We start from the raw sequence: 72,089 nt of genomic DNA on the forward strand, positions 1-72,089 counted from the left end.
ATGTCACATATTACATCATTCATGACATGGTCAGTGACATCACTGATGACATCACTGATGACATCTCAAATGACATCACTGATGACATCACTGATGACAACATCCAGTGACTGTATTTTTCTGTAAAGTTAAAATATGTCTTGAGTGGATGTATAAGTGTCTGGATGAAGGATTTAGTAGGTGCATGACTGACTGTATGAGTGAGTGATTAAATGTGTCTCACTGAATGCATGGGTTAGTGACTAAACTGTCTTAATTTGTGCATCATTATGTCTGTTGTTCTGTAAACTGCTGCATGTGTTGATCATTAGCTATACGAGAGGCTATATGTGTTATTAATTGGTTGCCCAAGTATTTCTATGGGAGATTGAGTTTGTGTGGGGGTGGCTGGAAGGTGTGAGACTCTATGCATAGATGTGTGAGCAGTTTATTCACTAGGTGTATGAGTTCAAGAGTGCATGTGGAAACAGCTACATGGGCAGTTGACTGTGTGCATGAGTGTATTGATGAGTGAATGGATATCTCAATGCTACATGTCATAGTAAGTACATATGTAAAACACAGTACATGTGAGAGTTGGCATATATAAATAACTATGCATGAGAGCCACTGAATGAGTGAGTGGTTGTATCGATCATTGTGAACTTGTATCAGGGATTGTATAAGAGAGTAAATATGTGTTAGTATATGTTTCAATAAGTAAGGTGTGTTTAACTGTATAGTTGAAGAAATGGAGGTGAGATTGTTTCTTTGCATGACTGACTGGGTGTGTGAGTAACTCCATGGATGAGTGGCAGTGTGTGAGTGTCTGTATACACTGAGTGTATCTAAGGTTATATTAGAGTCTGAAGAGGTTTATCGTATTAGCACAAGAATGATGTCAAATGAGATGTCATCAGTGATGTCATCAGTGATGTCATTTGAGATGTCATCAGTGATGTCATCAGTGATGTCACTGACCATGTCATGAATGATGTAATATGTGACATGATCAGCAGTGGATTGCGGGTGCGCGATATATAGTTAGTGCAACTAACTATATATGGAATTTCATTGGTTGTGTGTGAGTAAAATAAGGTTTTTTAAATGCTAATTCCTAACTATATATGGTCTATAACCTATGGTTTTTTCAGTGAATTTTCAAGGTTTTGTAAATGCTAATTCCTAACTATATATGGTCTATAACCTATGGTTTTTTCAGTGAATTTTCAAGGTTTTGTAAATGCTAATTCCTAACTATATATGGTCCATAACCTATGGTTTTTTCTGTGAATTTCATTGGTTTTTTAACAGCTAATATCTGTAGCTGTAAAATGTATTCTTCTTTAAATCCCAAAATATATTTTATATGTTTATGAATAATTTTTTTTTTAAATATTTTTTTTTCTTCGTTCCCGCTTCGCAAATAGGGAAGCTTCCCGTTAGCTGACCTTGATGCCGCGAAATAGACCGCGAGCCGGTAAACGTTTCTTTACCGCAAGTGCCGCGTTACAAAACAACATCGTGACGCCTCCCGTCCGCATGACGTTTCACGTTGTCGCGTGATACGTCATATGACGTACTACGTTAGCGAACTGGTACGCGAAGCGAGTCGCAAAGCGCAGGTTTCTGGAAGCAAACCGGGAGGCCCTGCAAAGCGCTTAACGTAAACAAAGCAAGTCATGTGACTTGGTAATAACACTTTTCATTGGTTCATTTCACTTTTGGTTTCCTAATGATGTAAGACTAGGTCATTTAATCTAAAATGAACACTTTTGATTGGTTGAGAACTCTTGTTTTTCCCAAATGATGAAAATCCCTCCTTCTTTCCTCACTCTGACTTTCATCATTGTGAGAGAAAGACCCTTTGTGATCACTGAGCAATGGCTTCTTTAGTAGCTTCAGCTGGTGCTTCCCCACCACCTCCACCACATCCAAGGAAGAGTGGACCACCTGCTCAAGTTATAATTCAACAAGAAGAAGAAGAAGAGGAACAGGAGGACGAGCACGAAGAGAGGCAGTTTTTGCCTGAGCAGCCCAGGACGTCTCACCGGAAAGAAAACTTCATTTGGCAATTTTTTTAAATTCCCAAAGGTCAGAAAAAAGTAAATGCAAGATACGTAACTTGCCTTATATGTCAAGATAGACTGTCCAGAGGGACCGACAAAAAATACAGTTTCGGAAACTACACAATGCATCGCCATATGACTAGGTGGCATCCTAACAACTACAGTGCTGCACAGTTTCGGAACGACCTAGATAATCTCCCTATTATGGCCAGAAGATCTGTTGTACCGGAAGTAACGGGACCAGAGGGCAGGGAGATGGTGCCAAATATACAAATGAGATTTGGTGAAGTAAAACACACCTGCGTATTTTGCGATGGATTCATTTCCTACGGAGAAAGAAGCATCACTCTGATCAACAGAGCTATTGACTATCATATGCAAGTTTGTCCGAAACGCCCAAAATAATAAATACTTCTTTTTTTTGTTTTGTTGCTCCTGTTGAGCCCTTTACAATGAATCGTTTTCATTGCCCCCTCCAAGAAAAACCCAAAAAAATATAAAACTGTTCCGAAAAATTCAAAAACAGTAAAAAAATGTTCAGAAAAATAAAAAAAAAAGTTCTTTTCAGAACTACCTCCCCGTTATTAAAAAATTGGTACAATATTTGGAACTGTGCCAACCTCTATTTCTCTTAGTTCGCTTCCTAGTTCGCTCGCCGGTACGCGAACTGGAAGCGAACCAAAAACAGTAAGTATAAGGGAGGGAAACACACACTTATGTTAAAATAAAGACAGCTATAGGGGAGTAAACTAGAGATACTATTACCCGTAATCCACTGCTGATGATGTCACATATTACATCATTCATGACATGCTCAGTGACATCATCAGCAGAGGATTGCGGGTTTTTTGACAACATGCCTTATCCACGGTTTAATAACGCTGCCTTTTGCTTTATATAAGTTTTCAAATTGTATGAAATATATACCAATAGGTCGTTATGAACCTTTAGGTAGTGCTTTTCTTCATGAGGTCTGGTCGCTTCCATACACATAAAGATGTTTCAAAGATGATCAAGAAGTTTATCTGAATGGAGAGGAATGCACTGAGACGCCAGATCATTCACTAATGTGTAGGCACATACAGTTACACGGTTCATGCAACAAACACCGACCAAATATGGCTTGCGTGTTGCAAGGCACGCCAGTTCCTGCTATCATCCCCACGTTCAAGTTGTTGGAAAATGGTAGTTATTTGATGCTCAATAATGAAGATTGTTCTGAGTTAATTAAAAGTATTCCTTTTATCGTAACAGTAAGTGAACGGGTTATTTGCTGCAGAAATGTTCTATTTCCTCCCACACATGAACATAGGGAGTTTTCAATCTGGCCACAAATACCAACCTTGGGACACGTTTCAACGGCATGGCAAGAATAAGAGCTCTTTTGTCTCAGAGAGAGATGGCCTTGAGTTCGGCCCGTGAAACTTTCGTACTTCACATAGCGAACACCCGTACAGAGGTGCACACCCTTTTCAATTAAGATTTGCCTTTCAATTTCAGCAACATGTTTCCGACTATCTTTAACGCATCCTCCACAAAGTCCCTGACACACTTTTTTAAAGTTGTTACCAGTGGTCTCGTGACTTCATTTGAGAAAATCTTTGGAGTCATCCCTGCTTCCTTTCATTGTATTTTCTGCACTCTGGTTCGTGGATTGGCATTTTTACTTGCATTACCAGCGGACGCTCTTGTGCTTTTTTACATTTTTAAATATGGATGTCCCTCCTATGCAACCTCCGACCCTGCAGCTGCTGACACTGTTCCGCAATCGCATGCTAGAATATTATGGCACAATGCTGTTGGCGATATTAAGCACGGCATATGGATTATCTTTTCGGTTCTCCTACTTCACCTGTGTCCAGCCTGTATTTCACTGCCTGACCTGTGATTTCGATTGGGCCATTGATTTGTGTCTCTGCGGACCGGTTTCTCCTGACGTCGACTTTAATCAGCTGATGACTCCTATCATTACTCACGAGTTGGTTTGTCCTGGCGAAAGGATTATGGCTGTGGCATTGATGCATGGACTACTTGGTCCCTGGAATTTACTGGCGGCAGCACAGTCTTTCTTGGAAGAGAGCTTTCTTGAAAACCCACCGAGCTGTCCTCTGATGGTGATAGAGGATCCGGTGCTGGGAGAGCACGTATGTTCTTTTCCGCTTTTAAATTGGATGGCTGAACTGTTTTCGGATGAAGACGGTGACTTCCTATTGGAGGCTGTTGCAGCTTATTTTGCATACACAGTTATGTCATAGACCTTTTTCATGTTTGATATGCTGAGTACTAGCATTTCATTGACAATTCATTGACTTATTTGTCAAGTTTTTATTATTTACCTTGCCTATTGGCTTAAGACTCGATAAAGTACTTGGCTGTTTTATTTTTCTTTAGCATTAAATTTTCCTAGTTTTTAATGCTTTACCTTGCGGACCGTCCACATATAAACTTGCAATCTGCTCTCATGAGATGGCACTTCTATTATCTTATTCAGTTCGTTTCCGGATCATGAGGAGGTGTCATCTAGGTCCTGGATATCTTTACACCGTGTTAAGTTAGCATGGGCTCATTACCGGTTTAAACGCCATTTTTCCTTTTTTGCAACTTCTGCACACGACACTTAGTTGTTGCTTTAGCTTTCCACCTAGTAGTTCATCGTGGTTTACATGAGAATAATATGTTATTGGTCTACTATCTGCTTTACTTGTTAAACTATATCTGTACAGCGAGTGCTAAAGTTTCAAGAACAACACGATACAGAATTGTTATGAGGTCTGATCTCCACGACTTCATACTCATAACATAAGTGCAACTTCTGCCAATTCTGGGCATGAGGCGGGTTTTATATTGCTTTGCCGAACACACATACACAACAGTTGATGCGGTTCACATGAAGAGAGAGCTGGTGTATGGTGATGTGATTCCTTCAAATCTAAGACACTAAAGTATGGGCACGCCCTAAACCAACACAAAGAGACCTTCTTAGCAAATAATATAATATGTGTATTAGGGAGGGTGAGATATAAGCAGCCGCGGGCCGTGGAGGGAGTTACGATGGGGCAGGGAGGCGGGGAGGGGGAGAAGCAGGGTGGAGCCCTCTCTACCTTGCCCCTCCCCCTCCCCGCCTCCCTGCCCCACCGTAACTCCCTCCACGGCCCGCGGCTGCTTATAAGTGTTGCTAACTCTTATTCATTTACAGCATGTTAACATACTGTCACCATTCGCTTTTTATGTACTAGTAACTATGCTGGTAATTTTGCTACTGATAATATGTGTACTTGTATTCTCCACCCTGCTTCTCCCCCTCCCCGCCTCCCTGCCTCACCGTAACTCCCTCCACGGCCCGCGGCTGCTTATAAGTGTTGCTAACTCTTATTCATTTACAGCATGTTAACATACTATCACCATTCACTTTTTATGTACTAGTAACTATGCTGGTAATTTTGCTACTGATAATATGTGTACTTTTATTATCTAAGGTACTACGCCTGAGAAGACGGCATTAGTAAATAAACATTTCAAATACACATCTGTTCTTCTTAACTCCATGTTCTGGTTTCTAAGAAATCTATAACGACCGACTGTTCATGAGTTCCACGTATCCTGAGGTACTATAAGTTCATATTCTGGATTGTCTAAACATTGAGAGTTTGTTATATCCAATGTGACACTGTACCTAGCTTGCTAAGGAGTTTTTGATTACTAACATGAGTTTTGGGACACCCTAATTCGCCGAGGTTCCAATCCTCTGTCCACAGTTCTGTGTGAGAACAGAAACCCTGCGACAGGGGCACCCCCGACCCTTGCTGGAGCTTCATCACACTTGCGATACAACTCCAGCAATGCGCCACCTTTACGGCACAGATACATCACGCATCTGTGCTGTTTTTGCCCCATGATGCGCCGCATTGTAAATGCAGCACACCATAGGTGACGGAACAGCGGCACAGAATGACTAACACATCCCTGGTGATGCGCCAGTCATCATAAATGTATCCCTATGCTTCTTATCTTGTTAGAGATGAACCGCCATATATATCATCAAAGTTTTTTGCATTTCCTAAATAGCGAACTTTAAGGAATAAATAGCGATTCTTTACCATTCCTAGTTTGCGATGAGCTATTTGCTAATTAGCCGAATGTAGCCCAATGAAGCCCAATGTAGCCCAATGTAGCCCAAAGATGGCCGCCAGACACACAAAAAAACAAATGTAGCCCAAATATCAGCCAGATGTAGCCCAACTATAGCCCAGTGACAGAATGACCAATCAGCTTCGCAAACCTCCGTTACGCGAAGCGGAGCGCTGTTACAGATATATATCTTTTTTTGAACGTTAATTTCTCAAAATCCACTGGAGCACATATATTGAGACCTAGCAAAGGCACATCGGGCTACCAGTCCCTAATATTTTGCCAAGTTTCGTGCAAATCCATTCAGCCGTTCAATTATTATTATTATTATTTTTTTTTGCCCCGCGGGGCCATTTTAAAACCTCCACATCAAACCTAGGGGGTCAGCGAGGATCTACTATGCCCCCTTATAGTTATTTCCCCCTTTGTTTTGACCTCCTCTTGTCTCTCGATCCTACCGAGAGACAAGATGGCGGCCGCTACGGACTGTTTGGAATGTTGACAGACGCCGGAGAACCAATCAGCTTCGCTTCACAAAGCTCCGTTGCGCGAAAAGTCCGCGAACCAGAGCGCTGCCCGGTCCGCTGTTACAGATATATATCTTTTTTTAAACGTTAATTTCTCAAAATCCACTGGAGCACATATATTGAGACCTACAAAAGGCACATCGGGCTACCAGTCCCTACAATTTTGCCAAGTTTCGTGCAAATCCATTCAGCCGTTCGGGCTAAAAGTGAGGCCAACCGCCCTATGGAAAACTCAATGTTAAAAACACGTTTTGGGACCCCCCTTTTTTCTCGGCCCCCACTGGACGAACCCCCCCCAAATTTTCAAGGGCTGCTCAGAAACAAAATGTGCCATTTTCCTGAAAATTTCAGCCAATTCCGTCCACAAACGCCAAAGTTATTAGACATAGAATTTTCAAAAAACCCATAGAGAAAAAATCCTAACTATATATACCTACTGGCGACCGCCAGTAGGTAATACACACACACATATATATGTACACATATACATCAAATTAAACACATTTCAATATTAAATTCTAAATCATAATACATTTATTGTAAGCATAAATATACATACATAATGATTGTAATTTATATTAAAGAAAAAATATTACATAATCATACATGTATTACTCCTTTGAAAAATCATTACACGTATTTTACACTTATTCAACCGCTGTAAGGAATATTTAAAAATGTGTAACAAAAATCAATGTTTTTAAAATACCAAAAATTATAGTACATTATTAAAAAAAAAAACAATAGAAAATAAATAATTTAAAAAAGAAAATATATGTTAACACATATATGATTTAAGGAATAAAAATACTAAATATATTTAAAAAATAAGAAAAAGTAATATCCAGTAACTTAGCATCAATCCAAAAATCTTGAAAACATAAACAAATATAAACCAGATCAAACACACTATTCTAACTAAAATCCTATGAAAATTTGTGAAAATACATACATTGTGGAGTTCATCATTACTATTTTAACTGCAATCTAACACACAATGGAGTTGCATACGTGGAAGGGGAGGCATATTTACTATTATAGTTCTATTCTAAAAATATTTTTTTAGTGTAAATATCACAAGGATGACTAACTATCTTTGCTGTAGGTAGGTACTTAAATTAGAAAGACACAAATGAACAAATATGCAAATGGATAAAATAGCTCATCTAATCCAATTGCAAATATACGTGAATATCAGAAATCTGCCTCAATCACTATGCAGCAAATAGCATAGTTTTGCAAGCAGTCTTCTCAGACTGTTATATGTTTGTTGCAGGTCAAAGTAACATCTGGTTTCTGTAAAGAACCATAAATTATTGTCTGAAACATTTTTACATTATGATTGAAGATGGTATGAGTTTGAATTACAAGTATGCTTGACATTCTGTCCTTTTTCTGTGATTGAGTCAAAGTAACATTTGTTTTCTATAAAGAACCATAAATTATTGTCTGAAACATTTTACTTAATGATTGAAGATAGCGAGAGTTTGAATTGCCAGTAATGCTTGACATTCTGCCCTTTTTCTGTGATTGAGTGGCACTTGCGGAAGGCCACATATGGATAACTCTTGTTAGCCTTTCATTTATGATGTGTATGATAAAATGTTATACCTTATTTGAAGAGGCAATGTCCTTATTTATTCTGTAATGCTTGGGTTTTTATTCTTCCCTTATGTATATAATAAGTGCTTTTTGTCGGTTTACATTTGTTTTTGGTGTGGGCAGAAATTTGCCTGTATAATTTCACTTAACTTTGCATATCGTGTTACCCACATTGATATGCATTTAAGCACTTTACATAAGAGTAGAACACATTACAAAAATGCTATAATACACTGTTCTCACGTGCAAATAATGACATTTCTTTCTATGGGTTTTAAAACCTCACAGTGAATGCAACCTTGTAAAGCCTCCTTCCACTATGTTCCTAAAACCCTGCATGAAAATTGACTTTGACTTAAATCTATCAATTGTTCTCTCACCTTGTTTCAAATTGAATGGCCCTCACCTAACCCTTCAGTATCCGCATGTCTCTCTCTCTCTCTCTCTCTCTCTCTCTCTCTCTCTCTCTCTCTCTCTCTCTCTCTCTCTCTCTCTCTCTCTCTCTCTCTCTCTCTCTCTCTCTCTCTCTCTCTCTCTCTCTCTCTCTCTCTCTTTTTCTCTCTCTCTCTCTCTGTCTCTCAGTCTCTCTCTCTCTCTCTCTCTTCTTCCCTAAGTAGCATGCCTCTCTGCTTTAGGCTACAATATTGTTTATCTGCAAATTGCCCACACCTCATCTCATTGATCGCAACCTGTCTTTCTTTGAAACGATATCCCTGCAATGTAACTATAACTGTAATAATCTACTGTAGTCTGTTTATTCATCACACAAGCCATTTGCATGCACTCACACTAATGATCACATCTATTGTCAATTAATGTAATGTGCAACAAAGAGGCTGAAGCGCACTCTTAGAATAGTTTCCTTGAGAGCACAAAGCTAACCCCAGTAACAAACAGTAACCAATAACAATAACCACTCAATTAACCACTAACATTATGTACTGGAGTAGCATGCTATTCATTGTAAACAGCTTCAATGCATCATTGTGATAGGAAGTGCAATATGAATGCAATAATAATCTATGCAATACAAATATTGGAGAAAGTGCATCCACTAGGTGGAGGATTTACTGTTACTATTCTAACACCACCCTAACAAACAATGGGGAATGTGCATACATTGTGGGGCAGCAGATTTAATATTCTAACTCCGTCTAGCAAATATTGGGGAATATCGATACAGTGGGAGGGTTTGATTTGCTAGTCGAGCTCCAGTCCGACAAACATTGAGGAATGTGCATGTATTAGAAGGTCAGATTTACAATTCTGACTCCAATCTAATAAACATTGTGGTAAAATGCATATGTTGAGGGACTCAGATTTAGTATTCTAACTCAAGTGCAGCAAACACAGTGGAAACTGCATACATTGGGAAGTTCAGCTTTACCATTTTAACTAAAATCTACCAAACTTTGACAAAAGTACGGATTTTAGGAAGGTCAAATTTACTATTCTAATCCCAGTCCTGCAAACATTCGGGGAAATTGCATACATTATGGAGAGATATAATATTTTAGCTTGAGTCTAACAAACATGGGAATAAGTGCATACAGGGGCAGGGTCATGTTTACTATTCTAATTCCAGTGCAACAGACATTTGAGGAAATAGTATATTAGGGAGATACTATTTACTACTGTAATTCCAGTGTAACAAACACTAGGGAAAGTGGATTCATAGAGGTCAAAATCACTATTCTAACTTAAATCTGACAAACACTGAGGAACATCCATACATTGAGTGGGGGCATGACATCTCAGATACAAACAGAAATAAAATAAATAAACATTAAAAAAACATTTTATGAATGAAAATAATAATATCAGAAAGTTTAAATAAACAGAAATAGAATACCCCTTAAATATGTTTTATTTTAATGAATAAGCAGTATTTTAGATTAGCAGTTGCCCTCAAGTACTTCAATACAACACACAAACATGAAAGACAAGTAAACAAAATAAAAATAATAAAAAAAAACTCATTCCTCAGAATACCTCACATACCAAAAAATAGAACAATAAAATAGCATAAATATAAATAATTTCAAACATTCAAATCTTTAGATATTAAATAAGTATTAACAATTAATATACACTTTAACAAATATGAATACCAACATACATCCCAATGCAAAACACTAGCCCTTAAAAATAAATACAAACATATATATATATATTCAAATATTTTTATCAATTTAAAATAATGAAACATATAAATCAAAAAATGCAAATGTAGCATAACTAATACATTAATCAATCATTAGAAATGCATATTTTTTCAATTAAATTCTTCCCATCTAGTCACCAATAAAATCCACAACTTAAAATTATAATATATTAAAAATATTTACACTATTTTACATGAATGTAAACCAATTGCATTGTAGTCTATTGCAGCATTTACATAGCGCTTACTACTCCTATTTGGGACATGGAAGCACTTGCCTACATGAGTATCATGCTACACCATGTAGGGTGTGTGGTTTTGTTTTGATCCTATGTGAAAAGTGTTTCCATGTTGTGTATGATGACCACTGAGGTACGGTTATTGTGCTATTGGATGCAGTGTGTTGACTTGGTAGGCGTGTTTTGGATGATGTGTAAGAAGAGACAGACCTGCAGTTTTATGATATTTGTGTTGCTGTTAGCTTTGAACAGCTCTGCAAATCCCTGTGTGATATTTCAAATGATATATAGAGTGCTTAGCTGTTTACTGCATTGGGTTGTCTCATCTGAGGTGTTGTGTATAGTTGTGGTCCTGAGCTGGCATGGTTGGAGGTAGCGAGAAGCAGAGAGATCTGGCGTAATGGGCATTTTTTTTATCGTCCCATGCCTAAGTTTCTATGTGAGATGTAAAGAAGCTGCCAGATTGTATATATTGAATTCCTCCCGACCTTTACCTGTCCGATGTGGAGTATTGGGCACCCTTGCTTACCTCTGTTATTAATCCGGCTGCAAGGTCTGATCCTCCTGCCTCTTGGACTACTTCTAATATTCTTCCAGTTTTTAAAAAGGGGAACAGTGACAGAACTCATTTTTACAGGCCTATATCCCTGTTGGACTCGGTAGTCAAAGTGGTCGGACAGATCCTGCTTGGCAGGTTATCATCTTGGGCTCTAGAGAATAATATTCTATCAGATGACCAATACAGTTTCCGTCCTGGTCGCTCCACGATCGACCAATGCCTAAACCTTTTTATGTCATTGAATAATTATACAGTAGCCTGTTCTAGTACCATCTTCCTGGCCTTCATGGACCTGTCATCCGCATTTGACTGTGTGAACACAGGTAAGCTGTGGCAGATCCTTGTTTCCTTAGGGTGGACAGGGACATAGTCTTTTTCTTACAAGACCTCCATCGAAGCACTAAGGCGGCTGGCCTGAACGTATCACGCTTGTTCCCCGTCAGGGTTGGAGTCCATTAAGGTTGTATTTTGGCCCCTTTTTTATTCAATCTCTACATCAATAACTTAGAGAAAACTCATTTGGAGACCAAGGCGGACTTCCCTTAGGCGGGACAGCAGGGTCTCCCAGTCCTGTTATACGCAGATGACGCCGTCCTGATGGCCTGGACCGAATGGGTCTTGCAAAAACTTATAAATTCCTTTGCCCAATTCATGGGGGACATGGACCTGATGATCAACAACTCCAAGTCTTATATCATGCAAGTAGGGGCCCAGCAGGCCATACACTTTTAGGGTAGGGCTTACCCCGATTCCAAAGTCGAGTGTGTTCTCTTATTTGGGGGTATTATTAGATGAAAAAAATAATTGGGGGCTTCAACTCACCCGCAAGAAAAATGACCTCATCCGGGAGACTCAGCCATTTTTAACTTTGCCTCTACTTTAGAAAAAAGACCGGTGGGGGCTCTTTTAAAGATCTACAGGGCCAAGTGCATCAAAGGCCCTTTATGGCAGTGAAATGTAGCGGTACAGCGCCACAGATGATCTTCAAAGTGCGGAAAATAAACTTTTGACACATCTTTTAGCGGTCCCTGAAGGTATCCCCTCTTTCACTGATCATGAAGAGCTAGGCATGTCCTAAGTTTCTGATCTGATAGCATTTCACCCCATGTCTCTCTGGCTTAAAATTTGAGTTGAGAAGGGGGCTTCCTTAAATATTGTGATTCTAATAGATTATCTGGCTCTAGATCATGCATCTAGGTTACTGTGGCTCAAATATGAAGAAAAAAGCCTTATGAGTTTGGGAAGAGGAGATCTTTCTCCCACCCTAATGCGACAAATAAGAAAGATCCAGCCCTTATTAAGATGATCCTCCTTGCACACCAGACCATGGCAAGGGAGGAGAAGGAGTTTCTGAAGCCCAGCATACACCGCTTCATCATTTTAAGGACCGCCCAGATGGTAGAGCCGTACTTACTAGGGTTGACAAACTCATATGACCACTTTCTTTTGACCAGGTTTCGGTTTGACCTTTTCCACCTCTATCTTCTCCATCCCAGGGGTCAAAGCAAAGGACAAATTATTTCGTCCTGTGGCTGCAATGGAAAATCTCCACAGGATATGGTTCATTTCACGATGTTTTACCCATTATTATACACCCAGAAAATCCTTTTTAATTCCTATTTTGAAACAGGCCAATTTTATGCAAGTACGGCCGCTTTTATTTTTCTACACAAGCTGACAGATAAAATGTTTTTTTATTTGCCTCATTTTTAAAATCTGCAATCAGGCTTAGGGCTAGCTGCGACTAACTTGCTCGACCCCTGACACTATGCACTTTACTTTGCTCCACCTGAATAACTAATAACTTGACTAAGTGCTAAGTGCAAGGTTCTACTGCACCATCTAGAGTGATATGTTTATGAGGTATTTTCTGTGTGTTTGTGGAGCTTTGGTAACCATATATTTTTTAATTTGTATATACTATGTTTAACACAGGTATGTTTCCGTGTTGATTGTATGTACTATATTTTATCTTGTGCTTTTATGGTTTTATTACATGAAACCGAATAAAGTTGATTTGATTTGATTTGATTTATTTGGGGCCTGTAATAAATGGACTATGCTATAGTACTCTAAAATTGTCCAGTAATGTGGGACAGATCCCTTCAGCTATTCCATGCCTGTTAATTTGGTGTTTTTAGTTTTTTTGGCTGTACAGTGCTGGTGATAGATAAACCTCATGGCAGGTATGTATTTGTTGAATTTAATATCTATAAGTTACAATTTGTTGGTGAACACTGCGTATTATAGTTTAGTATTATTGTGGGCCATGTTATATATGGAATTGCATAACTATATAATTCAACGGTGAACTATAGGTCTGCCATTTTTGCTTCCCTGCATAATGAAAGCAGTTTGCTGGTGGAGTTGTTTGTAGTTCATGGTCTGTAAACTGAGGATCGAGCTTGGGAGTATGACTGATTTCTGGGCTTTGTTGACTGGATGCAGGTGATACAGTTATCTAAGAAATATCCAAGTTTTTAACTGTCGGGGGTAGAATATATGCTCCTGGGTGCCTCTAATGCTGACTGGTAGTAAGTTCCAGAGCCTGTTAGCTTGTACCGAGAAAGCAACCCTCCTATGGATTTTTTACAGTAGGGTGGTATGATGATAAGCAGTGCAAACCTCGAGCACAGTATTTTTAGAGACATAAATCTCACCACAGTTAGGTGCACCTTTCTCAGTCCTGCAATTCTTCTCCCCACTGTGGAGAATGGTGAGCCTCATGATTGCACTAAATTGTGGCCATTAATATCACTCCACGTCTAGACCCTATTGACTCACCATTACCTAATGCTGACTCAATTCTTTACACTGATGATTCTGCTTTGCAATATAATTTTGGTGCATTGGCGATTTACACTGAATCCCGTTATGCCTTTAATATTTGTCATGTTAGTGGTTAGCTATGGAAGATGAAAGAGTTTCTTCAGTGATATGGTTCTATAATTTCTCATGCCATATTGATTAAGAGTCTGCTTGCTGCCAACCACCTTCCTGAGGAAACGGAAGTTGTTCATTGTCTGGCAAATTCTAAAGAACGGTCAGATGGGGCACGTGATGATGCCAATCTCAGGCTGCACTGAAAGTGGCCCCAGCTTCCTTCCCTTGCCTAGGTGCTTTGCAAAAATTCTTGTCTCATTCTGTTTCTGATCTTCTGATCATTCCAACACCTATCTCGTGTTGGATTTAACAAAGCTGTACATTAAACCTTGCTTCACGATTGTATGTTTCCCATGACAGCAGACAAGCCATTACTCCTGTGTTAGAAAGACAGCTTGCATAAGCATTCCATTCAATGCCACACATGTGCAAGGGGAGAACTGCCAATGATGTACTGAAAGATTGTTATGTCCCTGGGATACAGCAAATTGTGAAGGGAGTGACCCATAAATGCATCACATTCAGGAGAAACATTCCAAGAAGGGCACTGAGGCACCAAAGGGAAGGAGCCACGCAGTGGGCAGAATGGTCAATGCAGCATCTACTAACTGATTTCATGGATTTACCACCCCCACATGGCTACACACATGTGCATGGGATGGTTGATAAAATGTTAGGGTGACTAGAGGCTGTCCCATGCAGGAAATCAGATGTGATAAGCACAGCAAATAAACTTGTGTGATGTTATTCCACATTCTAAAGTCCCAGAATGTTTGGACTCGGGCAATGAGACCCATATCATAGGTCAAGTGTTTGAAAACATTCTTAGGGGATTTCTCAGAATCTGCACACTCCTTATCACCCCCAGTCTTTGGGTACTAAGGGAAAAATGAATGACCTGATCAAGAACAAACTGGCTAAAACATGTCAAGAGACAGGACTCAAATGTCCAGAAGCGCCCTCTTATGTATTTATTTTCCGTCGATTTATATAGCGCAAACTTAACCCGAAGGTATCAGGAGCCTTATTTATGAACGCTGCGCCGCCGTTGCGTCACTTTTAACATAGGAAAAAGTGACGCACCGGTGGCGCAAGGCTTTCATAAATGAGGCCCCAGGTATCAGAGCGCTTAACATAAGCACCATTTGCGTTACAAAAGGACACATTCATTTTTGTGAGGCACGGGGAGATTACGTGATTTGCCCAGAATCACAGGATGTTGAGCGTCATTGCAGAGACTCGAACTTGGTTCCCTAGATTTGAGATAGGCTGCCCTAGCCGTTAGGCTACATCTTCTCCTCAATGAACGTTAGACACAGCCCCATTAAAAAGCATGGACTAACTCCATAAGAAGTTCTTTTTAGGAGACCATTTCCACTCCCACAGAATGTTTGACTGCCCTATGTTTCTCTCACTGGCAAGGAGAAGGACGTGTTGTTGTATTGCCGAATGATGCAAAGGGTTTCGACCAAATATCATGATCTTGCTAAAAATGCCCAACCTCCTCCTTTTGTAATTTCTGCCCATGATCTGTAGCTGGATGGCTGAGACTGTGTGAGAGAATTCAGACAGAAAGATTGCTTCGAACCACAATGGAGTGCACCTTGCTAGGTTCTACTAACTTCCCACAATGCAGTCAACCTGGATTCACCTGACTCACATTAAAAGGAGTCCAATGACACCAGAAGCTGCTGAGTGAAGTATAGATAATGAAATCTCAAAGAAGGGTATTGGTCTGCACTTGACAAAAACTAGATAAAGGAGACACCACAGGACAAGTCTGGGAAATCGTCTCAGAAAAAGACAACAGCAGACTAGGATGAGTAACAGACGATGATGGAGCAGCATGGGAACCAGAACACAAGAAATAAATTGTGAATTTACTCCACCGATACTTGGTGCAGTCGGACTGAACATTGCATAGAATTTTGAAAAAAAAAACAATTAATATTAATTAATTAATTATTTTATAAACACTACCCACCCAAATCCCCAAAAAGCTCCACAACATGAATTTAAAATGTAACACCCAGTTTAAACATTTAATAAATATGTAAACAAATTGAGGGCGCTAGAGAGCCAGCAAGCAAGATGTCCACACTGCAGTGAGGCTCCTGCCATCCGGGTGCTAAATCTGTCAATATCTTGCCCCAAATGCTGGCATCGCAACTAATATGTGCGATTAGAGTCGCCTGGATAGTGCAGGGAACTAATTGCTGCAATTGAAGCGTTAAATTTGTGTACACTGCTAAAAATGGGCTTGTGGACCTGTTGACAGACACCTACGACTGGTGCATAAAATGGCAAACTTGCTGCATGCCGACTGTCTCTGTATCTGACCAACTTTGGACCTGAGTGCAGTGGGCGAGTTATTGTTGCGAGGGCTGGCCGTCGTGGTAGAAGAGTGGGCTCTGACTGACTGCCTCCCTGGCAGATTGTGTCGTGTGGAAGGCACTGAGGACACGGGCCGCTGCCAGGGTCCATGACATGTTGTGGTGTCTCTGCGTCTGACCAACTTTGCACCTGACTGCAGTGGGCATGTTATCTATGCTGGGGCCGGCTGGAGCAGTAGAGGAGTGGGCTTTGACTGACTGACAGATTGTGCTGTGAAGAAGATGTTGAGGGCCCCTGCTGCTGCAATGGTCCACGACCTGTTGAGGTGAGGGCAGGTGGAAGTGGTGGCCTGTGGGGCAGTGGAGCCATTATGCATCATGTGGGCCACAGACTGTGGACTGCCGCTTTCTCATGCCCTTCGTCAGACCCTGTAGGAGGCCGCAGGCTGTGATTTGCAGCCTATTGTGAGGTGAGGAGGTGAGCGGCCGGCTTCAGGAAGTGATGCCTATGCCGTAGTTGCTGGGGAGCCACTGAGATTGGAGCAGGCCGCTGCACAGCCTTTTTACCCTTCCTCCTTTTGCGGCGTACTACACAAATGTTTGCATCAAAGGTATTGACACCCAGCTGGGGGTCCTCCTGGAGTATTGCAGTGCTTGACTGAGTGGGAAGGACTGCAAATTGTGCCTGCTGGTGCCAGTGGACCACATGGCTCCTGCCCCGAGCATGGGAAATGTGGTCACACATGGCCAGAAGAGGTACCCCAGATTTTTACCATTCGCTCCATGGGTTCTGATGCGGAGATCAAAAACTGCCCAGCGAGACTACATCTCAGATTAGCTAGGCCCTTGCTCGTGGCTGGCTGATTCTCCATCATTAATGTATAGGTCTATGGCACAAGATATTTGGCATGCATTTCTAGTGGGAGGGGGACTGAGGCTGCCTAGAATAACCAGCTGCTTGAAAGGGGGAGGACACAGTCTGCTATTTACTTTGGGCTGCCCATGGCTGCACATGCCCCTCTGACAGTTTTGCAGCAGTGATGCAGGCCTGTAGGTGAATGGACCCTTCTCTTGCCCGTTTACTGAACTATCAGGTCACGAACACCACCTTAAGACTAGCTAGGGAGAAACTATTGCTACAATTTGAGAGCAGCACTGTGGCCATCTACCGACTTCACATTGGCAGTTCAGGAGGGTTGTAAGCAATACATTCCTGTCAAGCAAAAGTTGCAACAAGTCAATATTCAATATACAGTGTTGTACCTTGCAAGGCTCTGCATCACTCACTAGGGCAAACCTGTGTTTTTAATAATCCGCAACAGGCTGTTGAGTTCCTGAAGCATAGTGTGGAGCGTTCTTCCACTGCAGCACAGCCATCACACACATCCAGACCTTCTTCGCCGCTGTCTGAGATGGGCTAACTCCACCACATGGAAGCCATTGGAATCTGCTCCTGACAGACTCATGTGTGTCATGGGGAGTCTGGATGGCGGCACAGTTGGAACACAATGCGGGATTGGTCGGCTACCACTGTGCAACCGTAATTGCATACCTGTACTCGACCTCATCTCAGAAAACTTTGAAGCGCGTTGAACGAGCTCTTTCATTCCGGTTGCGGTTGTGATGGGGGTTTTGGGGCCCCCACGCATGTCCTTCTGGACACCCTCATTCACTAGAGGAGAAACTGGCTGGCTTTCTGGATGATCACCTTAAGAGTTGCCCCTAACATCTCTCACTGTCTGAAACTTCCCTTTTACTTTTAACCTTTTCTTTAGGCTTCACTGAATATACACCCTCTCTTTCTGCTTTCTCTCTGAACTTTATTGAGCCCACCTGCCACTATAACTTCCCTTCTTCCTCCTTTCTTCTATTCATTGCTCATCTTCTCTTCCATTTAATTATACTGTTGCCAATATTGCTGACCACACGCCATGCTGTGCTAATCAGCTATACAGCTCACCTCTTCATTCAATGGCTGGTACTACAATTGTTTTCCTATTGTTTCTATTTGGGGAGGGAGACACTTTCTTAGTGGGATTTGACCATCACAGTGGGAGGGGGAGTGATGGAGAATAGTATGTTTGTGGTTCAATAAATGTCAATTCTTTATGGCATCATTACGCTCGGCGACCCTCCGCACATTTTTCTCTTGTGAGACGTGGAGCGATCTCACAGTATATAAATACCCCAGCAGGCATGGCTGACCCCACTCGGGCACATGCTAACAGCCCACGGGTTCGATATAATTGCTTAACCTGGAATGTGCACGGTTTGGGAAATCCTCGTGAGAACCGCCATATACTAGCATACTTTGGCATAATATCAACATTGCCCTCCTACAGGAGACTCATTTTGGGAATACTGCATACACTACATTTGCCTCTCGTTGGGCGTCCCATGGATACTTCTCGACCTACTCCACTTATGTTAAGGGTGCCACGACATTTATTCAGAATGGCACTCCTGACGCCTCTAAGGGCGCTCTTCATGACCCTCACAGATGTTATACATTAATATTGGTGAGGTTAGCTTCTGTATCCATTACCATTTTTAATTGCTATGGTCCAAACACTGATGACCCTGGGTTCTTTGACCTGCTCTAGGGTCTGATGTAGGCAACGGCTCTGCACATATTATATAGGGAAGAGATTTTAATGTGGCCCTCGATACGCAACAGGACTGGTCCCTCACAACATCCCATAGTCATTCTGCGGCATGTAGGCATATCTAAGCCATTATTGACTAGCATAACTTACTGGATGAATGGAGAACTCTCCACCCCCTGGAAAGGGAAGGCACCTTCCACTCAGGAGTCCACCATAGTTGGTCCAGAATAGATTACTGGCTCATAACTAGAGGGCGGGGAACCTGGCAACAGGGTTAACTCATTGGCATTCACATACTCAGACCACTCCCTAGTGCTGGTGACACTGATGTCCCATCTCCACTCGCATCCTGGCGGCTCTCTCCAACTTTGCTTGTAGATGAGGCATTTCACAAGGAATTGAGACAGGAGGTTGTGGAATTCTTCAACAGGAACAAAGACTCCGTTCCGCGGATTGGCACAATATGGAAGGCCTTTAAGGCTACCATGCGGGGAGTCTGTCTAGCCAAGAGCAGTGGGATCCTTCACTCCATCAGAGAATACCTGGTTAGACTGGAGCATGACCACCTTCTCTGTGTACTGGCCTATCAAACTTTTTTAAAGAGAAAATCCAGAAAGTTTATGCCTCTTTTAAGGATGAAGAGCATAAGGTGGAACTTCAGCCAGCGGGCAATATTGAACCTAGTGGAACTCTCTCAGTGTTCCGCCTTCTATCCCTACAGGAATCCATGGCCAAAATCTTAAAATGCAAGTCAGGTTACCCCTCCAACCCCTGCCCACCCAAGCTATTCAGATCCTTGGCTTACTGGATCAACCCAGCCTTAAACCTCATTTGGAATGGATGTATGACATTACAACGCAGGCTATTACAACGCCTGCCTTTACAACGTGGTTTTTACATCGCAATCCATTACAACGCAAAGTGCTTTTGGGTGTTGGATAGTGAATAGTTTAATTTACTATTCCAACTCCAGTCCCCGTGGACACTAGGGAAGGTTATTGGATACTAAATTAACCTATTCCCTATCCTAGAGCGCCCCCCAGCGCAATGCGTTGTAATAGTTTGCGTTGTAATGACCGCGTTGTAATGGTAGTGCGTTGTAAAAGTTTTGTTGTAAAGGTTGTTTACCATTTGGAATACGTCAATGTCTTCTGGCATCTTACCTGATATTTGGAAGCATGTTTTTTTACTCCGATTTCAGAAAAAACTGAATGCAGACCCCAAGGAGCTTGGTAACTACCATCCAATCTCACTGCTACAGGAACCCGCTAAAATGTTAGAGAAATTGGTTCAACAGCAACTGGCCAACTTTATAGATGCAGGAGACATCTTACAGGATACCCATCCAGGCTTACAGGCAGGCTACAGTACTGAGACAGCATTGATGTAGGTGCCGGAGTCAGTGAGAATGTCGGTAGTTGCAGGTGCATCCGCGATGCTGATACTTTTAGATCTGTCGGCAGCATTCAACACGGTTGCTCCCCACATTCTCCTGGACATACTTCAACAGGTAGGGCTGCAGGGGGCCAGTTCTTGCTTGGATTCGGTCTTACCTCACAGATCGATCACAAAGAGTCTTTCTCCAACCGCATTAATCGGACCCCAAGCCTTTATAGTGCAGGGTGCCACAAGGATCTGCCCTCAGTCCTCTACTTTTCAATATCTATCTGGTGCCCCTCTTTACTAATATTGATACCTGGGGAGTGAAAGCAATCTCTTACGCAGATGACCCCCAGGTGGTGTTTTCTTTGAAGACCACTCTGAGGACTCGTTTGCCAGGGGGAAACAATCAAACCTGCCTGCACAGCCTGTGGCAGGGGCACGCTGCAACACTGACCCCAGCGCCGTGAGGTGAACGGCCACGCAGACCGGGAGAGCCGTGAGGGAAACGGCGGTAGTTCCCATCGGGGAACTACACTACCCAGCAGACCCGGGACCGGCGCACTCCTGAGGCATCACCAGTGCGCCCGGAGGCGCTTCATAGCTCGCGCCCTCGGCGAGCTCGGGGGGAAACAATCAAACCTGCCTGCACAGCCCGTGGCAGGGGCACGCAGCAACACTCACCCCAGCGCCGTGAGGTGAACGGCCACGCAGACCGGGAGAGCCGTGAGTGAAACGGCGGTAGTTTCCATCGGGGAACTACACTACCCAGTAGACCCGGGACCGGCGCACTCCTGAGGCATCACCAGCACGCCCAGAGGCGTTTCATAGCTCGCGCTCTCCACTCGCCTCGCGAGTCGCGCGTGGGAGCTGCCCAGGAGAAGCCCGGGACAAGGGCGGGGCAGTCTTTGGCAGTCCGAGGCAGAAGGAGGCGGGGCGGGCCACCCCGTTAACATCATCCCAGCCACGAACAATGGGTAAGCGTAAGATAACACCAGCCTGTGAGGATGAGGGGAAAAATGCCAAAATCCCCAGACACTCTAAGTCCATTCTGTCATATCTCTCATCAGCAGTGGGGGCCCTTACTAAAGAAATTGCTAGCGCTGAACAAGAATTGGGTCTGACATTGCCTGTGGTAGTGGAGTCTCCTATTCTCGAGCCGCTCTCCATCAGCACAGTGGCCATCACGGCAGAGGCTCCCCCCTTACCTCTGTATCTCGTGGTAATTATCAATAATAAACCCGCTCCCTTAGCCACAACAGCAACCAAGCCCAGCACCCCTACAGTCCAATTGCAGCCATGTCAACAGGCAGCCAAACCACTAAAGGGGGCTAGAGGGAAAAGATTCAAAGTAGCGGCTTCAGACACCATACCACCCGAGCCTCTTGGGGACCAACTGGAGGAGCTTTTTGTTGCCAGAATTGAGCCATTGTTAACGGGGATAGCTAAAGACATTGTTGACACATTAAATTCTTGCCTGTCTGATCTCCTCAAGAAATGTGCTCAGCTGGACAAAATTATCACCTCCTACACGACATCTGTGGAGCACCCTAAGAGGGTCACCTCACACCAAGATCTTGGCGTGTCAGGACGGCTAAGTTCTAGTGCCACAGTCCCGCCTCAGATGGGAGCGGGGTTATCGCTCAGAGGGCAGCTTACCATAGTCACCTCGCCCGCAAGACAGGAGCACCAAACATCTATTGCCCACCCACGATCGCCACCATGTAAGTCCCTACATAGGAATCTAAAACCAAACAAGTACAACTTGAACCTACCTCCGGCCGCTGCCCCTCTGGTGGCAGTGTTTATAGGTGTGCCACCGCTCGAAGAGGGTGAATTTGAATCCACCAGGAACCTTCTACACAAAGCAAAATCTTGGTGCACTGATTCCTCTAGTGGGGAGAACCCTACAGATTTGCTTATCTTTGCAAGGAGAGTGGGGTGGGTTGGGAAAAGACCTAAAACCACTAAGGGGGACTGTGTGGTAATAAACTTTAACAGGCCCAACTTGGCAGAGAAACACTTCTGGGACGGTTCGGATATAACCTCTAAAGATCACATGAGACCCATACCACTGGGGTTTTTCTATCCCCCCTTGAAGAGAACCTATATTGGACACCACCGTTGCACCACGAGCCTAACCCTGACCTCACGCCCAAGGGCAGGTTCCGCCGCAGCCATTACCATGGGCTCCCCTCAATGCCTTCCCCAAAGTTCAGATCCTATATTATTGCCACCACCAGTTCAAGGGTCGGGTCACGTTCAAATAGTTAGCGGGATATCCACTTCTAACCGTTTTGCCCCATTATCAGGCATGGAGGGCTTGGAGGGTATGGAGGGAATGGAGGATGTCGATTGACCACTAGCTCCTGGGCGACTCCCCCCAACAGGTCTAGCGGAGCGAGGGAAGGACTTGGTATGCAAACTCGCCAGTTGGAACGTGGCAGGTGTTAAAAGCAAGGTAACAAACAAGGATTGGGTGAGAGTGGTCCGTGGTTACGAAGTCATCGCTATGCAGGAGACCTGGGATACAGCAGATAGTTTCTCCCTGGACGGCTATACTAACTTTGTTAGGGCCGCATCCCCAAGCAGTTCAGGTAGAGCCAGGGGCGGCCTCATAACTCTCTTTTCTTTGAAACTCAAAGGCTCGTTAAAACTGGTCAACAATCCCTGCCCAAACCTGTTAATAGTTGAAAGGCTAGTTTCCCCTTCCATGAGTTCCCTTTACATCAATTTTTACAACTCAATGAATAAGGATAATAGCAATAATAGTATTGCCAGCCTAAATTCTTTTTTAGTTTCCGTCAGTCAAAATACACATTTTAGTCATGAAATTATTCTTTTAGGAGATTTTAATATTCATCCATGTAATGGTCCGTGTGGCTTAACGATTGGGGCGGATTCCGCAGGGCTAGTAGAGCCACATTTTGAGCATTCTACCGAGGCAGCAGAATTAAAAGATCTAGTGGCTCACCACAATCTTTACGAACCTAACCCACCAGAAGGCACCATTAGACCTCATACCTACAAAGGCACTACCCCAGGGTCCACTATCGATTATATATTTATGACCCCAGGGATCCTGAACAGGGTAATGTCATACAACACGCTGGTGTCGGTACATAGTGACCACAACCCGGTTGTAGTGGAGGTAGCCTGGGGTCAGTATATGGGACCTATGCCTCAAACACACGAGGCTCATTTCGTAGTACGCCCAACCGACCAGGGGAGAAGGCTCAAGTGGGCAAACGTAGTCCCCAACACCTTTCATGCAGAGCTCTTACCCAAAATCAACTGCTACCTTGAGGTCTGCCAAAACAATTTGTCTCCGCCCGAGGAAATTAAGGGGGCCTTTGAAACAATTTGTAACCAAATTGTGTCGGATCTCACGGCCAGCACGAGGCGGGGAACCAGCAAATCCTTTCGCTGGTTCGATGCAGGCTGTTCCAAGGCCCATAGATTGCTGATGCTTGCCCTAAAGCAACCTACAAGGGATATGAGGAATATAGCTTACTTTAGGAAGCAATATAAGTTGGCCATCAAATTAAGGAAAGAGACGATCAAGTCAACTGCCTGGGAAAATCTATTGAATGTAGATATCTTAAGGGACAGCAAAGAATTTTGGAATGTAATTAATCAGCCCTTTTTCATGGACACACCTAATTCAGTTATGGATTGTGTGATTCCAGACGAAAAATGGATCAGCCACTTTAGCGCAGTATACGGTGGCGAAAGTATGGACAGTACCCACAATCCATCTCCCGTCCCGGAGTCCTATGCCCTGAGTTTTAATATAGGCGAAGTGGAAAAAGCCATCCATGAAACCTCAAAGAATAAAGCACCAGGCCATGATGGGGTGCCGGCCGATCTATATAAATCTTCCCCTGGTACTTACTTGAGCAGCCGTTTTGACCAATGTATTTAATGCGGCTACCAGTGGCTTTTACCTATCTTCCTGGGCTACTTCTATCATCATCCCAATCTTCAAGAAAGGTAACCGGGACGACCCAGGTTGTTATAGGCCTATATCTCTCCTGGACTCTGCCGTTAAAATCCTAGGCAGAGTCTTGTCAACCAAGCTGAGGAAGAGTATAGAGAACCACGGTGGGCTAGCAGAAATACAATACGGCTTCAGGGAAAAGAGGGGTACAGTGGGACAGTGCTCAAATTTACATCTTCTGCTCGCCAAGTGCACGGTGCCAAGGAGGGGTCCATATTTTTAGCATTTATGGACCTCTCCTCGGCTTTCGATCTGGTGAACAGAACTAAGCTCTGGGCCATGTTACGGAAGATCGGGATAGATGAGGCCCTGGTTGGATTCATGGCCTCATTACATCAGGATCTGTCCGCCAAGGTCAGGGTCACCAGGGATGGAAGATGTAGCGCCCGATTTGACTCCAGGCGGGGGGTAAGGCAGGGATGTATACTAGCTCCCCTCCTGTTCACTATCTATATCAATGGTTTGGGGAAGTGCCTAGAGAAGATGGGGCGACGTTCCGCGTGTAGGAGAAGCTAATATCCCTGCACTCCTATACGCGGATGACGCAGTCCTTATTGCGCGGACCGGTAATGCTCTACAGAGTTTGCTTGACGCATTTGGTACCTTCATGGACGACCTAGATATGATGGTTAACGTGGGCAAATCGCACACAATGATAGTAGGAGCACACAGGCACAAAAGTATGACTAAATCCTTCAGATGCAAGGGCCAGGTGGTCTCAAGAACAGCTGTCTTTCCCTACCTGGGGGTGCTCTTTGATGAGAGGGGGTCGTGGGGCCCACAGGTTAGGGCAAAAACCCTATCGGTGACTAGGTCATCGGCAGCCCTCATGGCCTTCTCCAAAAGGCTGGGCGCTAGACCAATGGAGGCCCTACTGAAGGTTTACACCTCGAAATGTCTGTCAATAGCCATGTATGGCGCCCCAATCTGGGTTTATGCACAAATTGAACCTATCCAGAGAGCGGAGAACAGGTTTTTACGCTCATTACTGTCAGTCCCCCCATCTACCACAACTTATTCCATTCATTCGGAGGTGGGCATAGACTATATAACTGATAGGCTAAATCTGGCCCCATTGATTTATTGGCTAAAGACGTGGCTCAACAAAGAGGTAACCTTGAACCACTCCATTATGGAGGACGTTATGGCACTGGAGCACTATACAAGGATTCCTTGGCTGGACTATCTGAGGAGGTCATTTCACCTATTAGGAAGATTGGAACTCTTTGAATCCCCAAAAAGTATCACAAATAAGAATGTACTTTTGATCAAGAGGCAGTTTTTGTCCCTGGCAAGATCAAACCGAGAGGAAAAAGAACTGCAGAAGCCATCGGTTAGGTCTCATTATTTAACAAAAAGTGTTATTGCTATGGAACCCTATCTTATAATAGTCACAAGACCTTTCCATAGATTCCTCTTGACAAAATTTAGACTAAATTTGATCCCTTTTTTATTGGGAGATTACCCATCTTGGGCTAAGCCAGAGTCAGCCTCATTGTGCTCTTGTGACGATCATTCACTTCAGGATACCACGCACTTTGTCCTGTTTTGTACATTGCTTACTGCGCCCCTAAAGAAATATTTGCTCCCAATTCTAAGAGAGGTGGGCTTCAGACAAGTTAAACCTGCACTTCTATATTTACAGTCGGTGAGTTCCATTCGTACAATTTTTTGCATGGGAAGCTTCTTGGCCGCAGCAGCGCGTATTAAAGCTAACCATGTATCCATAGACAGAATACAATGATTCTCTATTGCTGTTGATCAAATCGTCTATTTTTGTACTGCCTTGTTGTGGTTATCTTTACACATGTAACAGCTTCTTATAAGGTTGTGTTTTAAAGCCCTGGTCATATATTTTAAACCATTTTAACATGATGTATTGGTTTAACTGTAAAATGTATTATGAACTTTTGTATGTAATGTCTTTTTATGATTTTTTTTAAAATCGAATAAAAGTATTTTGACTGACTGACTCGTTTGCCAGAATATCGGGGTGTCTAAAGGACATCGCATGCTGGATGAACATGAACAAACTTTGAATACGAATAAGATGGAGGTCCTATTCTTTGGTCTGGTTTCTCCCCGTCTGCTGGACTATGGTGGTCAGTGAAACTGGGCCCTCCCCCAATCCCAGCAAATTCAGCTAGGAATCTGGGTATTAAGTGGGACTCTGACCTTTCCTTCGTAACTCAAGCCCAGCACATCTCGTCGTCCTGCTTCAGGAAACTAAGAAGCCTCAGGAAATTCCTGCACCTCCTACCAGAGGAAAGTCGCAGAGTCGTAGTCCATGCTACAGTTACATCTCAGCTGGACTATGTGAACAGTCTGTACCTTGGGCGCTTAATATCTGATTCACAGACTTCAGATGGTACAAAATGCAGCAGCAAGACTCATATGCCGGGTGCTGTTCTGTCACCATATCTCCCCACATATTAGGCAACTGCCCTGGCTCCCAGTTGCAAAAATGATCCAGTTTAAATCCTTGACATTAGCCCACGGAGCCCTACATAACAAGGGCCCAGGCATCTCAGACACAGGCTGCGCCCCTACCAACCTAAACGCACTCTAAGATCAAATTCCCAGCACCTGCTGAGTGTACCCCGTTTTGCAAAGTCCTGAATGGGAGACAGATCTTTCACAGAGAATACAGCCAAGTTATGGTACTCCTTGCGAGCACATATGCATTTGGTGGATACAGAACTGAAGTTCAGGAAGATACTGAAGACCTGGCTATTTAGCCAGAATTAGCTCCCCGCCTAGTTACCCTACCTGATCACCGCTTCAGCACTGGGACACCTCTGTTTGAGATAGCTGTTGCGCTTTACAAGTGTCACTATTATTATCATTAAGACCTTAGAACTCTGGAGAGGAATCTGGGAAACACACCGATCAGTGAGGTGACTGCCAAGATTGGGATGGTTGCTTCTGATTACCAGGAAATAGCTGATCATGAGTGACTAATCCATTTCAAATATTTTAAAGCAGGGGAGTATAATAAATAATAAATAGGCATTTGTTAAGCGCACAGCTACCCAAACGGGGAGTAGGGGAGACACTGGGGCATGCATTAGACACAATAACACGCAAACCCTGTGATACCAGTGCGCTCCTTGCATTAAAAGACAAGCATGGCAGCCTAGTTAGAGACACGCCACAAATCCTAAATGTCTTCTCCAAGTTCTCAATGCCTTTATACTTCTAGCACACACCAAACAGTTAAAATAGATGCATACCTGGCGGAGGTCTCACTGGGAAGGCTGAGTGATGAGCAGAGGGAATTCCTTTCCGCAGACATAGAGGAAGATGAAATTAGGGAGGCCATTGTGCAGTTACATTCGGGTAAGGACCCTGGTGCAACTGGGATACCAGTCTATTTCTATAAGGCATCTGTTGGTACCCCAGTCCCAATCCTGAAATCGGTATATCAAGAGGTGAAGGAGAACAGCCTGCTGCCACCTACCATGTGGGAGGTTATGATAATTACCTTACTCAACCCTGGCAAATCTCCTGAACTCTGTGATTCTTATAGACCTTTAACATTTATAAATTGTGACGTTAAAATGTTAGCAACGATTCTGGCAAATCGCCTTAGCCTACTGATGACTTTTCTGGTGCGAGCTAACCAGTTGGTTTTCATCCCTGGACGGGCTACCTCATATAATTTGCGCACACTGTTTGCTGTCCTCCAGGATATTGACCAAGAGCTTGGCGCTGTTGCTGTGTTTTTCTATGCCAGTAAGGCTTTTGATTCGCTAGAGTGGGATTACCTGATGGTGGTTAATGATGCCTGGGCTTTCCTCCACCTTTCCTGACCTGGATTGCTCTTCTGTATTCTCAACCATCAGCTAAAATATAAATCAACGGAACCTGCTCTACCCCATTGCCTGTTGAGCGAGGCACCAGGCAGGGGTGTCCACTGTCATCTCTGTTTTCGCACTGGTAATGAAACCACTGGCAGATCTGTTGCGACAACATCACCTGGATTACACCATCAGATACACCACCATGCATATCCTGGTTTCATAATATGCCAATTACATTACGCTATATCTTAGGGACTCCCGAAACAGTGAATGGGGTGCTGTGAGAATTTATGCAGAATATTAGATTTCCAGATCAATTGGGAAAATTCTCAACTCTTCCCCCTCACCTCTGACACTACATGCTTTCATTCTGGTGCAACTCGGAACTTAGGTATTTTGGAAAATTGCTCTCTAGAGACAGAGGTGAGCAGATACGTGCGAACTATGGTACTGCCCTAGACGCAATCACAGACAAAATTACGAGATGTATATCGTTACCCATTTCCCTTGCAGGACGTATCTCCCTTATGAAAATGGTTATACTACAAAAATTGCTTTATTTATTCCTCAATATTCCTTACTTACCTGATGGAATTTATTTAAGGCACTCAAAACACAATGGATAAGCTCAGCCTGGGCGGGTAAGCAACCACAACTCCAATTAAATATACTCACTCATCTCTAAGGGGGGTTTTGAGGCACCAGACCTTGAGCTCTATTTTTTGTGTGCATAGGCACATTTTGATGTACACTGGCTCAAGCCCACTCCTTTCATGCCACATCTGGCTATAGAGCAGGGTTATATGGCCCCCAAGCCAACATCGGCGTATCTGGGCATGAGGAGGGACTCGGTCAGGAAAGTGGACTTCACGGTTGAGTGCACAATGACAGCATGGGATAGATTCGCTAAACGGCTTGGTTAACCTATTCATTATTCAACACTAATCCCTTTGCCCTAACACTTTGCATTTCTGGTAGCGCACGAGGTGGCCTTCATGGTAATGCTCCTGAAAACTAGGCTTAACATGTGAGGGGACCTAAATGCGGACGGGATATTCATCGACTGGGGAGTATTTTGGGGGATGAAAAGCAGACACAGCTAGATGTCTTTCACTATATCAGACTCCAACATAAGGTTAGGGTTGCCACTCCTGACTTCCCCCAGGTACCTCCCTCATTTAATTCTCTGAATACCTTGCTTAGCACCCCCAGTCCTGGACACTTAGGGGCCCATTAGGATGGCGGGCAGATTTTCCCCACCAGGCTGGCGGTAGCCACCGCCGGCCTGGCGGGGGCAATCCGCCCGCCATCCTCACTGAAATGACCCCTCTCCACATTAGGAAGGCTGGAGGGTCCGCGGCGGACGGGAAGACCGTCCGCCACTTTTCCGCCGGTCGCCTTTGCGACCGGCGGAAAAAGTGTGTACATATGGTGATGGTGTCTGCGAGACACCGCCAACCATATTACAATGCCTGCGGTCCTATGCCTTTCCACTGCAGCATTGCCGCCGTGGAAAGGCATACGGTCTTTGCTTTGGGGGTCCGTGGCGGGCCCCCAGTGTGAAGAGGGGGTGGGGGTGCACATGGGGGGTACCTATGGTAACCCCCTGTGTTTCAAAGTACAACATGGCAGGCACCGCGCGGTGCCTGTCATGTTGTGCTTTGAAACGCACTATATGTGGAGTAACAATCCCAGGCATATATCAAAACAACGACCAATAGATTAAACAAAACAAACTAGTGCAGTTTATAGGAAATATACATTTTTAATTTGATTAAAAAGGATTTAATAAAAAACAGTGCATTGATCAGAAATGATAAAAGATTGTATAATAATACATATATATTCACAAAACAATTTAATTAAAAAGGAGGTCAGGTGGCATCCGGTCGACGCGTTTCGACATAAAATATGCCTTCATCGGGACTTAAACCATCCAATTTCTGTAAAAAAGATTATAACAATAATTTACTCATTATATCCTCATTATATCCTCTGTCATGGAATGATATAACTGGACTAGTTTTAAATTGTTCTAAACATTCTATTGGTCTAGACATTCTCTTCGCATTAATGATGTACCGCCTTATATACAGATCTTTTACACCTATGCATATATAGATTTTCCAACCCAAGCATATATTTTGAAAATTATAAGCAATCACAGATATGGAGTATTCAGTTTTCAATTGTTTAGCGCAACACAGAGATTTGGCACATTTGAGCAAGAACATTCTTGTATACCATTCCTTTGTCAAATAATTATATCAAGTAATTTGATTCAGTGGTACAGGTGATTTATTTCATCCATTGGCCTAGTACATTCTAAGCATTTCAAGTGATTAGCATTTGCTTGGGGCTTCTACTCAAACATAAGCCCTAATTATTTAAACAATACAAAGAGTCATAGGACAGAAACAATTATGGAGGGGAAAGACAGAAGAGTTCCATGTATGTCGCCCTAAATCAGATTTATCCCTATTCTGAGGAGTTAGTGTATTAATTTTGAGTACTCATTTGTTATGATTTTATAAGGACAACTATTTATACACTTCAATTTCTTACCTAAATTTATGTAAATGTACACGAACAATACTGTTCACCATTTATTTTGACCTGCAACACGGCTGTATAGATGCTCTCTCATCGGTTTCAAAATTTGAAGATTTATTTGTAGTTTTCTAAAAGGGACCAGAATAACATACGGGTAAACCATGAGTTAAAGATTCTAATTCCCTTGTTGAGAGAGTTGTTCCATTAGCAGGGTTATACATAAATGCTCACCTTGTGTTTTTCATTAAAGTATCATAGGAACTTTCGTTGTCTTGGGTGTTTTTGGGTTACAATAAGGACCGATGACACTATCCTATGAGTTAGAAGAAGCACGCATTTTAGTCTGTTACCCCATTACTATTGTCTTTGTTTCAAATCAAACAGTATTCCTTGCTCTCTTACCCTCAGGGGATTATGCTCCGTTCGTCATCTGGGGTCAATGAAAACGGCTGAGTACCACATCTAGGCCACCCGTGTGCGGAAAAACGTCCTGACAGAATAAATTAGCAGCAATGTAAGCCGATGTTCTATGTAGCCATTTTTAATTCTTATAAAGCTTAAAACGGACAATGTGCTATTACCACTTACCTAAAATCTTGAAGTGATATTATTGAGTGGTACCGCTTCGTTCACGTACGTAGAGCTAACACTTTTGAAAGGCACCGAACTCCTACGTTCTTTTATATTTATCCAGTTCCTAATTAAAGAAAAGGCGAGCGGTTTGTTAATTTATTCACTTGAGCACTCCGTTTTGCTGTTTCTCCTAAGAGGTAGCGGGCATCTAAATTATCAGCATAAAACCTCGCAACTACTTTGAATATTTGTAGCTAGCACCGACAAAAAAGGGGCCAACTTGCATTCTAATTTTACCGCTTACCTAATTTTGCATAAAACGGTTTTCCCCACGTGATTCAGTTCTGAGTGCGTGTCGGTGATGTCGTGATATTAAATCTTTTTCAGTATTCAAATCCCGTAGCTCCTAATCAGAGGGTAAAATAGTTTACATTTAACCCAATTGCTATAAGAGGCTTAAATGGGGTCGGTTACTGGTTACAAACAAAAGGGGGGGGGCGCGGTTCCTACCTGGAGTCTACGGCGGAGACGTCAAAAATCCGTCTTCTTTTTAAAATTACCATCACACGTCACTCCTGTCAAACAAAAACGCAAAGTTCTAATTTGCCACAAATGTTACAAGCGGCTAGATTTACATCCGTTTAACAAACACGGCAGACCCCGCTTCCTACCTGACGTTCACACGGGGGCACCGATGAATCAAAATCTGCTGCCGATGGGTCAGATTATTCAGAGAGAACAGCCACGATTCAAAATTCGGGAGTTCTTTTATAAGGACAAATGTAATTGGCCAGCATAAATCCTAGGTTCTTAAAGGGGAAGGCACTATCTCTAAGGAGTGTTTTTCCACGAAAAAAGAGGTTCTGGTTGCGTCATCATTTGTCACCATTATCAAAGAATTGCATTCTGCCAAGGCAAATCACTATTAAGGCCATGACTAAAGGTTTTAAGAGAGAAGATCCAGAAGACTTCTCGTTTTTTTCTTATTTTATCTCCTCCTTTGGTATTCGGTGTATATATTTTTTCCAATATGCGCCACCGTATCTCTGATGAGGCATGATTGAAGTCTAAATAATGCGCAGTGAGCGGGGCAGCTACTTTCTTAGTCTTGATCGCTGACCTATGTTCAGTTAGCCTAACTTTGATCGTTCTTGCAGTTTCGCCCACATATCCTAAATTACAAGGACACATGAGCAAGTAAACAACATTACTGGTGTTGCATGTCCATAAATCATTTGCTGCTATATTATATCCATTCATTATGAAGTTTTGACCTGTTATAATGCCGTCACAGGACTGGCACGAACCGCATCTCGAAGTACCTTTTACTGGGTTTGTTCCCTGTATAGATTTCTGTACAAAAGGGACTTTTTCAGAGGTACCAGTATATCTTGATCTCACTACATGGTCTTTAAGGTTCTTATTCCTTCGGTGTGCATACATCGGTTTTTGGAGTTTTTGGGCAGATGGTTCTAAGTTCAACAGATGCCAGTTGGCATTCACTATCTGCCTGATCGTTGCATTTAGTGTTGAGTGTCGTGTGACACATACTAATTTTGGTTCCTGCACTTCTTTTCTTGATCTCAAAAGGGCATCACGGTCATAGTATCGGGCCCTCTTATAGGCCTCACGTACCAGACGATGAGGATATCCTCTGTCGAGGAATTTTTGTTTCATTTTCACAGACTGGCTGTCATAGTCCTTGATGTTGGTGCAGTTACGTCTCACCCTAAGGAACTGGGAGAAGGGAATGCCATCCTTCTGGCTCCTAGGGTGATAACTCGAAAAGTGAAGCAAGGTATTTCTTGCTGTAGGTTTCGAGTATAGATCTACTTCCAACTTGTTGTTATTATTCCGGATATATATATCTAAAAATTCAACTTCAGAGGTGTTGACATGGGCAGTAAAACGAAGATTCTCGTCTGCAAGATTAATCCATTCCAGGAATTCTCCCAGAGTCTGTTCCCCACTGGTCCAGATAAAGAAAATATCATCAATGTACCTATACCAGTGGGAAACAGACTCGTAGAAAGGGGCCATCTCATTTTGTATATTATGTGCCTCGAAGAGAGCCATGTATATATTAGCTATTGAGGGAGCCATGGCTGCCCCCATGCTTACGCCCTTTGTTTGCTGGTACATGCGGTCTCCAAACTCAAACACATTTTCCTGTAGTACTATAGACAGGCACTCATAGATAAACTGTTTATTGCAGGGTATCTGATGTAAGTCTATAAACCACATGGTGGCATCCAGGGCTCCTTTTTGTGGGATGTTACTATATAACGCTTCAACGTCAAGCGTAACTAGGAGATCCCTGTTGCTATTAAATTGGAGATTTTCCACCTTTGCAATCATTTCTCCAGTATCTTTAATATACGAAGGAGAAAATGGTATATAAGGCCTCAGTATATTATCAATATACTTGGAGAGAGCCTCAGTTGGGGTACCAATAGTTGATACTATGGGTCGATATGGTGGGTTTTGTTGGTCTTTATGCATTTTGGGAAGGCCATAAATGCATGCCAATTTACCTTGTGATTTATTCAGAAAATCGTACTCCTTTCTATTTATTGTTTCCTCATCCAGTGCTCTCTTTGTTACCTGCTGAATCTTTTTGACTAACTTGTTTGTTGGGTTATTCCTAACTTCTTTATAAAACAACTGGTCGTTCAGCATTTTTAACATATTTTCTTCATATGTGTCGGAGTCAATCAGAACGATGCCACCTCCCTTATCGCTGCTTTTTATTATTAGCGATTTATTGTTCTTAAGGTTAAGTAGGGAGTCATGTTCCTTTTTGGAGATGTTGTATTTTGATTTCGGAACATATTTCAAGGCCTGATCCAACCTAGTCAGAACAACTCTTTCAAACATCGCCATTTCAGGACCAAGTTGGTCCAGTGATGGTGTAAAAGTGGAGGGCAATGCTACAATATTGTTTGAGGAATTCTCATTTTCCAATTGAAACGCACAACATGCATTTTTAGCATTGCGGCGGGCGGTGCTTTTCAGCACCGCCCGCCGTAATGTTAGAAATGCGGGATGCACCCGCCACTGTGGCGGGTGCATCCTAATTCCACGCACGGGACCACCGCCCTTATGGCAGGCGGTCACTTCCCACGACAGGATGGCGGGCGGACAAAGTCCTCCCGTCATCCTAATGAGCCCCTTAGTCTCTACTCTATACCACTTGGCTCAGCTTGAAGCACCGGAAATGCAGGGAATGCCCGGGTTGGGTGGGATCTGGAGCTTGGGACACCACTTACAGGTAAACAGTTGGATATACTGCTGTCAGCAGCAAGGGCAGATCTCTAGAAGCAGCAGACTCCGTATCATTCATTTTAAGTTCTTACACTGTATATACTACACGCCTGCCAGATTGCACCATTATTGCTGCGCTTAGATGACAGGTGCACCGGGTGGGCTTTCTCCATCTGGCCTGGTGTTTTAAGTCGATTCAGGCATACTGGAATGACATATGATTGGTCACCCTATAAATCTCACACCACTACTTGCGCTACTGGGGCACACGGAGGAAATAGAGGCGGGTTTTAGGAAATATGTGGCACTCAGCCTTCTCTTATCCAAGTGGATAGAGGCCGTGCACCGAAATTTAAGGAATAGTTGTAAGAACTCACTTATTGTAAATACCAGTTAACCACATAGCTGAGTTACTTCTATCCAGCTTCTGATATCTGGGACCCCCTGCAGGCATATAAGAGGTCACACACGCCACAAGCTATAGGGGTGTACATCCCTTGAAGCTACCCATTAGCGTATTAAAGATCATGATTGACTGCATGTGATACTTGGTCACACTCTCTGTGCTCCAAGTGATGTTCTGGGTTGACGTCTGTGAGGGGATACATGCATGCCAGATGATTTGTGGCAGCTGCCTATTGGTATTTAGAGTAACGCCCATGTATTCACATTTGTATAACTGGTGCTCAGTCAGTCCTCTAGATTACCCGTGCATCCCTTTGATGTGAGTGGGTGGGGCCGGTCTACTAAAGCCCCCTCAGATAGGGGCAATGGCTGTTGGAGTTGTCCATAACGCTCTTGCTTTGTCATATGTCTGAAAGTTATTGTCGTTGTGCTGTGTCATGAATCAAAAAACAATAAAGAAAGTTTTTAACAAATATGTAAACAAATAAATCCAGATATATTGAGCTACAATAATCCAATCGTGTAGAAATTAAAGCATTCAAAATGTGTACTCCATGAGAGAACAAAAACCAATTCAAGATGCGTTTTATTTTTAATGTACGCAGCAGGAAAAAAAACAAGCACTGGCTGCAGCCTTCACTTGGTGAGCATAGGTAACGATTTTCTTGCTACACATTTCTACCTCCTCATCAGAAAATCTAATGCGCATTCACAAACATTTTATTTCCTTACAGAAAGTGAGGTGATTGTATTCATTTCACTTATGGAACAACAAAGGACTTCGAAAGTTTCACACGTGGTGTTTGGCTCGCGGTTACCTGTAATTAACTGAACGAATTGGCCTCCAGCCAGACATTGTGCTTGACTGTGGCTTCTGGCTTGCTCGCGGTCGTGTTTGCATATGCTTTTGCCAGCAACTGCCAATCGCTTCCAGCTTGTCCTCAGTGCTGTGCTAATAGCCCCTCCCCTCTCCAGCGGCCTCTAATGTCGTGCCAAGTCTAGATGCCAGGTCAACGCACAGGTGTGCCGAAGTGAGGGTATGAAAATAAAGTGTGAATCGAATCACATGATGCGTTCCTCAAACATCATAGACCATATCACGTTCTTACAAAACTTCCCCCATCACAACAGGCCCATGAAACGTAGGTGCAAATTACGCACTACAAATGTACTTTAACGTGTGGTGCGCAAATTAGTAATGGTACAATTGTCACTGGATTATGATTTGCGAGTCCAGGGATGGGGAATCGCGTACTCTTTGCACATGAATCCACCCATTAAACCATCATTTAATAAATATGCATATATTTATATTTTCGTTCTAAGGAGAAACCCAGATTCACGTTTTTTATTTGCGACAGACAATCCATATGTACACTTTTGAACCTTTTCAGTATCATTTGGTAACTTGACTTTGCCAAAGAAACCTGGAATAACAATATTTGAAAGTGGCACTTCTTTTGTAGAAACGCGAAATGTCCTCCACCCTCTATGTGATTTTTTTCTGATTTCTATTTTAAAAAATTGGAATCAGGAGGTTCTGGACACAGATCAACTCCTTCCTGAACGATATGCTCAAAACAGGCCCCCCCCCCTTGTTCTCCTTTTCTTTCTTTCTCTCTCTCCTTTCCTTTTTTTGTAATGAAGGGAAAACAAACAGCGCGCACTCTCGAACGGGCTGTGACGGAAAAAAAACGCTATTGTATGCACCACCCATATATATATATTTTTGTATGGTTCTTTTTCCTGTATGCCAATAAAAATTTCTCTTTTTAAATAATAAAAAAAAAAAATTGGAATGTATATGACCGATCAATCTTGCTTTGTGTGGATGTGTTGCAGCAACCCCGCGTGTTCATGTTCCGGATCTGCTTGATGCTTTGTGAAAACGGCATTGATTTTTGCCTTTTTACCGTTTTTGACGCAATCTACTATTGCACCTTTGGGTGCATGTTGCACTAATATGCACTCGGACCAATACGTACTGTGCCCTTTTTACAGTAATTCACTAATGTACCATTGTGTACATAAGATACAAGTATGCACTCGGACAAATATGTACTGTGCCCTTTTTACAGTAATTGACTAATTCACCATTGGGTACATAAGATACAAGTATGCACTTGGACACATACTACTGTGCCCTTTTTACAGTAGCTGACTAATGCTCCATTGGGTACATAAAATACAAGTATGCACTCGGACAAATGAGTACTCTGCCCTTTTTACAGTAATTCACTCATGCACCATTAGGTATACAAGATACAAGTATGCACTCGGACAAATACGTACTGTGCCCATTTTACAGTAATTCACTCATGCCTCATTAAGTATGTAAGATACAAATATGCACTCGGAAAAATACGTTCTGCTATAAAAGCATACTCGAGTACGTGCTGATACGAAACACCACTTGTCCGTCTGCCTGTCACTGGTGAGTCTATGCTTGTTACCTTGCTACTGTGCTGTACCGATTTTGTAAGTTATACTGAGCTGTGAAAAGAGTCCTTGTGAGAAGTTGGCCTGGTATATGCTGTCCACTAATTAAAGTGGGCACCTTGCACCAGTCCAAACGACCCTTATGATGTATGAGGTCAAAGATAACTTATAGAAAAATATCCTAGTGGTAGCTGTGGAGAGCAGCCTTCATGCTTAATCTTGAAGGAATGTAAAGCAGCTTGTTTTACCAAGATACCTCCTGAATTAACCAAATGAAAGAGAACCACAGAGTAGTTAGATAAAAATATGTATTTATTGACACAACACTCTACTCTCTACTATCCTCTACACGAGGATAGATCACAAAGCACATAATACGAGATCAATAGAACAGCTGTAAGTAGCACAATACACAGTGGGCTCAAGGGGGAGTCCAAACCATATACTAAAATAGTGGTAATACCAATCACGACTGAGATCAAGACAAGGTCTGGAGCACGTAAAATTGCTGGGACCACAAGGAACTACCCCAGGTGATTAGATAGGGACCCCACGGAGGGCGGGTGCAGTGTGCTAACGCGACCGCGGGCTCTGTACAATTCTATGGGGAAGTCGTGGTTACACTTTTAAAGTTTAAGGACCCTTCTAGGAGGACTTCAAGCAAGCCCTTTGGAACTTAAGAGGTTAGAGAGCCACCCCACCCGTGGATACCGTAGTACTCGAGTTACCTATTCAAGAGGAGCCGGGTTTATAGGTCTGAATGGGTGTCAGAAATCGCAGTCGTTCTCAATGGAGGACTGTGAAGAAGTACTGCTGCCATGAAGGTGAAGAGGGTCCAATGAAATCCAAGCCTGGATTCTGGAAGAAAAGAATCTGAAAGCAGAGGGGACAGAGTCTGGGTCACTCCAGGGTGACCAGGGCCTCGGTAGACGAATGCCCACCGATGTTGGGTGCTTCTGGGACGAAGAAGGGATGCTTGACTCTGCAGCCACAAGGACCAGAAGATGCTGACACCAACCAGGAGTCAGATACGAGCTGTCCCATGAAGAATGTCGAGTGCTGATGGGTCAGTGTCCGGCTGGAGCACCAACAAGCTTTGACAAAAGCAACCCATGCAAGCAGGTCAAGCAGGTTACGGTGTGGACCAGTAAGGTCCAAGGGACTCACAAAGCAATGGAGAGTCAGGGCATGTCTGGAGCAACCAGGAAAGCCCAACAGAAATCAAGATGACCATCAGGAGGACCCACAGGCCGAATGACCAGGAGTCGTGAGGGGACATCAAGCAAGATTGCGAAGTACCAGCTCACGGAGCTCTCGGTGCAAGGAGGCTGGGGTTCTTTGGTGCAAATACTGCTCAGGGTCAGGACTACACAGAGTCCAATACACAAGCTCGGGAATTGCCAACAAGCATATGCAACTGCAAATGGAGGCTGTGCACAGGGGTTTGGGTTATGCAGTCCCCACGAGGGATACTGGCCTCAAACTTGTTGAGAAGGCAGATAAACCTCAGTGACCTTCAGGAACCCACCTTCTGTGCTACTGAAATCCTTGGAGTCTGCAGGCGCTCAGGAGCAGCAGACTGGTCAGTTGCTTTGAGGTGCCTGCTAGAACAGGGGAGTGACTCCTTCGCTCCAAGGGAGATTCTTCAGTTGTCCTTAGTGCACCACAGGTCCTGCACGGAGCCTATATGAGCAAGGGCACAGACTAAGCTTTGGACGGAAAGGGGGATGAAGTCGAGTCCAGTCGAGGTCCAGCGCAGTCCAGAGTGTCCAGAAGGTTGAAGGTCAGTGGTTTCTTCTTGTAGAATCTTGTCCACATAACATCTAAAGTGTTACAGCCAGATAAGCCCTTTTGTACCCATGGTAGAGGGTTGGACAGATTCAGGGGACCCTACTAGGGGAGGGGCAGGACAGAGGGGAGGTTACTCCCATGTCCTTTGTTCAGTTTTGCGTCAGAGCAGGAGCCAATGGCTCCCAGAACTGGTTTGAGCTGGACTATGTACAGGGACATCTAATGTGCCCCAGGTGCAGACTTTCAGACACTCTCAGAGTGCACCCACCCAGCCCCAATACACTAAATCCTGTCTGGGAGGTGGTCACACCTCACTGTGACAGGATGCCTATTGTGCTGCCTTCCTCTGCTTGAGCTTGGCTCAGCAGCCGGAGGGCAGAAATGTGTCTATGGTCGGCAGCATCCATTTTGTGCTGTCCGGGTCGAGAAGGCTGCCACGATAGACCAATGACCCCAGGAAGCTCGCTTCAGAAGGGTGGAATCATACCTCCCACACCGGTTACCAGTGTGGAGGTATGATTCCAAGGTGTTTGATACCAAACACGATATGTTTCTATGAGACCGTTTTTGAGATAGCATTTACAGCGAGGTTTTAATGCACCTCTACCTATATGTTCGGCTGAGTCACAGAAAACCCAGGAAAAGGGTCTCTGAAGGCTGCAGAGAGGCCCTGCTCATGCAGGGGTACCCTCTCACATAAAACTCAGCACCCTGCCTTCAGGATTGATAAGGCCTGCTATAGGAGTGATATACGTTTTAAGTGTAGTGACCAATAAATATAGTGAAACTATATCTAAAGTAAGTGGTGCAAGCACCAGCTTACACAGGTTGCAGTAGCAGACCTGTAGTTCCATTTTGCAGGGCCCCTCATGGGTGGCACAATACCTTCTTCAGCCCATGGGAGGCCTCTGGGGTACCTATGCCCTGGGTGCATGGGTACCATGTACTAGGGACTTATAAGCGTACCCCACTATCCAATCTGGATTGTACCAAATTACATGTATGTCAATTTAAAGGAGAAAGCAGATAGACTGCGGTTCTGATTAGCAGGATCCCTGTCAAACTAGTAAAAAACAGTGAGGCATTATGCAAAAAGTAGGGGTAACCATAGAAGCAGATCTTTCTTTCCTACACAAGCCCCCAAACGAAAGGACATGAGACTAACCTTGACGAGTTGAGTCTTCATTTCCTATAGGGAAATATCTTGAGAGTCCATCTGCATTGGCATGGTTACTCCCAGGTCTATGTTCCACTGTATAGTCAACAAAAGTTTGGGGTTTTCACCCTTCATCTGTTTTAGCCATAAGAGGAGCTTATGGTATGTCTGAACAATAAAGTGAGTGCCAAACAAGTATGGCCTCAGCTGCTTCTTCAGAGCCCAAACCACAGCAAAGGCTTCCCTCTCAATAGCTGACCAAAGTTTCTCTCTGGGGGTCAGCCTTCTGCTTATAAAAGATGATCCTGACCCTCTTCATTCAGTTGTGCTAACACAGCCCCTACCCCCAACTCAGATGCATCAGTTTGAACAATTACTTGTTTGGAATAGTCAGGACTTTGCTGAATGGGAGAAGTGCACATGACCTGCTTCAGGTTCTCAAATGCCTTCTGACAGCTAACTTCCACTGAACTTTCTTAGGGATTCTTGTAGAGGTCAGATCATTTAAGGGGGTCACTATAGATCCATAACCCTTAACAAACCTCCTGTAATACCCAGCCAGGCACAAGAAAGCTCTGACCTGAGTCTGGGTAGTTGGAGCAACCCAGTCCATGATGGTCTGGATTTTGCTCTGCAATGGTTGAACCTGGCCTCCATCCACAAGGTGCCCCAGGTACACAACCTGATTCTGCCCTTTCTGGCACTTGGTGGCCTTTTTAGTGAGGCCTGCCTTTGGCATGGCCTCCAGAACACTTCTCAGGTGGACCAAGTGATTCTGCCAGGTGGAACTAAAGACAGCAATATCATCAAGATAAGCTGCACTATAGTCTTCCAGGCCTGTGAGAACTTAATTCACCAAACTTTGAAATGTGGCAGGTGCATTTTTTAAACCAAAGGGCATCACAAAAAATTTATAATGTCCACTAGATGTTGAAAATGCTGTCTTGGGTTTGGCATCCGCACCTAGTCTGATTTGTCAACATCCAGCACGGAGGTCAAATGTACTCAAGAATTTGGCTGAGGACAAAGTATCAATGAACTCATCCACCCTAGGAATAGGGTGAGCATCAGTCCTAGTGACTGCATTGATCCCCCTGTAGTCTACACAATACCTCATTTCTCTTTTACCACCTTGGGTATGAGGTTTGGTTACCAGGACTGCTGGACTATCCCAAGGGCTATCTGAGGGTTCAATGACTCCCAATTCCAGCATCTTTTGTACCTCAGTCCTTATGCAATCCCTGGCATGGTCAGGTTGCCTGTAAATCTTGTTTTTAACAGGCAGACTTTCACCTGTGTCCACATCATGGGTGCACCAAGTGGTCTGACTAGGAGTCAGGGAAAACATATGTCTGCACTGATTGAGGTCTTAAACTTAAGAGGGAGTGGCCCAACCAACCAAGGGACTGAGTACCAACACAATAGTGTAAAATAATTTTTACCTTGGACTAATTATCATAAATGGTCATTCAAACTCACGCCCTGCTTCATCCACACTATGTCAAAGTGAGGGATCTCCCCTGACTACACAAACAAACCCATTGCAAATATGACTTCAAAATTATCAAAACAATACCAAAAATGTATTACGTAATTAATGCAAGTTATTAAAAACACAATAATGAACAATACATTTCACAGAAATCATTAAAAAGTTAAAATAATTTACAAAGAAGAGAAAAATTCGAGTGATTCCTTACGAAATCATCAAATATCATTAATCCGTTGGAATCTTAAACACCACGCCAGGCTAATATTAGCAAATGACAATACATTAGTTCCTAGGATTTAATAATGACAATTGTGTCAACGCGTTTCGGTGTGTTGCTCGCTTTTGCACCATCTTTTTCAAGACAAAGAACTGTGTTGTCCCTCTTTTTTCCGTTTTCAATATTAAAAAGTCAAATACAATCTAAAAAACATAAAAAGTACATATCAATGTATTGTCCCTACAACACTCGACAATTCTTTTGATTAACAGAACTACTATTTTTTTTATCATACTTCTCGTTATCATTGAAGAACAGTTTATCTTAATTATTGAATAAACCCCCAATGGAACCATATTTGCAATGTTTCTCAGTCAATCTAAACATTCAAAACTAAAAGCATCCCTATTTGGCAACAATTCTCACATCTATCTGCACCATCAATCCACCCACATTAACTGTTTAATTTATTAATCTTGTCTCTTTGTTAGAACATACATATTTAGGAAAAATCCCAAGGTATTCAACTTATCCAAAAAACAAGGGGGAAAGAGTTTTATATATATTGCCTCCCTTGTGTTTCATCAATCGATTACCCCAAATTCTTGTTGACCTCCTGAATCGAGATGCCAACTCCTTATTTCTAATTATCGAGGGTAGGGATAGTTTATACTGCTCACTCTGTCTTGTAATGAGACTCTAACTTCAAACATGACTTCCAGTTTACCTGATAATAGTTATATCCTGGAGTTATAACAAAAACGCTTTCTTTGTGATGTTGTCTAATCACGGTGTCTTCCGATGATAGATTTCTTTTTTACCCCACTCAATCCTTATTTATCAGGGAGATATCATCTTCCTTGATTCTTCTAAATAGGGAACATTGAATGTATATTAAGAAGATGAATCGCCTATTTAACTCCTAAGTTATTCATAAAAAAGGGAGGGAGTAATTCCAGCAATAATTTTATATCTAAAAATCCGTACCTGAGTCAATATTAATCAAGCACTTTCAAGTGGCTGTCGGAGTTCTACGTCTGTAACCCCTTAGGACCTCGCATCAACCCGTATTCTGAGGTGCCATATATTTGCTCTAATTTCCTCTCTATTCAGTATAGATATAGAAATGAACCTCATCAGCAACATCAGTAATTATCGAGCACTTCTTATTATTATAGATACCTCTCTTCAGTGTGTATCCATACCTCCTTCACAGGCGCTGTCGGTTAATTGAGTAGACTACTCGGGTATCGAGTGAGTCAAGATGCAATACTCGCCACAATACATCGTTGCCTCCGTTGTGATAGATCCCAGTTACGGAAGATCTAAACATAAAACAGACCCCACATTCAATTAAATGGGCTCTGGTCAAAGATTGAGCCCTATGTTAACACGGGTCCTCAGCGAGCTATCCTCTGCATCAGTTCCTTTCATTTATCCTGCCAGCTGGACAAAAATGTGCCTCTATTTTTTCGGCAACCATACTCCCAGCATGTTGTTCTCCAGGTAGTGAGATGGATTCCCTTAGAAGTTCAGCTTTTAAATAGTGCCGAATTTCCTAATGATAAACACCTGTGCGGCTCGGTTACTATTCACTTCCGCAAGGGACACACAGCTCTTACGTAGAATCTGCACGCTACTACAGTACCGTAAATCACCGAGGAGAGCCTCTAGTGATTTTACCAACTTCGACTTATCTGCCCTTAGTTACTAATATGTGCTCATATGTTAGGACAATCATCATTTACAGGTTGCACTCTTGTGTTAGTGAGATCTCTTTGATAAATCTTGAGTATTTTAATTTCATACATTATATGAAAGTCGATGCTCCATATAACGTCCCAATCCTCTATATTTACAAACCTAGGAAGGAAGTAAGCTGTTGCTTATAACTTGCTGCATATCTGTGGTTCTAACTAGTATAATGGTATGGTTTATACCATTGTATATCAATCGTATTCCACGACCTACATCATAAATCTGCAACTTAATATGCATCAGTAAGAAAAAGCATTCGTCTTGTTGGTCCTTAAAGTATGAATCGTGTCCAGATAGGGGTTCATAGAAAAGATCCCCCCACGTCCAATATTTAGAGGAAAATGATTCTCTCTAGTCTAAGATCACAACACTACTCCCAAGTTGTGACGTCACACACATTGGGCAGCCAGACAACCAATGCCGTGGTTAGGGCCAACTATGAGAGCAGCACATGACCCTAAGTGACCTGCCCTCCGATCTCTTGCGTTGACTGAATTTATTAAGGTGGTCACATCATGATGATTGTGGTAAATGGGTTCAATTTATAAGCCTTTCACAGTCTTCCTTGGAATTTAGCATTTTTCTCACAGTGTTAAAAATAGATATAAACCATTGTTCTCTCTGTTTGTGCTTAATAGTGATGTCTCCACCACGTCTGCTGCCAATCCTTTCTATAATGAACCACTTGGTATTCTCACAAGTATGGTTCTGCTGCCTAAAGTGATCTACTAGTGGTGCATTTGCCTTCTTGTTCCTAATTACTGATTTGTGCTCCGTTAAGCGAGTCCTCAGCTCAAGGCCAGTCTCGCCCACGTAACCCAATCCGCAAGGGCATATCAATAAGTAGATTAGATTTTTGCTTCTACAGTTATTTAAATCTTTGACTGTAATCATCCGGTTATTGAAAATAAGACTCTTGCCCTCAATACATTGCTCACAACTATTGCAATTCCCGCACCTATAATTTCCTGTCATTTTATTTCGTTCTAGGTTTATTTGTCTGCCAATACCAGATTCTCAATATGTATGTACCAGACTCATTTTTAAATTCTCATTGCGTTTAAACGCAAAAATCGGGCGCTCTAAGATGGTAGGTTCATTACAGTTAAGGAGTGCCCAATTGGAGTTAATAATATTCTTTATTTTATTGCTGAGACTCGAAAATTGACTACTAAAAACAATTCTATCATTGGTGGTATTCTTTCTCTGCTTTCCTTGAGAGTTGTCCAACATACTCTCCCTATTATAGAATCTTGCTCTTTTAAAAGAGTGATTAACTCATCTTTTAGGGTAACTCCTATCTCTTAATTTCTGTTTAAGGATGTCAGAATGTTTGTAAAAATCAGTGAGGGATGAACAGTTCCTGCGGAGACGAAGGAACTGTCCAAATGGTATGTTATCTTTTTGCGACTTTGGGTGATAACTAGAATAGTGGAGCAAAGTGTTTTTGTCAGTTGGTTTAGAATAAGGTTCCACTTCTAGTTTCCCCTCTACATGTTTTATATTAAGGTCCAAAAAGCTCACTACACTGTTACTGTGATATTCTATGAATCTCAAATTTGCATCACCCAAATTAATCCAACTTAAGAATTCCATCAGTGATTGTTTGGACCCCCGCCCAGACAAACCAAAAGTCGTCTATGAATCAGTGCCAGTTCAACACATTTTCATAGAAGGGGGGGGGATTCATTAAATATATGTTTGGCCACAAAGTGACCCATATATGCACAAGCCAGACTTGGGGTGCAGGTTGCACCCATGCTGGTCCCCTTACGTTGTAGGAATAAGTCTTCTTTAAACAAAAATAAATGTTCCTTTAAAAGCAAGCTCGTGCATTCAACAATGAATTCTGCACTAGCTCCCCTTGTTACACCAACATCCTCCAGGATGTGCCTAATAACGGCTATCGTGTCATCCTGGGGGATGTTGGTGTAAAGGGCCTCAATATCCAAGGTCACCAAAAATTGTGACCCATCATTAAAACTCAGTCGCTCCACTATACAAATCATGTGGGTGGAGTCTTTTATAAGATTGTTGTCTTTGTATTACTGGTTTTAAAAAACTGTCTATGTACTTGATCAAAGGTTCCAATGGGGAACCTATACAACTAACAATGGGGCGAAGGGGGGTTATCCTCACTTTTATTAATTTTTGGGAGTCCATATATTGCCGGCATCTTGGCACTATTCTGGAACAAAAATCTATATTCACTCTCAGTGATAAGTTCATTTTGTTTGGCCACCGTGACAACGTCCAAAACCATTTCTTTCAATTTAGTCCAATTTTTAATGGGCACCTTTGTGTAATGTTCTGGAACACTTAAAAGATTGGATACTCTTTGTTCATATTCCTGAGTATCAAAAATGACAACATCTCCACCCTTGTTGGCGGGCTTTATGGTGATCTGAAGGTCATTTTTGAGAGCACAAATGGCATCTCTATGCTGTTTATTCATGTTGTTGTTACTAGGTGGAGGGTTGTCCCAGATGTTCCTTATTTTTGTGTCCAGTTTGTGTTCAAAAGCCTCAACATTTTTACTAACCATATTCAAGTTGGGGGTGAAGGTTGATTTGGGTCTAAGACCTGAAACACTTTCTTCTGGGGAATATTCTTTATTCTGAAAGAAACAATTCAACCGAATCTTCCAAAAAAAAGATTTTAAATCTTTCTCTAAATTAAATTTATTGATGTGTGGTATTGGTGCAAAAGTAAACCCTTTCTCTAGGACCTCAATCTCTATTTTGCTTAAGGCTCTGCTGCAGAGATTAATTATAGGCATTTTGTTAACCGCCAATATCGCTGGTTCCTGATTTCGAGGTATTCCTCCTGTTGAGGATTCCTCATATATTGTCCCCAGCCATAATTCCTGTTCTGTCTCCTCGTGCCTCTGGGGCGTTGTTCTAGAAAAGGCACTGCAGAGGAGGTAGATGGGCCCCCAGCTTGGTCAGGTTTCTGATGGTACATATTTCCATTCTGTCTCCCTACTCCTTCCTCTTCGCTACTAGAGCCCGAACTTTCCGAGAACGTGATACGTTTGGGACCACCTCTCCTAAAGGTCGGTCTCTGGAAAGGCGCTCTATCCCAGTTGGGCTCTTGTCTTTGTTGTTGGTAATAATCCAGATTTAAAAAAGGGTAATTTAATTCAATTGTATATTTGCTCACAATTTTTTGTCTTTTTCTTTTGTAGGTAATCCCTATAGCCATCTACTTCGATATTGAGCTCTTCTAATTTTCTCTTTGCCTCCTCAAGGGATGTATTGTTCTTCAATTCTGCTTCAAGTTTTTCAATTTCTTCCCTCTCTAAAATAATAATTTCTTGGGCAGTTTCAATATGGGACCAGGTCTCCAAGAACTTCCTGTTCTCAATAAAGAGGCCAGGCTCATTCATTACCTGTAAACCTATCGGAATCACACCAGATTTGACATACTCAAATAAAAATTTCGCATGCATTTCAGTACGGATCAGTTTTTTCTTTAAGTTTAAAATCTTTCCCCATTTCTCATTATTCCCTGACATTATGGTAACTTTGTTGCCTTTATTGGTGCTAATGTCAATGGTCTTATTAAATTGTTCCTCACTAAATCCATATGTTTTAATGGAATCCAGGTGGTCTGTAGGTTTGAAAAAACTCTGGACCAAACTACAAATATTGAAAGTCGGTTAGCAATCCTTAACCACTCCAATACTCCCCAGCTCAACAAGCTGTACTCGTAATCTTAAACTTAAGAGGGAGTGGCCCAACCAACCAAGGTACTGGGTACCAACACAACAGTGTAAAATAATTTTTTTGAATGTTTAGATTGACTGAGAATCATTGCAAATATGGGTTCCATTGGAGGTTTATTCAATAATTGACATAAACTGTTCTTCAATGATAACGAGAAGTCTGATAAAAAAATAAAAAATAAATAGTAGTTATGTTAATCAAAAGAATTGTCGAGTGTTGTAGGGACAATACATTGATATGTACTTTTTATGTTTTTTAGATTGTATTTGACTTTTTAATATTAAAAACGGAAAAAAGAGGGACAACACAGTTCTTTGTCTTGAAAAAGGTGGTGCAAAAGCGAGCAACAAACCAAAACGCGTTGACGCAATTGTCATTATTAAATCCTAGGAACTAATGTTTAGTCATTTGCTAATATTAGCCTGACGTGGTGTTTAAGATTCCAAAGGATTAATGATATTTGATGATTTCATAAGGAATCACTCAAATTTGTCTCTTCTTTGTAAATGATTTTAACTTTTTAATGATTTCTGTGAAATGTATTGATCATTATTGTGTTTTTAATAACGTGCATTAATTACGTACTATATTTTTGGTATTGTTTTGACGTAGTGTGGATGAAGCAGGGCGTGAGTTTGAATGACCATTTGTGATAATTAGTCCAAGGGAAAAATTATTTTACACTGTACTAATTGAGGACATTTCTGCAATCAGTTTGTTGCTGCTCAGTGAGGCTGCCTGCCAAGGCCACACCATCAACTGTACTATCATCAGGGTTCTGTGAGAGGAGGTCAGGGAGTGGGTCACTCTCCTCCTCCTGCCCCTCATCAGTTGCCATGAGCAAGCCCATGTCTACCCTGTCAACATATGGCTTGAGCCTGTTCACACGGAGCACCCTATGGAGGCTCCTGGGAGTTCCGAGGTCTACCAGGTAGGTGACCTCTCCCTTCTGCCCAAGAATGGTATGGGGTCCACTCCACTGTCGAGGTTCCGCCAGTGTTGTAGGCTGATGGGATTCATCTCGACATGGTGGAGCTGAATTTATACATCCTTTTACACAGAATATATTTGGTTTTTCTATATTCTTAGTCTCATTATGGTTTGACCAGCTCTCTCCCATTTGTTGTTATATGTCTTGATTATGGGGGTTTGGAGACTGTCTGGTCACTAAAAATAATCCCCTTGGACCCCTTTTTCATACAGGTGTTTATTAGGGCAACAGGACATCCCATTTTCACCTAAGCTTTTCTGGGAGGCCCATGATCATGCCTTCAGGGTTTAGTTGAACCTTTCAACTAACCCATTGCATTGTGGGTGATAGAGTGTGGTACATTTGTAATTTACTCCACACTCCTTCCACATAGCAGTAATGTAATTAAACATGAAGTTTGCACCTCTGTCATTTAAGACCTCCTTAGGGAAACCCACTCTGGAAAAAATTCCCAAGAGGGCCCTGGCCACCACAGGAGCTTTGGTGGTTCTTAGGGGTATGGCTTCTGGGTACCTAGCACCTTGGTCTACCACCACTAGAATATATCTGTGCCCAGATGCAGTTGGAGGATCCATGGGACCAATTATGTCAATCCCAACCCTCTCAAAGGGAACCCCCACCACAGGTTGTGGTATCAGGGGGGCCTTTGTGGTACCACCTGCCATACCACTGGCTTGACAGGTGGTACAGGAGCGACAACACTCCTTTGTGTCCTCTGACATGTGAGGCCAGTGAAAGTAAGGAACAAGCCTGTCCCAAGTCTTGCTTTGGCCTAGGTGTCCGGCTAAAGGGATTTCATGTGCCAGTGTCAGTAGGAAGCCTCTAAACTTCAGAGGTATGACCAACCTCCTGGTAGCACCAGGCTTGGGGTCCCTAAACTCTGAGTAAAATAGTCCTTCATCCCAGGATGTTCCTGCGGCTCCCACTGACACTCCCAGCAGCCTCAGCAGCTTGCTGTCTGAGGGGTTCACGAGAGGAGCAGCTGTGCTGCTCCTGACTCAGATCTGCCCTAGAAGGGCCCCCTGTCCCCAAGAACTCAACCTGATCAGGTTCCAGTTCCTGCAAGACAATTCCTTCACAGGGACTGGGATCATCTTCCTCAGGAGACTGATCCTCACTCTGAGTCTGGGGGGAAGACACTACCTTACCCCTACTACTCCTTCTCTGGGAAGGCACCTGGTTCATTTTTCCAGGATCCAGGGCCTGTTCAGTTGAAGACAGTTTGGCCTGTGACCGAGTCACAGCAAACACACCCGCAGAGATGCCCAACATTGCTGCATGTGTCCTGAGTTTCCTTTCAGCCCAGGCTGAAGTTTCCAAATCAATGGCCAACAAGCATCCCACAGGGAGGTCTGAGGTAACCATAACATTCTTAGGGTCAGTTACCCCTCCCCAGCTGAAATTAACAACTGCCAAGGAATGGTATGTCCTGGCCTTGTTAGCATTGGTTACCTGGTACATCTCACCAAGTATGATCTGGTCAGGGCCCACAAGATCTCTTGTCACCATTGTGACACTTGCTCCTGTGTCCCTATATGCCATGACCTCCTTACCATTGATTAAAGGCTGTTGTCTGTATTTGCTCAGATTACTGGGACTGTCAGATAGGGAGGTAATATCCATGCCTCCATCACAGACTAAAACAGCCAGAGCTGGAGTTCTGACTAGGCCAGAACCCATCTCAGATTCCAGGGTTAACCCTACTATACCCTTGTTCCCTGTACCACCACTTGGAGCTGAACTAGGGGAAACAGTTGCCTTAGGGGCAGTGGCGGTGGTAGGAGGATCCTTGGCCCTTGAACAATTGGCATCTCTTGTCCAAAAGGGTTTCTCCTTACAGAGGAAACAACAATGTTTCTTCCAGCCTTTACCTTTGTTGGACTGTGACTCTCCCCAAGATACAGGTCTTTGGGGCACTGATGAAGACTTCTGGTCTTTACCCTTTTCCCCACCCTTATCTGAAGGTTTAGCTTCTTGCTTTTTCTTGTCGCCACCTGTGGTCTGGTTTTTCTGCTTCACCCTGGTTCTGACCCACCTATCTGCCTTCTTTCCCAATTCTTTGCGAGAAGTCAGATCAGAGTCCACCAGGTATTGAAGAAACAACAGATTTTGGCCATTAATAAGTGTCTGCTCCCTCGTAATCAAATTGTACAATCCCTTGAAATCATTCACTTTGCTGCCAAGTAACCAGCCTCCCAGAGCCTTAGTAGCACAATCTACAATGTCTACCCAGTCCTGAGTCTGTGTCTTCTAGGTGTTCCTGAACTTAATTCTGTACTGTTCAGTAGTTAAGCCAAACCAATCAATGAGAGCACTCTTCAGGACTGAATAGTTGTCAGCATCCTCTTCTCTAACAGTGAGGAGCTTATCTCTACCTTTGTCAGCAAATGATAGCCACAATATAGCAGTCCACTGGTCTTCAGGGACCCTCTGTACCGTACAGCCCCTCTCTAAAGCAGTTATCCATTTGTGGATGTCATCCCTACCATGGTAGGGAGGGGCTATCTTGCTCTGGTTCCTATGATCATCAGTATACTCCTTAATCATAGGGACACTGTTGCTGCCACCATGGGACTCTAGTCCCAATCTTTTCCTGGCTGTAGGAGGATGGATATTTGACTATGGTTACCCCAGATTTTTTGCCTTGTGTTTAGCTGGTTTTCGACTTAGTTGGCCTGGGGTCCTGCTAATAGGGCCACAGGCTATCTGCTCTCTCTGTAAAATGGACTCCATGTACCCTAGGTACATAACTAATTGGATATTGAGTTACCTTATCAGCCCCTATATAGTGTACTATAGGACCCAGGGCATAGGTGCACCCAAGGCCTACCAGGGGCTGCAACATATCTTTTGCCACCCCTGGCTGGCCATCCAAACTGACACAACTGGCTGATCACTCAGCTGGGGCAAGGTTGTGTAATCACCCCTTGCTTAGATATAGTATTCCTATGTCTAAACCTATATATGGACACATATGCACCTATAAGTCCCTCCTAAGGCAGGCCTTAACAATCCTGAAGGCAGAGTGCTTGGTTTTATGTGAGATGGTGCTCTAGCATGAGCTGAGCCTGTCTGCAGCTTTTGGAACCATGTCCTTATAGCTGTTCCAGGATATTGCCATACCATATACTCTTAAGTGCATTATGAACCTCGCGGTTAAAATGCTATCTTTGGTTTGGCTTTATCAAAACATGTCGTGTAGGGTGTCATACGCTTTGGAATACTACCCCCTCACCAGTTCTGGCGACGGAGGGTAGCATTCCACCCTTCTAGAGGGAGAAGACATGTTACTTTCCTTAAACGCGGTTAAAATTAACCAGAGCCTCAGCATCACAAAATGGATGCTGCTGCCACAGACACAAGTCTGGCCTCCTGCTGCTGGACGAAACTCCGTCAGGGGAGGCCTGGACAAAAGGTTTCCTGTCACAGGGAGGTGCAAGCACCACCCCAGAGAGGAGATAGTGGATTGGGGCAGGGAGGGCTGAATGAAACTAGACACTGCCTGGGGCACACAAGGTGTCCCATGCATAGCCCGGTTCATACCGGTGCTGGGGCACTCCAGCCCCAGCTCTGATGCGAAACTGGACAAAGGGAAAGGGGTGTAACCACCCCCTTCCTGGGTCCCACCCATAGGAGGGACCTAGCAGGTAATCCAGCCCCTTGATTTGGAATAAAGGTAGGAGCTGCGTCCTAAGACATCAGATTATCCTGACTGAAACTACATAACTCTGGACCTTCTACCATCTACTTTACAAGAAGATACTGAAGAATCTCCCTTGTGGCTAAGGAGTGGCCATCCTGTGCAAGCAGGCACCATCAAGCGCTCAACGACTTGCTTTGTCCGACGCTCCAGCTGGAGCCCGACCACAGAGCCCAACAAGACCTAGACTCCCAGACTTCCTTTAGCCCGATCCACAGCCACAGCAAAGTTGCGACCCGTGGAGGCGACGTGGGACGTGGGACCGGCCATCTTGAAAAGACTGCGAGACTCTTCCCGTGCAGCTCCCGAGGAACCCTTGATGCTGTGCATTGGGGATTGAGAAGCCCCAGCCCCGAGCATCAGTTGCACCGAAGATCACCTCTTCACACTCACCGAGTGCTGCGTGGGGCCCTTTTGCATTTTCCTGCTTGACGCGTCTGTCCGTTCACTTTCCCGTTGGCTAGTGGCCTCTGGGACAACGAAACCCGAAATCTACACTGCTGGTCTGGTTGCTCCAGATTGGCCCTTGCTTCCCTGCGAAGGAGAAGCCCCTCAGTCCTTGCTGGCCTGAGTAAGAAGCCCTCTTCAGTTCCTGTGTGGATTGCCTTTGCCAAGGCTTGTTGACTCTGATACGAAAGCTGACACCGCCGACAGTGAGAGCCTTCGTGGGACAGTCCGTACCCAGCTCCTGGTCATCGTCAATACCTCCTGGTCCACGTGGCAGAAGAGACGAGCTTCGCGACAACCACCTGATTGCGCCAGACATCGCCTGGTTCCTTCCTGGTTCCACTCTGGTCACTGGCTAGTGACCCAGACTCTGTCCCCTCTGCTTTAAGGTACTCTACATATTTGATCCGCCCTTGGATCCAACCGGACTCTTCTCTCCTGGTCGCCTGCAGCATCTTTTCTCCAAGGCTCCATAGAACTCCACGACGAAACCCGACACACTTTGACACCTATGCACCCGCTTCCTGTGGGTGAGGTAACAAGAGTACTATGGTGCTCCTGTAGAGATTTACATCCCTAGTGTCTTAGTTGTAAGTGGTTAAGTTCTAGTCCAGTCGGAAGACTTCCAAATCTGCAACTTTTTAACTTTTACGCACCATTGACTTCTATTGGTGCACGCATGTGCATTTAGACACTGCACCCGCATCCTGTGGGCTTCCCACGTCCTAACTTCTGTTAGTCCAGTGTAGCCCCAGCGATTCTCAAGGCCCTAGGCCTTACAATTGTTCGTGACGTGGTTCTTATACCACTATTTTAGTATATGGTTTTAGGGGCCACCAGGGCCTATCCATATTTGTGCAACTTTTGTATGTTATATGAAGTTCTTTGTTTAACGCTTGTGCTTCTGCCCTCATAAAGAGTACAGAGGATTATTCTAGTAATAAATACATATAATATATAACTTGTGTGGTGTCCTTTCATTTGGTATTAAAGGGATTGCATATGGTAAAACAGCTGGCTTCACATGCCCTCTTGAGTTTAGCCTAAGACTGCTTTTGTCCATGCTACCATTAGGATAGCTTGTCTATAAGGTTGACTTACAACCAATCGCCATAAGGGTTGTTTGGACTGGTGCAAGGTCTTCACTAGAAGAGTGAACATCATATACCAGGCCAACTTCTCACATTGGTGGCTTCGGTGGGATTTGAGCTTGCTGTTGTTTTACCAATTGTAATCTTTGACAATATCATTTGAAAGATCACATCAAGTACCATAGGTACATATAAACAAAGCTTAAATACTTAAGTTCTACTGAACTTAGTAGTTGTAGACCAAAAGGCTTAGCACACCCTGACTACAACTCCTAGAGAGGTTCTAGTAGGTAAACACTTAGTGTAGGTAGGTGCACACACCACACCTCACTAGTCATGTCTGGCACAGGTGAACAATCCAGTTCTCTACCTGTGAAAGATGACCCTACCAGGGTACCCTCCAGCTATGAAAAACTCAGCTGCAGAGAATTGAGTGCCTTGTGTACCTCAAGGAGGCTGAAAAAGGGTCATAACCCTACCATCCCAATCCTGATACAAGTCCTAGAGACAGCTGATCTTGAGAAGTCTTCTGGAGCAGGCCCCTCGGGTAATACAGGAGAAGGAGTAACCCCCACAGATGATGAGGCCATCACCCCAGAAGTTGAAGAGGTAGATGAGGATGATTCAGGTGATGGAGGGGATGGTCAGGGACAGGTCAGAAGGCTTAGCCAGGCTGACCTAAGCTTACATGGGAATGGAGAAGAGTTTCACCTCTCCAGGCCTAATAGTAGGCTTCTCCCAGGCAATAGAAGGGAAAGATCTCCTTCCAGGGAGTCTCTCCTCTCTAATGCCTCAAGGGGTTCTCAAAGGGGAATGACTTCCCCTCAGAGAAAAGAGCATGAGGCTAGGATGAGAGCTGTCCAACTTCAGATAGAGAAAGAGGAAACAGCCCTGGCCCAAGCTAAACTTGCTTTAGCAAGGGAGCAAAAGTTAAGTGGATTAGATCCACTGGTGGCAGCAATATCCCTAAGGATAGAGACAGGTCCTAAGATACTAGAAACCTGAGTAAGATTGTGCCCCCCTACAAAGATGGGGATGACATCCACAAGTGGATAACTGCTTTGGAGAGGGTCTGCATGGTACAGCAGGTTCCCCAGAGTCAGTGGGCAGCAATCTTGTGGCTTTCCTTTTCAGAAAAAGGAAGAGACAGACTCCTCACAGTTAGACATGAGGATGCTAAAAACTACAATGTCCTGAAGAGTGCTCTGATTGATGGGTTTGGCTTAACCACTGAGCAATACAGGTTGTTGTTCAGGGATACCCAAAAGGCTCAGACTCAGGACTGGACTGATTTTGTAGAGTGTGCTACTAAGGCTCTGGAAGGTTGGTTACGGGGCAGCAAAGTACATGACTATACAGGATTGTATAATTTGATTATGAGGGAGCAGATCCTTAGTAATTGTCAAAACCAGCGTTTACACCAGCACCTGGTGGACTCAGATCTGACCTCTCCACAAGAATTGGGTAAGAGGGCAGACAAATGGGTCAGAACCAGGATTAGGCCTAAGAATCAGGGTGGTGACCAAAAGAAAGATAATTCCAAGACTCAAGAGAAGGGTGGGGATAAATCAAAAGACAAGTCCTCCACAGGCCCCAAAACTCCAATGGTGGGGGTGGGCCCCAAAACACTTCCTCTGTCAAGAAACTTTATTGCCATGTCTGTAAACAGCCTGGCCACTGGAAGACTGATAGCAGTTGCCCAAGGGCCCACAATAAGGAAAATGTTCCTCCAAGTAATACTCCAACTCCTCCTGTTACTATTAGTAGTAATCCCCCAGGTGGTGGGAGTGCCCCCAAGAATTTGGCTGGGTTTACTTTTGGAACTCAGGTGGACTCTGGCCTAACCAGGTCCCCTCCCATAGCTACTCTTGGTTGTGAAAATGGCATGGGGTTTGCCAACTTCACTGCTTGTCCAAACACTTTGAGCAAGTACAGACAGGAGCCCCTCATCAATGGTCAGAAAGTTGAGGCCTATAGAGACACAGGGGCTAGCATCACTATGGTGGCTGAGAGTCTAGTCCCCTCAAGGCAACTTTTCCCTGGAGCCACATACCAGGTGACTAATATTGATGGAGTGCAGACAAATCATCCCATTGCAGTAGTAAATCTCAGCTGGGGAGGTGTCACTGGCCCAAAGAGAGTGGCAGTGTCTACAAACTTGCCTGTAGATTGCCTACTGGGAAATGATTTAGAGATCTCAGCCTGGGCTGCAGTAGAGCAAGTAACCCATTCCAAAATGGTTGGTCTCCATGGAAAGGTTAGTGGGGCTGTGATGGCCACAGCCCCAATCCAAGATGTCCTCCCTAAACAGGTTGGTAGGGCTGTGATGGTAACGGCCCAATCTCAAGCAGATTCTTTCCCTGAACAGGTTAGCAGGGCTGTGATGGTAACAGCCCATACCCAGACTGAGTCCCTTCCTGAAAAGGTTGGTGGGGCTGTGATGGCCACAGCCCAAACTCAAACAGATTCATATGTTGTGAAGCCTGAAACTATGGATCACTCCACACAAACAGGGAGCATTGAGGAGGAAGAGAAATCTCCCTCCCATCAGACTTTAGGAAAGGATCAGCCTCCTCAGGGAACTGATCTTACCCCTTGTGAAGAAACTGCACCAGAGGTAGTCAGGCCTAGCCTGACAGAGCCCCTGATGTCAGTGGACCCTTCCCTGGTGGGTCCCAGTCTGGAGCAGGTAACCTGCCCCTCTCTACCCTGCCTCAGTCAGCCCAGGGCTGCAGAGGTCAAGGAGGCCAGTGGACCCCAAAGGGCCGCCTGTCCAATAGAACACCCCCATCAAAAGATTAGGGGCACCAAAGCTAGCAGCCCTAGCAAGGTGACAACTTCAAAAACTCCCGAGGGATCTCCCTTACACCTAGTTAGGAACCTCCCCCAGATGGACACTGTTGGGCACAGCCAAACATGGGACCCAAAGGCCCCAAACCTGACCTGTCCTTCCAGTAAGCCAACCAAAGGGACCCAGCCTCCAGCTGTAGGCAGCCAGAGGTTGAACCTGAGAGCACAGTGCAACTCAGTCATGGAAAGAAAGGTACCCATGGTGGATAGTGATTGGAGGAAGTTGAGCCCTACATTAGTGGAGCCTCACTTCAATACTCCCTCTCAACACCAGCCTTTACTTTGCCAAAACACACCACAGGTAGTAATTCCCTATGGTGGAGACCCTCTGATACCCCTAGGGTGAGGGATTGCTTAGTGGACCATGAGACAGGGGGTAACCATGCCAGTGCAGGTTCCTCCTTATATGGCCACTCAGGCAATATAGGCTTACCTGGTCAAGGATAGCCTTATCTCCTTTCGCTTGGGGGGGGGGGGGTTATTTAGGAGGATGGATATCTGACTATGGTTACCCCAGATTTTTTGCCTTGTGTTTAGCTGGTTTTCGACTTAGTTGGCCTGGGGTCCTGCTATTCAGGGCCCCAGGTTATATGCTCTCTCTGTAAAATGGACTCCGTGTACCCTGGGTACATAACTAATTGGATATTGAGTTACCTCATCAGCCCCTGTATAGTGTACTATAGGTACCCAGGGCATAGGTACACCCAAGGCCTACCAGGGGCTGCAGCATATCTTTTGCCACCCCTGGCTGGCCATCCAAACTGACACAACTGGCTGATCACTCAGCTGGGGCAAGGTTGTGTAATCACCCCTTGCTTAGATATAGTATTCCTATGTCTAAACCTATATCTGGACACATATGCACCTATAAGTCACTCCTAAGGCAAGGCTTAACAATCCTGAAGGCAGAGTGCTTGGTTTTATGTGAGATGGTGCTCTAGCATGAGCTGAGCCTGTCTGCAGCTTTCGGAACCATGTCCTAATAGCTGTTCCAGGATATTGCCATACCATATACTCTTAAGTGCATTATGAACCTCGCGGTTAAATGCTATCTTTGGTTTGGCTTTATCAAAACATGTCGTGTAAGGTGTCATACGCTTTGGAATACTACCCCCTCGCCAGTTCTGGCGACAGGGGTAGCATTCCACCCTTCTAGAAGGAGAAGACATGTTACTTTCCTTAAACGTGGTTAAAATTAACCAGAGCCTCAGCATCACAAAATGGATGCTGCTGCCACAGACGCAAGTCTGGCCTCCTGCTGCTGGCCAAAACTCCGGCAGGGGAGGCCTGGACAAAAGGTTTTTTGTCACAGGGAGGTGCTAGCACCACCCCAGACAGGAGATAGTGGATTGGGGCAGGGAGGGCTGAATCAAACTAGACACTGCCTGGGCCACACAAGGTGTCCCATGCATAGCCCGGTTCAAACCGGTGCTTGGGCACTCCAGCCCCAGCTCTGGCGCGAAACTGGACAAAGGGAAAGGGGTGTAACCACCCCCTTCCTGGGTCCCACCCATAGGAGGGACCTAGCAGGTAATCCAGCCCCTTGATTTGGAATAAAGGTAGGAGCTGCATCCTAAGACATCAGATTATCCTGACTGAAACTTTGATACATACCTCTGGACCTTCTACCATCTACTTTACAAGAAGATACTGAAGAATCTCTCTTGTTGCCAAGGAGTGGCCATCCTGTGCAAGCAGGCACCATCAAGCTGAGGGACTGGTTGGAGAGGAAGATGGCGGCCGGCTAGGATGCTCGGTCGCGAGCTCCGAAAACACCGCAGCATAATCTATCACAGAATGCTTTTTTCCCTTAAACTTTCCCCCGTGCAAGCGGATTACTTACAAGTATTTGGAAGCTGATCCGATTGATCCATTTGTTATATTAAATCTGGGGCATGATTAGGAGAGTCACGGTATGAAATTATCTTCCTGCCGATACACCGCCGCTGAGACCGCTGGAGCCCCCGAAACTGATGAGACGCAGCACACCGGCACTGGGACCTGGCCGGCAGCACAGGAGGCGAGCAGAAACTACCGGAGGGCATTGGGAAGGATTACTTTCCTGTTCCGGGGTAGTCTAGGCAGAGACAGTACTTTCGCGAGTGAGAGCGGCAACACGGGCTGGGAAAGGGCAGAAACGCCGTATTATCGGGCGATCGGAAAGAGGAGTCCCAGCCTTAATAGTAAACCCCTCAGCACCCTGGTTGATAGCGGCGACTGCAGATGGTCTGTTGAACTAGGGAGGAGGGCAGGAGCGGAGTCAGCGGCAGCGGGTAATCGCTGAAGTTTGTCCAGCGCTCCAGAGGAGAAGGAGGAGAAAGAGGAGTTAAAAACCAAACATCAAAAGCACTACAAGAGGAATCCCAGCAGAATAAAAAACCAAAATCAGAAACAAGAACCCGGGAAGAAGCCTCATACGCCCATGATCAAGGTAAAGGAGGGGGAAGGAGGTGGGAGATCTGCTGCTCCAGATATAATCATTGGGTGTAACCAGCATAACCTGAAAACCTTTCAAAGTGAGATTTTGGATACATCACAACAGGTCCCTTTAAGTTTGGGGTCTGGAATTGGAGCTGAGCAAGACAATCGTGCACAAGACAACTGTGTAGAAGGAGGGAAGGAGAAGGTGGGAATTGGAGGTATAAATAGTGGGATACTTACTACTCCAGATAACCAGGAAGCAGAAAAAGTAGAGGGGGCACAGACAAACAGCGTCACAGTGAGAGCAATGACAAAACAAAATCCTTCTACTGTCTCAGAAATAGACAATTTTTTAAACAAAACTCCCCACCAACAAAGCAGATTGTAGTACTTAAGACCACAAAAAGAAAACAGAAAGGGCCACCCAAACTCGAAAGTGTATCGCAAAATATAAAGACCAGAGCAGCAAAAGCCAAGGAGCAAGGAAGACCTCAATTAGAGCAAAAGATAAAAGTCACCCCATCCTTAAAATCCTTCTTTAAAGTCCAACAACTGGTCCAAGTCAGGGGTAGGGGGAGTGTGCAACAAGATAAGAGTGAACACTGGGGACCACGATCAAACAAAACTGGAAAACCAGTTACCCTAATGGAAGACGAAACGGAAATGACAAAGGATAACGCAGTTATAAATAGGGAGGAAGTGCACGAAGTCCCCTTAGCAGAGTTAGCACTGAGCCCGGACCCCTTACACAGATCAGAACAGCCGGAAGCAACTAGAGAGGGCCCAGGGGCTGATCCTGCATTTAATCAGACTGAACAATTGATGGAAAAATGTATGAGCAGAGTGATGAATGAAATGAAGGAGAGATTCACAGTGTCAGAAACAAATCAATGCAAAATACAAGAGATGTGTGAGAACCTAGACCAGAAATTAAATGATCTAGGTGAAAGAGTTACTGCGATGGAATCCACGGTGGAGTCTCTCAGCAAAAAAGTAGACATAAACCATAAAGATATAAGATCATTAAAGGACTGTGACAGAACTATCAAAGAGAAATTAGAAACGTTGGAGAATCAAGCAAGAAAAAATAACTTAAGAATTTTAAATGTTCCGGAAAATTTGGAATGGTCAGACATTAAAAACTTCGTTGTCACTCTCATGGAAGAATTTTTTCCTTGGACCAAGGAGGTTAACCTGATGGAAGATATTCAGAGAGTCCACAGAGACTCCTTTGGAAGAAACAAAGAAAGAAAGACACCACGGAAAATCTTAATTTTTTTTTTTTTTTTAAAACCTTTATTATACGTATAGCAGTTACAATCATGGGCAAGCAAATCAATAAAGCCATAAGCATGCAACATTACGTCTTCCAAGAGCCCCATCGCAGCTCAGGATAAAGTCCGTATCAGAACGATACCAGGATAAATGAGGTTTCTTTTTTTTTTTTTTTGAGTCTAATGAATACAGGGTCAATGCCAAGCGGTCGTTTCAGGATCTGCAGCTGGCTTTCAAACTGTACAGAGGCAACTAGCTTGACAATTAAAGTGGGAGTGATGGGCGAAGTAAGCAATACAAAATAGCCATCAACACAATCATTATACGTGACAAACCATTGCCCCACCCCACAAAAACTGAATACGCCATAGATACCCTGCAAGATAAGGCAGAAAAAGAATAAAGAAAAAGGACCATAGAACCAAGGAAGAAATAAGAAGATACATAGAAACCACCCCCCAACCCCCCACCCCGCACCCCTGCAGAAGGCCATGGTCTATCCCCCCAGCAGTGTGCCTGTCGCCCTAAATAGGAAACCCGAAATATAGTAGATAAGAAGAAAAGAAAGAAAAGAAAAGAAAATGGAGGAGGAGAAGACAATTAGTGTATGGGCTCCCAGCCGCCCACCCTCCAAACGCAGACCCTCGAACCGATACAAAACCAACATTCGAATCAGTCAATATCCCGCCTGTCCCTCGTAGTCATCAGCCGTGCATGCAACAATAAGCAAGAAAACATCCTCAACCTTGTCCCATGCAATCAATTGTATCAACGGAGTCCAGCAGACCAGCCGCCATTTTAGATGGAGTAGGCGAACGGAATGGCCATGATAAGACGTTAAGCTGCCCATCAAAGTCAGCCAAAAACAATAGTGTGTGATCAAAGACGATGTGGGAAGGATCCACGCGCAGCATTAATCCCCCAAAGTCAATAGACCAGTCCAGTAACACCAGGTCCAGGAGAAGAGGGAGAGCCACCCCATCAAACCACACATGAGTTGCCGGACACGGCGTCCGGAGCCCCTTCTCCAACCACTGCACGAGTCCACGAACACCAGACCTCCTCCCAACAATATCAGTCAGCCCCATGGCAGTCTTGAGATCCTGGTCCCCCGACATCTCCGTAGCCCCGGGGGTAAGCAGTACACCGCAGTCAAGTGCAGGGTGTGGCGCAGTGTCCCGCACTCGAGAACAATCACGTTCAACAAAGCACACAGAGGGAGCGATGGCGTCCAGTCGGCTCCCCAGGTCCTGGGCGCTACAATCCAGGGCAGCCCGCAAAGCACCTAAAGCAACCAGAACATCACCGATCCCCGGCGCTGCCCCAAAAGCATAGGCTCCAGCATTCCTCCTCACTCGAGGCTCACCGGCAGGTAGCGACTCTCGAGCCCGACCGTTGTCTTCCCATGCGTACAATTGATCACTCCGCTGCCACTCACCAGAGTACGATCGAGTCAGGAGCACAGGAGTAGCAGACTCCATATCTTACGATCGGTGGCGTTGATGCGGCGTCAGCAGTCACCTGGGCCCACAATAACGATACGGAGCCTTCAGTGCCAAGCGCTGAGTACGTGGTGCTCAAAATGTCGCCCACAATAGCTTGGGAAAGATGAAAAAGTTGTCCGGGCAGTTCACGGGCAGAGAATAGATACAATGTAATCCCCTAGATCTGTGATGTCTCTCGGGCACACGGAACCGCCGGGTAAGCTGGATGGCTGCGGCAAGGGAAGAGCAGTGCAGTAGACACACTCCGGCCGGCCGACTCCTCCCCGTATTCGATGGCCGTTGTTGTTGCAGCAGGGGCTGGCCGACCCCAACACTCAAAGACCCGGTCTCGTGGACATTAAAGGCCGGGGAAGAGGTGAAGACATTTCGCCGGTGTTACAGCTGGTAGGAATCCCGGAGACACTCCAAAGAGAGCAGAATCATTTCGCCATCACAAAAACACGGCTCGAGTGCAGGATAAATTGCAGGATGTAGGAACAAAGCAAGAAGGTCGGCGGAGCCGAGAGCCTACGCGGCCATCATGGTTGCAGGCTTGGCTCCTCCTCCGGAAAATCTTAATTAATTTTAAGACATACACAGTAAAAGAGAAAATTCTAAATGAAGGGTTGAAAAATGGAACATTTAAAAAGATAGCTGGACTTTTAAAATTCGTTCCGACATGTCCAAAGCCACACAGGACAGACAATGGGAGTTGGGACAGTTCATGCAAGAACTAAAATCCCTGGGAGCCACAGTCCAAATGAAGTTCCCTGCAGCTCTCCGTATCATGTGGCGAAACAAAATGCACAATATAAGGGACCCCAGAGAAGTAGAAACATTTATTGAACAGATCAAGGATCAATTACGAACAGAGAAATAAAATGGAGAACTAAAGACAAAAAAGGGGAAAAGAAGGGGGAAAAACTACCTCTTAATTAGGTGAATAGGAGCTCGAAAAAGGGCGAAGAATACCGCCCAAAAAGGAAAAGGGAGGCTTCCTCAGGGTGGGGGAAACTAATCACCACAAAAAAGAATAATTGCAAAGTAAAACTAGTACACGGGTGGGGAGCAAAATAGGGAAAAAAAGAGGAAAAAAAATGTCCTCTACAACTAATAAAAAAGGAGTTACCAGGAGCTACCGGGAATTACATATTTCTTTCCAATCCAGATTACATAAACAATGACGGCAAATAGGAAAAAAATTAATATTCTTTCATGGAATGTCAACGGCCTTAGAACGACCAACAGGAGGAATAGAATTTTTGAATACTTGAAGGAGTCCAATAATGAAATAATTATATTACAAGAGACTCATCTTCTGAGCACGGAATGGGAACAAATCGGAAAAAAACTAAATTGGGTGGAAGCCTGTGTCTGCACTAAACAAAATTGTAACATTAAAGGAGTAGCTCTCCTCATCAAAAAAAATCTCTAAAAGCAAAAATCGAATATCAGGCAGTAGACAATAACGGAAGATGGGTCATCACCAGAATGAGAGTAGATAACAATATCATCTCTATAGCTGGTTACTATGGCCCCAACTTAGATGATCCTCTCCCACTGCAAAAACTATATTCGGAGCTTCTGTCCATCTCTGGTCCGATAATCCTAGGTGGAGATTTCAATATCCTACTGGATCCAAAAACGGACAGATCACCTCCTAGTAAACATGTGAACCTCCCTAAGATGAGGGAGTGGCTAGGAGTCTATAAAAAAGATTTAGACCTGATAGACATCTGGAAACAAAAAGGTGACAACAAGCAACCATTCACATATCATAACAAAAAGTTGGGCCATAGATCTAGGATCGACTTTTTGGTAAATAAGAGCTTATCAGAAAATATTAGTAGTATCGAACACATTCCAGCGCATTTATCCGACCACTCCGCAGTTCAATTATCCTTAGATAACACAAATAACTGCCAACAGCCGAGATGGACAGTCGATCGAACTATACTATTTGACCCACAAAACATCGAAGAATTATCAAAGGTCACGCATACATTCTTTGAGGAGAACCGGATCTGAACTTCAAAACAAATTACCTGGGACACATATAAGGCAGTGGCTAGGGGTAAGCTGTTAAGCCTCGGTGCTTAAAAATCTAAAATCAAGAAACAGGAAATCAGAAATATGGAAAACGATATTAAAAATTTAGAAGAGCAAATTTCGACAGGAACCTCAACAGAAATGAAAGATCTATTGGAAGAAAAGGCCTTACAACTCAAGGAGAAACTAACTGACTATCTAGAAAATATAGTGAGGAAAAAGTGGGAAGCAAGCAAACTGTCAAACCATGAGTACCGGGAAGGATGCAGGAAAATGTTGGCATGGAGAACTAAAACAGATCGGACAAGAAACACAATATCCTGTATTGAGAATAACCAAAGGATACTGAGCTCTGACGACGCCGTAATAAAACAGGAGTTTGCGTCTTTCTTCTCCAAACTATATAAAGAAGACATAAACCCAACCGACGATCAAATCAGAATATATTTAGATACCATTTCACTACCATCACTGACAAAGGAGGAGGAGAAGGAATTAAATAACGAAATCAAAGTCGAGGAAGTAAGAGCGGCAATAAAGAATCTGAAAAGGGGTAAAGCTGCTGGCCCGGATGCTATGCCAAATGAATTTTACTTGGCACTGAAGGATTCAGTAGTAGTTCACTTAACAGATCTAATAAATTAAATATATATGGACCAGGAAAACATTCCCGACTCCTGGGATGATGCCACGATCAGCATCATATTAAAAGCAGGAAAAAACCCGAAGCATTGTGAATCATACAGGCCCATTTCGTTGTTAAACTGTGATTACAAAATCTTCATGCAAGTCATAGCAAGGCGACTTTCAACAGTAATACCAAAACTAATTCATCCCGATCAGAAAGGTTTTACAAAAGGCAGACAACTACATGAAATAACACACGAACTCTTCGCAACAATTGACATAGCCACTTGTGAAAAAATGCCATTAACCATAATCACCTTCGATGCTGCCAAAGCATTCAATAAAGTAAACTGGGCCTTTTTAAAACAAACCATTCAAAAATACAACCTAGGGATAAGATTTGGCTCCATGATAAAAGAAATCTACAGAAAACCAAGAGCAAAAATATTAATCAATGGATCACTTACCTGCAACATTGAAATACAAAGGGGGACAAGACAGGGATGTCCTCTATCCCCTCTCATTTTCAATCTTTACATCAAACCATTAGCTTGCTCCCTGAGAAAACACACCTCAATATCTCCCTCCAGCTATCATATGTGGTCAAAGAAAGTGGCATTATACGCAGATGACTTGATGATATTTGCAGATAACTACGATAAGTCCTCCAGAGCAATAGAAGATACGATCTCTAAGTTTGGGAATGTATCCGGATACCTAACAAATCAAACAAAGACTGAGGCCATGAGCTGGAATACACAACCCAACACTACATACTCCAGAAACAAAATAAAATATCTGGGGATTACCCTGGTCAAAGAGCTTGAGAAAATCTCACAACTAAACTTGAATAGAGTGCTTACAGAAACAAGAAGATTACTGAAAGTATGGGATGGGCTACCCTTAACATTTCTGGGAAGATCTAACATTCTAAAAATGTCAATCCTACCTAAGTTTACGTATTTATTTAACACTATTCCCCTGGAATTTCAGAAAAACTCATTGAAGAAAATCCAAGGTGAACTAGCCAGCTTTATTTGGGCATCTAAAAGCACGAGAATCGCATGCAGCAAACTAAGGAGGAAGAAAGTGCAAGGAGGAATAGCCAGCCCAGATCTCTTTGAATATTATAGGGCTTTTCATTTTAAGAACATTGTGGAAAATTAGTACGGTTTGGTAAACATTATCTGCGCCATCTTGCCTTTTTCCCCGGATGCCACACTTTTTGTCGTGTGCACCCGCCATTTTAGGTGCCTCGATCAGAACCACCCTCTGCACGCCACTGGCCCCCAGCATAGCCCTTCGCCCTCGCAAAGCCCGCACGCTGACAACCCCCACACTCGCATGCCTTGGGTCATAAACCCCCCTTCAACGCAGCTCTGCCTCAGAACCCCATCCTGTTCCCAGCGCGACACCTCCCTTCATTCCTTTTCATGGTCCCAGGCCCTTTGATACCAACCCCCCCCCCCCTTTTTTCCTGTGTGCCCGTTTGTCTTCCTCTTTCCCAGGCCGACACCTAGCTCTGCCGATACTGTTTATTGCCCCTCCCCGTACAGTAGAAAGCTACCCTCATCAAAGGACCCCCGAGTTGATCAAAGCCCCCACCCTATGAGATCCGATCAAACCCCCACATTCCGTGAATCGGCGGAATGTCCAGCTGCGCGATAATCATCACCTGTTGTGACCGGGGTGGGGACTTCAACTGTAAATGTGTGTGGGAACGGGCCTGTAGGGGAGATTCAGAGGATGTCCTTTCATACTTCAAAGCATTACAAGACTGTGTTACCTGCAATAAAATTCATTTAACTGTGTATAAGAGGCCAGGCCTCAGAGATGCGGTTAGAGCACCTCGTGACGATACTGGCTGTCTGAACTGATGTGTTCTCCTCCGGAGAGAATAAACCTTGTTTCCTGCCTTCCAGTCTCCAGCGCCTGCCTCTTCATTGGTTAATATTTTGTGGGTTAAAGAGGCGATACCGCCGGGCAAATATTGATTGTCCATTGACCTTAGTTTTAACAATTGGCGCCCAACGTGGGGCCCATCAGTGACTCGTGGATCCAGTGGGAGAGGTCCTGACGACAGAGTGAACGACTGCAACGATCGGGAGAGCTCTTGCCCAATAGACCCTCGTCTGGCAGCCGATCATCCGAACTTCACTGGCTCCGAACAGACCTCTCTCGAGTGATCTACGGTCCTGACTGGGAACCATCAGTAGAGCCGCGAGGAATACGAGGAAAGGAGGACGATCGGGCGCTGGATTCGGAAGATAAGAAACTGTCCATACGGTCCGGGTAAGGTCGTGTAGACACGATGAATTGCGAAATAGTTGTTTAATTGTTCAGAAAATACTAGTATTACTCTTTGTTGACCTATTTGGAGATTCACTGTCTGCAAACGGAGAAACAGTAGGCTCTTTCTCTTTGCAAACAGTGAAGGATAAGTAACGCAGCCAGCGTGCCTATCTTTCTCCCCCACTGATTGATTATTTATTCACGAATTGTTTTCGGGAGATTCCCTCTCCCACACTGATTAACTGTTTTTTGACCCCGAGCTACTGTTCGCGGATTGTTTTCTGGAGATTCTCTGTCTACAAACAGGAAAGAACAGGTTCCCCTTTGCAGATAGTGAAAGGGTAGAGGACGCAGACCTTTGCGGATCTACTTATTCTTCCCACTGGTCGTTTATTTATTGTTTTGATATTGGTTCATGAGGTATTCACTGCCTGCAAACAACGTAGAATAGAAATATTCTGTCTAGTCTTTGCACGCAGTGATAAGATAGGCAGTGCTGACTTTTTGTCCTCTTCGCGAGCCGTCATGTCTGTCTTCTCCCCACTGGTCGATAGTTGGTTCAGCCCGGACCGTTTATTAGAGGTGGATCATCTAGCTCCGCTGGAAGGCACCCCTAATAAAGACATGTTCATAAACTATGGATTAGTTACCATAGCCTATAGTAAACTGTGGCACAGGTATACCAAAGAAAATCAAGAGAAACAGTGGCCACTGATAGGATCCTTCGATCTTGATAAAATAGAAACGTTAGAAATAGCCCTTCGTAATAATAAGACAACGCCTATTATGCTCGACAGTCTCGGTATGTGGCGCAAAGAAGCAATGCAACGAAAGAAAAGAGACGAGGACAGAGTAGGTAAAGGAATATATCGACAGGACAACCCCAGGACACAACGACCCGAAAGTAATCCCCCGACACTGCGCACAGGGCGACCAGACTTAGGGCAAAACCAATGTGCTTTATGTATATATGCCGGGCACTGGAAAGCCCAATGTCCGACTCTACTGAATGAGAGTAGGAGCAGAGGGCCGACAGGAATAACAGGCCGGCAGAAAGGGAAAAGGCGCGAGACAAAGATGAATCAGACCGACATGGACAGGCCAGATAGAACCACCACGTTCGATTATGCCCGATGGCACAGATTTCGCCAGGCCGATTTCAGCGACATGTTCGAGTCCTCATAGATCAAACAACGCTCAGACGGGAAACCCAGTCTAGCTCTAAATTAACCACGACAAACCCCGAATAAAGCAAAAAGAATAATGTACACACGTGATCAAGCATTCTTACGTTTAGCCAAGTAGGGAAAAGTTTAGGGTATTTCGAGGTAAGGGTTATACGAGTATCCTCCGCCGAGAGGACTAGGGATATTGCCAATATTTGAAAACCTCCTACCTCCTTTTCCGCATCCTTATAGGCATATAACTAAAAGCTGCCCCATTGCTCTCCAATTGACACCAACGGTTTGTCTCAGCCTGGAAACGTACTTGCTAGTTGCCAAAGGCGTAAGTGCGTACAATCAAAGCCACCAGAAAAAGGCAGCCAACGAATAAAAAGACAAGAAACAGGTAAAAAGAACTCAGAACAATAAGTATGTGCAGCATACAGAAAAAGATAATTATGGCCAATAACTGTTTTATGTTTGTCTTGGGTCTTTGTATATAATACTTGTACTGTCTCCCCGTCTGAGTTTGTGTGTACGTGATGCATGAATCTACGTCATCCCTCTGCCTGTGTTTCCGTGTTACTTAACTTCTGTTATCAGAAGCTTTAGCATGAAACAACCTGGAAAGAAAGGAATGGGAAAACGAAATCAGTAGGCCACTGATGAACATGAACTTTTATTTAACATAACGAGCAAGAAACAATAACAATACGTAATAATAACACCTATTAATGCCCTAACAACAGGAAACGTTGGAAACAAGAACGGTAAACTGTAGAAAATGAAAGTCAGCAGAACACCCCCCCCCCACTCTGGAAACTTCCAAGGTGGGGCAGGGTTGCGGCTACGCCCAGCCGGCAGCAACCCATATAAGGCGGGTCCTGCTGCCAACAGTCGGCCAGGAAATCGTAACATAGGGTGGAGCCGGAGGAGAGACAGGGGCCAGCGGGACCCAGCCAGGGGATCGCCTTGACCACACTGGAGAGTTGTAAGGGGGGGGGGGATGTCTTGTACATACCTCAGCGAAAATTAGTCCAGGTCGGGCTGGGAGGGAGAGGCGACGCGGACGAGCCTCTCCCACCTCCACGGGTAGGAGGCTTCCCAGCCCCCGGCCCGGCACCGAAATCCTCCAGCCGGGCGGCGCCGATACTTGCGCAGCACCGAACTTGCAACGGTGCCGATACTTGCGCAGCACTGAACATGCAACGGTGCCGATACTTGCGCAGCACCGAACATGCAACGGCTGCGCCAATACTCGCACAGCACCGAACATGCACCGCAGGTGGCCATACTTCCGCAGCACTGGACATGGGACTTGAGGAACACGGGATGTGGAGTGGCCATCATGCATGCCCATGAAAGAGAGCAGCGTGGGGTACACCGGGAGAGGGAGACGGCGCGAACGAGTCTCCCTCGCCCCCCCAGGTGGGGGCGCCACAGCTGCACCCTAGCCGAATGTCCTGCTCCTACGACACAGAGTTCCTTTTCTTTCACTCCAAAAGGTCTCCTCCACTCTTGCAGACTCGACGAAGGGCGGCTGCTGCAGGCCTCAAAATGGCGTCTGGGCCCCCTGGAAGGCGGGTCTAGGCCGCTAGAGTAACTTTGACCAGCAATATAACTCGGACGCTTGTCCACCGGGGCACGAGCCCCCACCTCCGACAGCATCCCCACAGCCTTGAAGATTCTACAAAAGTCCCAGGAGCCCTCGGCCCCTGCCGGCTCCCGGTGAGGAACGACTGCCTTGGTCGCTAACGAAAATAACCACGACATAGCCACCCCTTCTGTTAGCACGAGTGTTTGAACTGCCGAAGAGGACTCTGGTCCAACCGCCGGTTATGGGAAACATTTTGTCTCTGATGCTACTTCCGGACTAACCCGGCCCCGCCCAAAATGGCGCCGGAATCAATGAGAACTTGCGAACGCCTCGTGGTGTTTTTTTTGCTAAAAAGACTCGATGTTCTGAAATATGTATATGATCCTTTGTACACTTGACGAAAAAGAGGGAGGGTTCACTCGACGAACATGTAAAAGGGTCCCGTGAAAAGTGTTTTTTTCAAATGTACAATTTATTATGATGTTTATTGTAGCCGATACATAACCTCGCTTACGACACACACCCACGGTATACATATAGGAAATTTGATTGCAACTAGTCCAACTGTACTGCCAACTATGAAATGAATGCCCCTTGATCCCTCAACTATCGATAGACATTTTAGTCCCCTGCAAATGAATGAATAAGCCTTTTTAATATTTTTAATATTCCCAATACTGCAAAATAACCCCCCTACTGTACGCACTTTAGCCATTGCCGTGCCCGGCCAAATACGATTGCACTGTCATATCTATATGCTGAACGATTGTGCAAATAAAGGTTTTCCGAACTATGAAATGGGTATTGCATGCTTTTTTTTAAAAAAATGTGGGGTCAGCGGGAGAGTTTTTTGTGCACCCTGCTTTGTTCTCTTTTTAAGGTTATTAGAAGATGGTTGCTCAGCTCCAGAGGAAGGATCGAATCTAAGACACGATACTCTGCCTCCAAGTATGCGACTGGCTCTGGAACTAACGCATGGAGAAGGACCTTGACTTCTGAGGACGGGTAACGTGAAGCGGTGTAAATGATAGAACGTTATGAAGGTACGACACTCAAAGGTACTAGGGAACAAAGTTGGCCGAAGAGCTGGTATGCCTTAGACCATCACAGCATTGGTAAAGATTTAAGGGCCCCGATAGCTAGATACATCTACCAACTAGATACCCCGCACTAAGAGCCCCTGATTTTTAACGTTTCCCTACACGCGACCTATAAGGACACACTGCCCCTTTCCCCCCCCCCCCTGGCTTCAGAAACCAAGACCCCAGGGATTCTATCCCAAGGAGACAAGACGAGTATGAGGTAAGTAAAGAACTTTCGTGCCCATGCATTTGAAATGCGCGAATGTTGTCCCCCTCCCTTCCCCTCTTTTCCTCCCCCTACAGGTTACACTGGAGATCACGACCGAGGTATGGTGAAGATCTGAAGCCCCGCCATGTCTGATACACGAAGCGGACTAACGTTGCCAGATGGCACCTAAGCACACCCACAAACTGCTCTTGTAACGAAAGAGCTAATAAGTTGTATAATATGATAAAACACGGTCACCCCTAATCCGTGTTGCGTGAATGGGCACGTGTCACGTATGTCTGAAAACACGGTCACCCCTAATCCGTGCTGTGCGAATGGACACGTGTCACGTATGTCTGAAACTATGAGAACATGTTTTTGTGCGACTGAGGCGCTGACTTGACTGGTCGGCGGACCAAGAGTGCGAGAAGTGCGATACAATGGTGTCTTTTACTCAATGCATGCCCCCTCTACCCTGCCTAATGCTCGTCCGTCCCAAACTGCATGTTTTCGAAATTCTAACACGGACCCGTAATGTCTTATGTTGTGTAATGCGCTGAATAGCCTATCTTAATACACGGCCACCCCCCATGTCACACGTGTACTATTTAGCCTATTGTTGCACATCTCTCTCTCTCTCTCTCTCTCTCTCTCTCTCTCTCTCTCCCCTCCACACTCTCACTCTTCCGAACGACTAGCACCAAAATTGTTAAACCGCCACCCCTAGTGCACCCCCCAATTGGCTCCAAATACCGCAAGTATTTGCACAAAATTTGTCTTAAATATAATCACCCTGATGCCGTGTCACTACCTCTCCTTTCTGCTAAATATTGATGAAACCTAGAATTGGCCAAACGGGAAAGGACAGGTAAGACGACTAAGGTTCCCTAATCTGGCCCGTAATAAGGGAACTACATGTCAGTGGCTTCTATAAAAAAATTGCCTCAGGATAATGCGACCTTCCCCATCCCGAATTGTCGCAATCCCCGAACAGTAAAAAGTGATCGAAACATCCCCGTCTTCCGAGAACCCCCTCAGTTTTGTATCAGCTGCCCCGGACGAGAGTTTTAAAAATGTCCCTCACCCCCTGTTGTAGGAAACAAGTCGACTTACAACTAACACGGGCCAGCCGTTGTTCCTAGAAATGATCTGTTGGTGAGCAAG

The sequence above is a fragment of the Lissotriton helveticus genome, chromosome 2_1, assembly GCF_964261635.1.
Source record: "Lissotriton helveticus chromosome 2_1, aLisHel1.1, whole genome shotgun sequence".
Lineage (NCBI taxonomy): Eukaryota > Metazoa > Chordata > Amphibia > Caudata > Salamandridae > Lissotriton > Lissotriton helveticus.